At 31.5% G+C, this 70,075-nt stretch overlaps 6 protein-coding genes and 1 non-coding gene across 7 annotated transcripts; 4 read left to right on the top strand and 3 right to left on the bottom strand.

Moving 5' to 3' along the window:
- Positions 1 to 1,277: 1,277 nt before the first annotated feature.
- On the top strand, positions 1,278 to 1,820 carry LOC107027794. The gene has a single exon (XM_015228860.1). The coding sequence runs from the start codon at positions 1,278 to 1,280 to the stop codon at positions 1,818 to 1,820; it is 543 nt and encodes a 180-aa protein (XP_015084346.1).
- A 7,717-nt stretch (positions 1,821 to 9,537) lies between these two features.
- On the top strand, positions 9,538 to 15,369 carry LOC107027991 (MLO-like protein 9). Its single transcript, XM_015229042.2, has 15 exons — positions 9,538 to 9,906; positions 10,239 to 10,296; positions 10,391 to 10,650; positions 11,119 to 11,235; positions 11,347 to 11,404; positions 12,554 to 12,639; positions 13,068 to 13,142; positions 13,243 to 13,331; positions 13,455 to 13,504; positions 13,608 to 13,648; positions 13,732 to 13,905; positions 14,179 to 14,214; positions 14,301 to 14,368; positions 14,454 to 14,514; positions 14,747 to 15,369. The coding sequence occupies exons 1-15, from the start codon at positions 9,778 to 9,780 to the stop codon at positions 15,041 to 15,043; spliced, it is 1,599 nt and encodes a 532-aa protein (XP_015084528.1). The 5' UTR covers positions 9,538 to 9,777; the 3' UTR covers positions 15,044 to 15,369.
- A 221-nt stretch (positions 15,370 to 15,590) lies between these two features.
- LOC107027793 (ribosomal RNA small subunit methyltransferase NEP1-like) lies at positions 15,591 to 28,130 on the bottom strand. Its single transcript, XM_015228859.2, has 6 exons — positions 28,077 to 28,130; positions 27,485 to 27,505; positions 16,433 to 16,616; positions 16,263 to 16,345; positions 16,126 to 16,183; positions 15,591 to 15,934 (listed from the first exon to the last, which is right to left on the bottom strand). Exons 1-6 carry the CDS (start codon positions 28,128 to 28,130, stop codon positions 15,855 to 15,857), a joined length of 480 nt encoding a protein of 159 aa, XP_015084345.1. The 3' UTR covers positions 15,591 to 15,854.
- A 1,093-nt stretch (positions 28,131 to 29,223) lies between these two features.
- On the top strand, positions 29,224 to 40,139 carry LOC107028999. Its single transcript, XM_027919142.1, has 4 exons — positions 29,224 to 29,713; positions 34,329 to 34,407; positions 37,559 to 37,724; positions 38,115 to 40,139. The coding sequence occupies exons 1-4, from the start codon at positions 29,379 to 29,381 to the stop codon at positions 38,132 to 38,134; spliced, it is 600 nt and encodes a 199-aa protein (XP_027774943.1). The 5' UTR covers positions 29,224 to 29,378; the 3' UTR covers positions 38,135 to 40,139.
- On the top strand, positions 30,909 to 31,010 carry LOC114078495. The gene has a single exon (XR_003580176.1). It is a non-coding gene; the product is annotated as a U6 spliceosomal RNA (small nuclear RNA).
- Positions 40,140 to 41,382: 1,243 nt separating the features above from the next.
- On the bottom strand, positions 41,383 to 47,192 carry LOC114078375. The gene has a single exon (XM_027919141.1). It carries the CDS (start codon positions 46,236 to 46,238, stop codon positions 45,501 to 45,503), a length of 738 nt encoding a protein of 245 aa, XP_027774942.1. The 5' UTR covers positions 46,239 to 47,192; the 3' UTR covers positions 41,383 to 45,500.
- Positions 47,193 to 63,677: 16,485 nt separating this feature from the next.
- On the bottom strand, positions 63,678 to 64,677 carry LOC107028219. Its single transcript, XM_015229261.2, has 2 exons — positions 64,088 to 64,677; positions 63,678 to 63,849 (listed from the first exon to the last, which is right to left on the bottom strand). The coding sequence occupies exons 1-2, from the start codon at positions 64,432 to 64,434 to the stop codon at positions 63,786 to 63,788; spliced, it is 411 nt and encodes a 136-aa protein (XP_015084747.1). The 5' UTR covers positions 64,435 to 64,677; the 3' UTR covers positions 63,678 to 63,785.
- Positions 64,678 to 70,075: the final 5,398 nt, after the last annotated feature.

Genomic DNA, 70,075 nt, shown 5'->3' with positions numbered 1-70,075 from the left:
AAAATAAATATTTGAAGTTGAAAATATTTTTAAAACAAACTTAATTTTTTTTGGGTGGGTGGGGGGATGATAAGGGGACGATGGTAGGGATTAAAAAAAAATGAAATTTTGAAGTTGAAAATATTTTTTAAAATAAACTTAATTTTTTATTTTTTTGGGGTGGGGGTGAGTCGAGGGTAGGGGTGAAAAAATGAAATTTTGAAGTTCAATATATTTTTTAAAATAAACTTTAACTTTTTTGGGAAGCGTTGGGTGGAGGTCGAGAGTTGAAATATTAATATGGACCCATATATGAAAGTTTTGAAAAATCGCTTCTAAAACTTGGTAACATAAGGTTATTTGAAAATTTGGAGAAAACTTGCAATACCTATATTTGACCCGTAGTTTACCCATAATATACCCATATTTTAATGGGTAAAGTATGGGTATAATCCCAAATATTACCCATATTTAAAAGCACTCTTTCAACCCATATTTGATGAGCTATTTGGGCGAGTCAGTAAAAAATGGGCTTGAATTGCCAGCACATATATTGAGGAATTGACGAAGAATTGCCTCTTAGTACATTGAAGAGATCACATTGTTACTGTTACATTTATTTGGAACTTAGTAATCATATTTTAGTTAGTTACATAACAGAACTTGTGGGTTAGTTACTGCAATATACGCTAGCTGATTAGCAAGTTAGTTAGGTCGATTATTGTGATTAGTTAGTTGACCCACTTGTATAAATAGATTTACATATCGCTGTAAATAACAACAAAATATCTTGTATGCAAGTTCACGTTTTTTCTCTCTCAAATTTCTCAATCAGTTTTCTTTTCTTCAAGCAAGTTATCTGCACATTTTCATGGTAGATTTTGAATCTTAACATGGTATCAGAGCAAGCATAGAGTGAATCTCTTCTTTTTTCTTTTTCGTTTGTTGTTAGCTTGCTTGTTTCTGTTCAATTTTATTGTTTTCATGGAGAATAATAGTGTTGTCGTGGATGCTCACATCCAAGTTCCTGGTACTGATTATCTTCGATCTAAGGATGGGCATGGTATTGATTACCATCATCCTTTGTTTCTATACGCCTTTGATGCGCCTAGCTCGATGTCTATTGGGATGCCTTTGATTGGCATGGAGAATTACTCTCTGTGGCGTGAAGCGATGCAATTATCTCTGTTAACTCGCAATAAACTTGGTTTTGTGGATGGCTCTATTAGCAGAGATACTTTTGGAAAGGACTACGAGTTGTTATAGGATCGTTGTAATGCTATAGTCAAATCTGGATCATGCACAATGTGAGTCGTGACCTGATCTACGGAGTGTTATTTCGATCTAATGCTCATGCAATTTGGGAGGATCTGCGTGAAAGGTTTGATAAAGTTACTGCATCGCGTATGTTTTCCTTACACAAATCAATTTTCTTATTGGCACAACGAACACTTCCTGTTTCTACCTACTACTCTAAGTTGAAGGATCTCTGGGATGAATATGACTCGTTGATACCTCCTCCTTGCTGCGATTGCGTCAAATCCAAGGATTATGCAACACATCTTCAATATCAGAGGCTCCTACAGTTCCTCATGGGTCTTAATGATGGTTATGCTCATGCTAGGAGTCAGATTCTGATGAAATCTCATATTCCAAATGTCAATCAAGCTTATGCAATAATTTTGCAAGATGAAACTCAGAAAATAGCTGCGGGAAATGGTGAATTGGATCCCACTGCATTGTTACTTCCAGAAGCTCTGGATCTAAGCCTACAAAATTTGGAGTCGAATGCGAATTTTGTCACGTACGAGGACACACAAAGAGTCAATGTTTCAAATTGATGAAATGTAGTCACTGTCAACTTGTTGGTCATTTGAAGGAGAATTGTTACAGATTGGTTGGGTATCCAGCTGATTTTAAGTCAAAAGAAAGGACACAACTATTGTTAGCAACATGGTTCAGGGAGAAGGGAATCCTACACCTCATCCACCACTTACTACTCCTATGTTTAACCCGGCACAATATGCTCAAATTTTAGAAATGTTGAACAATGTGGCTGAGCACCAACCTAGTGCTCACATGAGAGGAATATCTCTTCACGTTTCTAACGTTAATTCTAGTTGGATTGTTGATAGAGGTGCAACCAATCACATGGTTGGTGATTCACACCTATTGACTAATGAAACTAAAGTAGGAAACGCGGGAAGAGTATAACTACCTAATGGAGATTCTACTGAGATTACGTATGTGGGAAATAGTCACTTGGAAGGAGGTGATGTTCTCAAAGACGTATTATGTGTTCCCACATTTAAGTTTAATCTTCTATCTGTTTCTAAGGCTACAAGACAATTGAATTGTTGTGCTTCATTCTATCCTGACTTTTGCACATTTCAGGACCTCTCCACTGGGAGGGTGAAATTGATTGGTAAAGAACAAGATAGGCTCTAGTTGTTGAGGGAACACAAAGTTAGTGGACATTCATTCACTAGTCATTCCTTATTGGCAAAGGAGGTACCAGATTCAGTACTTTGGCACCAAAGGATGGGACATGTGCCTTTGCCAATTCTGAAGAAAATTGTTGTTCTAACAAATAAATGTAGTACTGCTTTTGGCCATTGTGATATATGCCCTATGGCCAGGCAACCAAGACTTCCTTTTAAACATATCACTGATAGATCTAATGCTTGTTTTGATTTAATTCATGTGGATGTTTGGGGGCCTTACAAGGTCACTACATATAATGGCATGAACTACTTTCTTACCTTGGTAGATGATTACTCTAGATGAACCTGGATTTTTTTACTAAGAGTGAAATCTAATGTTTCTAGTGTACTTAAAACATTTATTGCCATGATTTTGAATCAATTTGAAAAACATATAAAGGTTTTTCGATCTGACAATGGCTCAGAGTTTTTTAATATTGCCTGTAGTGAATTGTTCAAAGTACATGGGATTTTGCACCAAAGCTCTTGTCCATATACTCCACAACAAAATGGAGTGGTGGAAAGGAGGCACAAATACATATTAGAAACATCCAGGGCTATCAAGTTTTAGGGTAATTTGCCATCAAAGTTTTGGGGTTGCTGTATTGAGACTGCTGCATACCTCATTAGTAGAGTGTCATCTACTGTTCTTCAAGACAAATAACCATTTGATATGTTGTATGGTAGAGTTCCTTCCTTGCATCACTTAAGAGTTATAAGTTGTTTGTGTTATGTTTCAGTATTAGCTAGACAAAATAAGTTCAATGTCAGGGCTGTTAAGTGTATTCTATTGGGATATGACATACATCAGAAAGGGTAGAAGGTGTTTGATCTTGATAAGAAACAAGTTTTTATAAGTAGAGATGTGTTTTGTCATGAAACTATATTTCCTTTTAATTCTAAGGATTCTATTTCGATAACACAAACTCATGATCCCTTCCTAGATTTGGAATCACCTTCTTTAGTGTCCATCCATAGAGTGGGACAGATAAATGATTCCAAGTAAAATGCTTTTTGATGATGAAACTCCATATCTTGGTGTAATCAGGGCACTAGTGCATTTTGCTAACAATATTATCAGATATTTGTTTTGCAGTAAATTTACTGGCAAGATTCAGTTTCTCCCCGATAAAAGGACATTGAAATGGTGTTGAGCGCATGATTGAATATCCTCGAAGGACCATAGTTATGGGTTTATTCTATTCCGAGGAATCCAAGACAAAATTGATTGGTTACGCAGATGCAGAATATTTATCTGATCCGGATAAAGCTCTATCTCAAGCACGCTATGTGTTTGCATGTGGAGGCACAATAATATTCTGGCGATCAATGAAGCAAATGTTGCTATGCAGAAATAAAAGCTCTCCAAGAAGTAAGTCGAAAGTGCGTCTGGTTGAGATAAATAACACATCATATTCAGGAAATGTGTGGTTTTTCTTTGATAAAGAATATATCAACCACAATGTACGAAGATTGGAGACATCATCACAAGAAATTAAGTGATGTTTTAATCAGGGGGAGTATAATACGCGTTGCACTCTTTTTCCCTTGACCGAGTTTTTTTCCCACTGGGTTTTCCTGGCAAGGTTTTTAATGAGGCAACAAATAGTGCGTATCAAAAGATATATGTACTCTTTTTCCTTCACTAGAATTTTTTCCCACAGGGTTTTTCCTAGTAAGGTTTTAACGAGGCATAATATCTATGGACATCCAAGGGGGAGTGTTATAAATTCATTGAATGAGTGGATAGTCCATAAAGTAAGTACATGAACAAGTATCCATATTCACTAAGTTTCATGAACCTTTTTGGATAAGAATGTATCTATTTATTATGATACTTAATATGGTGACTTTTGGAGTGATTTCTCAACCTATAAATAGGATAGTTCATTCACTATTGTATGATATACAGATAAGACTTAAATACACTTGCATAAGAAGAAAATTCCTCTTCTTCTATCTACTTCTCTTGTCTTCTTCTCTTTATGATTATATTCTTATAGCTTGATTTTATAACAATACCTTAAATATATTCATATTACATCTCCTAAAAACAGAATACAATTGTAGTGAACGGACAATTGGAAACATTATTTAAGAATCCTCAGCAAAAAAAAAAAGTTCTTTTGCCCTTAAAAATGTGCTTCAACCTGCTCCACATTCCCTTCTCAATTAGTATTTAGTTCTCAACACCTGAGAGAGACAAATTGTAGATGAGAATACTTTGTTAACATATATACATTATCTGTAGAATAAGAATCATGATCAGCATAGAGCCCTTAATTGATGTAACAATGGTGGAAGAGATTTAAAAACCACTACAGTAAAAAACAAATTCTTCTTGAATCATGTAATAAATTAATAGAAACTATCAAATTACCATATTGAAACAATATATATAGAAGTGTGAACTTACACAGACACATTCATATGATAAGACAACATAACGGTACCATATGAATTTTGCAATGATTCGAGCACCATATAATGCAACAATTGTAAATAAATTACCTAAGCCTACAAGATGGACAAAAATTACAACTATTTTCAGCTCCTTGTAGAATTTTATTTTTATTTTTTTAATAGAAAAAAATCCTTGATGGTGTGATTTGTATTTTGTGTAAAGCTAGAGACATTTATTTGTTCAATTATTATTTCACTTTCTAAACAATAATTTATATATTCTTTATTATATAAAATAAATGCATCAGGAAAACTCCATTATTTGTATTTGATAGTAACAAAAGTTGGGTTTGTTCATGGTATATCACTAAATTAAACAAATTACATTCAACTAATTTATCAAGAATGAATATTTTTGAACACCCTTAATAAAAAAAATTTAGCTCCTCCACCGTATATAAATCTTCCCTTAGCTTATAGTAAACTTCGAATTCAATTAAAGTTGTGTCCGTTTAAACTTTTGATTAATTACTAAGGGACAGTATTCAAATTAATTATGACATTCTTATGAAATGCAAAGGAAGATATTATGTATTGGTTTGGATGTTTTCTATATTTTATTTTATTAGCATTTGCATTATATGCGTGAGGAATTTTGTGTGACAAAATTTATTCCTTTGTTTATTTATTATTGCTTAACGTGATAACTTGATCATTTTCAAGAACATATACACTTATTATTTAATTCAAATATACTATTATTTAATATAATTACCTATCATTGGTATACGTAATTATGTTGGTATATGATGTAGTTCATTTTTATTTATTTTTTATTAATTGTTCAGATTATGTTTTTCGTCTATCAATATCAACATAATTTTGACTTTTGCTATTATATTAATAATAGAATTTTGTGCACTATATCTAATTTTGCTCATTAATTATTAGTATGATGCTGAGTTATCATGATACTCTTTATCTACACTTGCTTATTTTGAAAAATTCACCTTTTTTAAAAAAAATTACCTAATACTATAACATACACAAAGAAAATTTGCTTTTTTTTTATATATATATAAATTTATTGTCAATCAAAGTTTGAAAACGTGCACGATATATGAAAAGTAGGGATTATATATTATTAACAAAAAGTATTATAATAATAATACTTTTAACAATCTGGATTCTAGATCGTGTTGTATTAGAGGTAAAACAAAAGAGCAGAGGGAAGATATAATAATACATAGATTACATAATTACATAAAGTAATGGATAAGTCCCGAAATTATTTATTTTCCTCTCTCCTCTGCGTCTCCTTATTTTATTTCCGAAATTATACATATTTACCTTATTATATTGGCAAGCGTATTATATAATGGAAAATATTTGTAGTAAACGAACCTTATTATATTCTTGAAATTATATACATTTTCTTTGTTTGTATATTGGCAAGTGAATTATACAAATAAGAATACTCATCCCAAACAAAATTATAGTTATAAAGAATAATTAGGTAAACTATAACTAAGAAGACTTATTAAATTTAATCTAGTTAAAAAAAAATTTCCTCTCTTTTTTAACTATAATAACATAAATATGATACAGAAAAAGATCTCCATAATTCAATAAAGTGTATATACGATTTAAAAGAACATAATGTACGAAGACATGGATCAGTTTTCAATCTATCCGAAGATATTATTCAATCATTTAAATTGTTTCCAAAAACGTAATTAAAGATTTAATTGCTCTCGTAGAAATCTTAATTTGATCGAAAAGACACATTTATTGCAAATATTTTCAATTATTATTCATCCATCACCCCTACAAATACAATGGTATTCATACACTCTCTACATCTTTATGCTAGTATGTAATATAGGATAATGCAATGATAAATGAATTCCAATCCTCGAAATTTGCATAAAGTGGAAGAAGAGGGGTGGAAGAAAAGGGAGATTGTTCACCCTGAAGTACTGAATGTTCATTTCAAAAGCAATGTTGATCTGGTTAAGTTGATCAAAAGGTAAAGGTTCCAATTGATTTCACTATATATAATGCAGTGCTCCAATGTAGAAATACATGTGCATCTCGTGGATAGCAAAATATTAAATGCCAATTTTTGTGTATCAATTTCGTGAAAAGCAACCCAATAGTTGGTTCTTTGTTAGGGTGCCTTGGACTTGAACTTGCTGTTGAAATATTTACACAATGAAGAGAGATATTAGGAAGTTATATGTTAGAATTAAGTAGCTAGTATGTCATCACCAATTATTTAATTATATTATGCCAAAAGACCACGTGAAAATTACCTATCATTCTTCTTTATCTCTAAGACTAAAACACATTCAGAAATACTACTTTATTATACAACTAATTATTGACCAATATTATATACTTAGAAAAAGTTGTTATAAGTTAGTATAATGTTAACCATTTGATCCAATATATTACCTTTGTTCTTGTTCTATAAAATCTCATTAGTATATAATAAGTTTTTAAGTATGTTAATTCAAAATTTTAGAATATAACACAAAGTTCACTTTCATTTAACTAAGAACTTATAAATTAAATTTGAATAAAATTTACTATATTCCAAATCTCAGGACTATATAAGGAAGTAATTAATTAGCCTAAATCTTAATTATAACTTTGTAATACATGCATATTATAGTAGTAATTTTTTAGTGGTTATAAAAAGATTTTGTGAAAAAATAAAATTTGAGATATTGAAATAAAAAATTAAACACCCTCTCATTTCTTGGATTTCTTTCTATGTGAATTTCTAGACAATTATATTTGTGCAATTCTAAACTTTCAGTTGCGAGAGCACATATTTGAAATAGTTGTTCAGGGAGATGTTAATTAATGACCTATGTGATGTTTGGGAAGCATCCTTCGCACACGAGATTGCAATAACGGGAGATTTACTGATCATGACGAGTAATTAGCCTTAATGATTTGCATCGAAATAAGGTTGAAAATAATAACTTGTCAATAACACTATATTTTTGACGATTCACAAAATATTTTAAATCCAATTTTATAATATCAATATTGTACATGATTTTTTCCTTACAAGCACATTATTCCTGATAAATGGAATGTCCCACAAAAGAAATTGAGACAATCAAAATGATATTGAAAAGTCTAATTAATTTTAACAAAAATGGTTTAAAATATCTTTAAACTATCTGAAAAAAGCTCACATATACCTTTAAACTATATTTTGGCTCAAAACTATTCTTCCCGTCAAATTATTGGGTCAAAAGTGCCCTTCTAATTAACGGAAATTGTTAAATGTCATGTGGATGTCACATGAATGCCACATGGCACCCCAATAGATTTCCACTGTCACATAGACTAAACGGAAAAGGGTCAAAAGTACCCTTAAACTATATTTCGGCTCAAAACTACCCTTCCCGTCAAACTATTGGATCAAAAGTGACATTCTTATTAGCGAAAGTTGTTAAATTCCACATGTGCCACATTGACTAAATCCCTAAATCTTAATTACTCATTTTCCCCTCATTTCATTATTTTCCAAAAACGATTTCACTCGTTCTCCCTCATTTCGCGGTTAGGATTTCATATTTTTCTTCGTGGCTGGGTTTCAAAGTGGATATTCGTGGTTATATGTTCGTAAAATTTTTTCTTATTTTATTGTGTTTACAACCACGAAAATCCACTTTGAAACTCAGCTCCGAAGAAAGTTATGAAACCTTGTCTGCGAAATGACGGAAAAGTTGTGAAATTCTAACTATCATACTTTGAAATCGTAAACGTAATAAAGTAAGAAAAAATACTTACTAACCTACAACCATGAATATCCACTTTGAAACTCAGCCCCCAAGAAAGCTACGAAGCCTTAGTTGCGAAATTAGGGGCAAGTTGTGAAATCCTAACTATCACGCTTTGAAATCGTAAGCATAATAAAATACGAAAAAATATTTACTAACCTATAAGCATGAATATCCACTTTGAAAAGTATGAAACCCTAGCCGCGAAATGAGGGAGAACGGGTGAATATATCATTTCTGAAATAATGAAATGAGGGGGGACATAATTAGAATTTAGGGATTTAGTCTATGTGGCAGTGGAACCTTATTGACATGCAATGTGACATCCACATGGCATTTAACAACTTCTATTGATAAGAAGGGTACTTTTGATCCAATAGTTTGACGGGAAGGATAGTTTTGAGCCGAAATATAGTTTAATGGTAAATGTGAGCTATTTTGGATAGTTTAAGTGTATTTTTGACCCTTTCTATTTAGTTTATGTGGCAGTTGGAATCCTATTGACATGCAATGTGGCATCCACATGGCATCCACGTGGCATTTAACAACTTCCGTTAATAAGAAGGGTACTTTTGACCCAATAGTATAACGGGAATGGTAGTTTTTAGCCGAAATAAAGTTTAAAGGTATATCTGAGCTATTTCAAATAGTTTAAGGATATTTTTGATCCTTTTCCCTAATTTTAATTATACATCATAAAGTAATCACAAACTCGATATGATACAATTTTTTGAAAATAATCGTCTTCGATAAATAACTTCAATTTTCTAAGACACTTGGTATTATTATGGCTTCATAATTTAACAAAATCCCTATTAATGCTCTGGTTAACATGTACAATTAAACCATCCTCCCAATTCCAACTACCAATACAATATTCCCCACATTTGTCTATTTCCCAAATTCACCCGGTTCAGTTCTGTTATTTCTTTTTTTTTTCTTTTCCCTCACTGAACCGGTCCATGATACTAGGCTCAACAAATGTAACTGGATTTTTTTGGCTTCCATTAACAAAATTTTTAGAGCTTTTTCTTATGAGATCTATTCATAAAGTTGTGTAAATAGCGGAATTTTTATAAAATAAATTGTAATAATAATACGAAGAAAAAATGGCTGGAGGAGGAGGTGATGGTTCAAGGGAATTAGATCAAACACCTACATGGGCTGTGGCTTTGGTTTGTGCTATTATTGTTCTTATTTCCATTTTATTGGAAAAGGTTCTTCATAAAGTTGGACAGGTAATTTTTATTTATGTAACGATTTTTTATTTATTTTTTGAAGAAAATGTTGTGGTCTTAGGAGATGTTGCAAGGAGGGGCGCGAATTTGAATTAATCAAGCCAATAATTTTGAATTGGATTATTGAAGATTTGGAGTTTCCTGTAAATTTTCGTTCATTTCCAGGAAAATCCCCATGTAATTCACAGTTTGTAAAACGACGTGTTCAAATTGCACCATGACCTTTAGCCAGGGTGGAAGGGGTTCATTTGAATTTGTTTCGAGAAAAATAAGATAATTATGTATATACAGTAGATGATGAAAATTAATTGGTTACGTTGTTGTGGATACAGACATTTGAGAGGAGACGAAAAAGTGCATTGGTGGAAGCATTGGAGAAGATTAAGGCTGGTAAATTTAAGGGATTTTGTAATGATTGTTGAATTTGGGGGTTTAGTCAATTAGTGATTTGCTTCCTTGACAATGGATTAATTTTTGTTTGTAGAGCTTATGGTTCTTGGTTTTATATCGTTGCTTCTGACGTTTGGACAAAATTTCATATCGCAAATATGCATACCTGAACGGGTTGCAGATACAATGTTGCCATGCCCTGCCCAACAACACGCGCGTTTGGGATATGGAGGAGGACATCATGGACCTGGACAAGGCCATCATAAGACACCTGAGGCTGGAGAAGCTCATCGAAGGCTTCTATCAGACCATAGGATATTAGCAGCTGATAGTCCTGGAGATACCTGCAGACCGGTGAGTACCTTTTTGAGGATTCATATAACCGACCCTAGCTTGACTTGGGATTGAAGCGTAGCTGTTGTCTATATACATTAGTATTTACTTTAACATGTTGTAAAACACTAGGTGATTTTTTCCATCTGTCTTAGCCTTGGTGGACAGAGTTACTTGGTACTTGTTATTGATGGGAAGTGGCAGGTATCCCGTGGAATTAGTCAAGGTGAGCAAAAGCTAGCCCGGACACCACGGTCATCAAAATAAAAAAAGTTTGTTACCTATAGCTATCTTTTAGGTGACCTGATTGTGTATTATGTATGACAAGTCTTACTTAGTTGGCGTTTGAACACCGTTTTCTGCTTCTATAAAGCTTGAGATACTGGTTAATTTAGTTCAAGAAGGTTTTAGACTTGTATTCGTTTTGTTTAGACTTGTTGAATAAATGTTACTCGAAAATTTATAGGCTAACAGTAACCACATTGACAGGGACAAGTGCCACTTATATCCATCCATGGTTTGCATCAGCTGCACATTTTCATATTCTTTTTAGCCGTCTTCCACGTTATTTACAGTGCCATAACAATGCTTCTTGGAAGATTAAAGGTGAGATTTTTTCAGCATTTTCAGTGTGACAAACACAAAAGTTTAACCAATCAAGATTAATTACAGTTCTTCTGCGCGGCTAGAAGTGATCATTCTATTTCTTATATGCAGATTCGTGAGTGGAAGGAGTGGGAAAGGCAAGTTGAGCATGAGTATGAAGCATCCAATGGTATGATGTGAAATCCTCATGATTTAATTCATTTTGCTTTGTCTTTGGCCTAATTTTACGCAGGCACGAGATAGTTTATGAAGTAATTTATAGTCAGGAAAGTCTAATCTTGAAATACTATAGGAGTATGTTTGGACTTTGGTGTGACTTTTAGGATATCTATGTGATTTAAGTGTGTGCGTTCAGTGAGTTGAGAAACCCGATATGAGATGGATATTTTGGCTGTGTGGGAATTAGTGGAACAGGGATTAGAGAAACCCGATATGTTGGCAAAGAAAAGGAAAAAGAAACAACGGGCCTCACTCTCATCCGTCAAGATTTGGATGATACTATGTTTAAGAAGGTGGTCACTGCAACGAGGTTTTGCAAAATTCTCTCTAATGAGTAGACAAGGTCAAGAAGGTAAGGTTTCAATCCTCAAGGGGTAGGTATTTTGGAGCTTTAAAAATGAGAGAATTCAAATGAAATTTGGATTATTGTTCAAGGGTGAAGGCCTTGTGAATAAATTGAAGAGATATGGTTCAGATAAAGTAAAAGACGTTCATGAAGATCCTTCATTCCTTGAAAAGAGCAACTTATAAGGATGAATGAGGTGAAAAGATCCATAGAAGATGTGGATGAGGAAGAGGAAGATGTAATTGTAACAATCCAGCAATGAAGAGAAAAACCAATAATCATCGAGAATGTCGTGGTTATTAACTGGAAGAGGAAGAAGTCATAGTTACTAGTGTAAAGATATGACACCTGAACGTAACTTAACCCAAAAGTTAGATCATGGGGAGAGAATTTCTCAAGTTCAGTTAATCAGTTCATTCCCCAATCAATGTGTACTCTTAACACTCCTTCATGCCAGGCTCACCTGGAGTGTGGACCATGAGTCCAAATGAGGATAGACCTGGCTCTCATACCATGTAAAAATACGGTACCTGAGCTTAACTCAACCTTCAAAGCTAGATCACGAGGGGAGGGTTGCCAAAGTCCTTAATCTTGAAATTTTGTAACTATTAGGTGCATGTTTGGTTCTATCCATGTGACTCTTTGGCTCTTGTCTTACGATATGAAGTTCATATAGTTAAACGAGTTTTTATATATTTCACATTAAATCAAGAGGCATTTAATCTATATTTCTTATATGAAATTTCTACGCAGATGCCTCAAGATTCAGGCTTACCAAAGAGACATCTTTTGTTAGGGATAATACAAGTTTTGGAACCACCCCGGTCGTTTTCTACAGTGTAAGAAAAAATTAAAGCATCTGTCTTCTGCTTTTATTTGCATATTTTTAAATATTTTGGGATGAATGGATGAATGGGGACTTTGATGGGTTTGCCTGTGATATTGAGCCTGTTGTTTTTCAATTTAAAGCTTTAGTGAGTTTTCTTATATAACAAATTTGATATGATTTTCACATTCTTCTAGGCATCCTCGCCATAAGCACGAAAATCACATTTGTGTGTTCCAGTTGAAAGATTACCATCTCCTAAGGAAAATTTGACCCTACTTTTGTGGGGTAAAGACTAGAGAGGTTGTGTCCGATAGACCCCGGAAATTAGGGGGGAATTAGTTGGTAATATAGTAATATAACATGGAATGTAACAAGTGAAATGTTGTATTACAACCATTTTTGTTTCTTCTTTTCTAACTAGTTCCCCAAAATATCCAGGTGTGCTTTTTTAGGCAATTTTTCAGGTCAGTTAGGAAAGCTGACTACTTGACCATGCGCCACGGTTTCATCTCGGTGAGGTTCACAAATTGAAGGCTTCAAATAAAATTATGTCTCTTGTAGGACAGAAAAAGATATTTACTTCTTTTTGTTTATGGTTTTCCTCTTATTGCAGGTCCATTTAGCACCTGGAAGTAAGTTTAATTTTCAGAAGTACATAAAAAGATCCTTGGAAGATGATTTCAAGGTTATTGTGGGAATCAAGTACGTATCTTTCGACTAAAACTGAAACAAACTATTCAATCTTCTCAGGTTTTGATCATGTGCTACATTTTACTAGCTAGAGGTATCTAATTATTTATCATCGTCGTTGTTATACATTTGCAGTTCATTGCTATGGTTTTCTGCAGTTGTTTACCTTCTGTTGAATGTCCACGGTATTGTTAACGACCTTGATTGTTTCTTTTTAAGACATATTATCTCTAATTGTAAAAAAAAAAAGACTAGCTCTAACTACCAATACAAATACTGTCCTTTCAGGATGGCAAGCTATGTTTTGGCTGTCCATAATGCCTCTAGTTGTAAGAATTTCATTTACTTGATTTCCATTTCATTCATTCCGTTAAAGTTTTGAAGAAAGGACTAACCACTGGATTGGTTAAAGATAATCTTAGCAGTCGGCACAAAACTTCAAGCAATTATAGCTCAGATGGCTCTTGAAATTCAAGAAAGACATGCTGTAGTCCAAGGCATACCTCTCGTTCAAATTTCAGATAGAAATTTTTGGTTTGGCAAGCCCACCTTAATTCTTCATCTTGTCCATCTCACCCTCTTTCAGGTACTCATTTCTTGCTTTCTCCGCCTCTTAGGCTCTCACACACGTCCCCTGTATGTTCATATTAGAAAAATAATAATGAGTTGCAGGGTATGTATGTTTTATGCGAAAATAAGTGTTTGGTTAGTAAGCAAAAAAATATTATCCCAGAAACATTTATATATGGAGGGTGGGGGTGGGATGTGTTGGAAGGCATAGAGGAGACAATCGATATGGAACTTGTTTGAACTCGGAAGCAAATATTAAGCCTAAAATCGTTACCTTTATGTGATGCAGAATGCTTTCGAGATCACTTATTTCCTTTGGATAACAGTAAGTAAACTTTCTCAATTATTCTTTTCAATTCCTTCATATCTACTAGTACTCTGTTTAACATGATGACATGTCATGTTCTGCAGTATGAATTCGGTCTTCATTCCTGTTTTCACGATAACTTTTACCTCTCCTTGTTGAGAGTTGCTATCGGGTAATTGAACAAATACTTATCTTCAGTGTGTTCAAGTGTGATAACCATACTCTCAATTTATCTGATGAATAGGATGCTTTGTCAGGTTAGGTGTTCAGATTTTATGCAGCTACATTACACTGCCACTGTATGCACTTGTTACCCAGGTAACTCTTTTTCCCTTATGTTGCAGATTGATTATGATTAGCTAACAAAACTAGTTTCATGGATTTTCTACTACTAGATAACTCTCTGTGATCATACATGAAATTAACTCGTGATTTGACATCATGGAAGCTAATGAATGGTTTGGATGTTCAATGAGTAGATACATCCCATGCTAGAGGTACAATGACTACATGTTCAACTGATTTGTTTTCATTCATTTCGACATTCTAGATGGGATCAACCATGAAGAGATCAATATTTGATGATCAAACTTCCAAGGCACTAATGAATTGGCATAAGAATGCAAAAAAGAAGAGACCTACAAAGCCAGGACAAATCGAAACACGAAAATTAGGGAGTCCAGGGGAATCACCTGAAACCTCCCCTACAAAAGGTGGTCTCGGATCAAGAAGAAAATTGTCTCAAGTAGAGCCGTTGTCCTCTAATCAGACAGCCAACATTGTTGCTAGCGTTGACATTCCAGAGGAAAAGCCTCCCTCGAACCCTGACCTACTTACAGGTCTTTGAATGACACAACAAGCAGAGATAACTCATGTCTCACAGAAAGGAAAAAATGAAGAGTACATACATACATACATTGATGTTGAAATGCTAGAACCTGTGCTGGAGATTGGCTGTGTCATCCAGTTTCTCTGCACACTGTTGCAGAAAAACTAGCTCATTGTTCCAAATTCCAGATTGATGTTCAATTTTGTAAACTCCATTTGTACTATTATGTATGCTTGTGTAATGAAGGCTATAAAAACCATGTTACACTTAAAAAAGTGCCTAGGCATACACATTTTCATGTCCTCACTGTTTTACCAGCAATAAGGTCTCAGTGTACTTACTTACCTAATTCCACCAACTGCAAAATCAAATTGATCTACAACTAATTCTCTCAACTATAAAACTAGGGTTATATAGTTAAATTTTTCTGTGGCAATAATTTGATGAAACAATAGACAGTCCAATGGCAGCTTTCTATTCTAAGTAGAGAGAGCTTGTGAATTTGAAAAAAAAAAAAAAGCAGAACCAACATTGTTGATAATTCATATAAGAGTAGACTTCATAATAGTCAATGTTGGCCTCTGCACTCAGGGAGATTCCGATAATCAAAATTTTGAAACTCAAATTTCACTTTATACGATCAATAAGCCTGTTGCAAGCGCAAAATGTTTCAAATTGATCGTAAACGAGCAAAAAGGGCACTCCAAAATGTGAGGGTCATTTGCACTTTTTCAATATTTTACACAAACTTAACAACCCAAAAAGGCCTATAGAAAGAAAACTAGCTAGGACAACACTCTAGAAAGTATGTCTTGGGAGTAAGGTCAATCTACAAAATCTTCCATTTGCGCTCCATGGCATTCGTGATCATTGATATGCAGTATGCAGAACTCAATGGATAATCTGAAACTGCAAGATACAGTAAGATGATTAGACAAGGTTCAGCTGCAGAAATAATGCAATAATTTGCCAAGACGATTTTTCATGTAGTGAAAACAGCATGGACCTAGTTGAGCATTTACATAGAATATACATGCATAGCACCAATAACTCATCAAACTTATCAGTATACCAAATTCTAATTGGAAGAATTAGCTTACTTGATAAATAATCTTCGACATAATCTTTATCAATTTTGCCATGGGCCATAGCCCCAACCTGCATATGTCAAATATCAAGTAAACTATAACTTCACACTAATACGTAATTGTCTATAGAAAATTACACTAGACCATACCACAAAGACAAGGTTCGTGTCATTGTTGACGCCATTAACATAGTCCTGAATATCCACCAGCTTCTCAGAACAATGAGAGTAGCCTGATGCATAAGCGAAGTGGGGTATTAGTCAATTGTCAAGAACATTTCATTAGAGAAGGAAGGGACTAAAACAGAAAAACTATTCACCTATCTTCCGACAGTCGAGGGGTAGGTACTGTGTAACAGTGTTTTTTATAACACGCAACAGTTTCTCTCGCTTACCAACAGCAGTTATGCTCACTGAAATTGAAGGAACATCAGAAAACAGAAATATTAGACAAATCACAGATCGGAAGTAGGAATAAAAGCATGATATTGCTGTTTTCTGAAGCTAAGCTCAGCACTGCAATTCCATCTATGCATTTCCAGTTCCAATACACACTCAGAATCTGAACCAGAAAGAAGTAGAATAGAAGCAAGATCAATTTGATGAACTCGCTCTAAAGAATTAACTCTGAGAAACCACAGCTTAATCAATCCATATCTGCATCTTCTCATGTAAGGTATTGAGGAGAGAAATAAAGAAGCTGACGTAGAGGCATCATGCCGCGGTTGATATCGTCAAATGTATAAATGAAGCAATGCAGCATAGAGGGTGAGCCTGAGTTGCGCAAAACCAGAGGTGGTGGGTTGAGAAGGCATCTAAATGAAACTTAAAACTTAGTGTCGGTAGGGTAATTAAGCAAAAAAACATGCTTAGCCCACTTATCCATAGTCCTAATTTTGTTATGTTCTCTAGACTTTCAGTAGAATTTTCGTTTTATCTGTTGGGACAAAACAACTAGGACGACATATATTAGATATTGCTTTGATTTATCAAAGTGTATTGTAGAATTGAATAAGAGGACTATGGAGTGAATAAGCAAGATTTTTCCTATAGGCATATGAACATGATGATTGGGCTAGAGAAATAAATGAATAATCACTAATAAATACATGTCAATATATTGTCAAAGAGCTATTAAAATGACTACTTGGTGATTTCATGGCCACTTTCACTAGCAAGACTCAATACCTGACTAGGACATTCCACCATCCATCTTCAGAAAAAGTTGACAGAAGTTTGAATCATCAACTTCTTGCTGGTTACCATTGATATGTGGCCCACAAACGACAAACACTTAAATCTGGAGTCTACAGGAACACCATTCTGTTCATACTATAGGAATATTTTAGGACTGGAGTTCACTCTTTTTTTTGATTTCTCCTCTTCCAAAGGTACCTCAATTTCTTCTTCTTTATCATAATTCTATCCTTTCTTTTTTCTCTTCTCCACGTACCATTCTTGTCACAAGTACTTCAGTGAAGCAAAAAGATTGTCAATTATACAAAATCACCAATACATATGCTATAGCAGCATTAGCAATTATGAAAAATAAAAAAAAGATCCACAAGTAATTCCAGTTCCGTGGTTGTTTTCATACTCACTTTCTTCCGATTTGTTTGTCTTGCCTTCTGTATTAACCCATTCATTTAATTTAAAGTTTCTAACTTTCCTCAAAGTATCAGTTTCTCAGATTCCATGTCAAATTGAAAAGACACAAACAAATATTGAAATAGGGGCATAATTATTTTTCAACTTAACTAAAAAAGTCATTTTTCGAACTACAAACATATTAGGGAAAAAGGTCTAATATACCCCTCAACTTTGTCATTTAGAGCTGATATACCCCTTGTTATGAAAGTGGCTCATATATACCCCTACTTGTAAACAAATGGCTCATATATACCCTTTTCCTCTAACGGTATATATGATGAAAAGGGTATATACCCCTACTTGTAAACAAATGGCTCATTTACTTTTTTTGTTTTAATGTATGTGAAACAGATAAAAAATTGAGTCAATTATTATGTATTTTAAGTTTTTAATTATTATCATAGTATGTTTTATATAATTTTCACATTTTGATCAAATTTATGTGGCCCAAAAAATTTTAAAATTAATTAAATAAATATTTCATGTGTTTTTGAAAAGATATTTTAAGCTTTTAATTTTTTTAAGTAATGTCTTACTCCAATTTTAAGGGTTAGCCAAATTTCTTATTAGTTTTTAGATTTTTAGGTTGTTAGTTATTATGATATATAGTATTTTTTACGTAATTTTAAAATAATATACATTACTTTTTTCGTTCTGATCTTACGTGATATATATGAAATTTTGAGATTTCAATTACATTTTGTAAAAGGTTTTAGATATTTAAGTTAATTACGTTATAATACTATTTGAGTAATTTTAAGATAATATAGATTACAACCTTTGTCCAATTTAGATAGCATGGATGAACTTTTTTAGAATAAAAAAAAGTAATTATATGATTTTCTTCATATTTTAAATCATTAATTATTGTATTTTTATATAATAATATTTGATTTATTTTATGTTTATTATTATTATTATTATTATACTATGTTTGATCTTTTTTATTGTACCCTCCAAATCCACCAGGAGAGATGATCCCCTTGAAGTACTAGTGTTCCTCATATTATTTCGTCCAATTTTATCATAGCATAGATTTGGTTTATGAAAGGAGTAACACCAGGGGCGGAGCTACATATGCATCAAGGGGTTCATCCGAATCTTCTTCAACGAAAAATTATATTATTTATATATAATTAAAATAATTTATATGTATATATAGTAGATGTCGAATCCCCTTTGACTATCCATTTCTATAGATTATGAACCCCCTTATTGAAAATTTTAACTCCGCTATGTAACACCTTTAAAAAAAAATTCTATCGTAAAGTAATTCAAACCACTCAAAAATTAAATTAATAATGTCATCTAATACACATGATCTATATATTTCTTCAACGTTAGGTGAATACAATTTAAAATACACTCAATAAAATAGCAATGCAATTAACTCTTCAAAATGAATCGAGAAATATTTATAAACAAACTATATTTGCTGCATACTTAAAATTTAAAGAATTTAACTACTCCTATAAAGTAAAAAAGTGTTTAGATAACTAAACTACTCTTTAATTTAAAGTTTAATTTTTTTAAAACACACGTGTAGTGGGGCCCACCACGAGTTTGAGTAACGACAAAAAGATCTTAAAATAATTACGTAGAACAAAGAAAAGAGAAAAACTTGTTTTACTATAAATGTATATTTAATAATGCATTACAATATTATATGTTGACTTTTATCCGTTACTTGTAGATATTTTTTTAATTTTTTTTTCTTTATAGTTGGGGTCCAATATTAATCATTTTTGCGTTAAATTTTTTTGTTTAAAGTTTAAAATTATATGTAATCAATATGAATATTATAATAAAATATTATATATTATTGTCGATCTTGAAAAAAAATTGTATATCACAAACATAAATTTATATTTATATTCTTACTAATTATGGTGTTTAAATTTCATATAATTTTTTTTTTCATCACATGAATCTCAATATTATAGCTTCTGTGTATATAAAAAACTAAATTTAGATATTTAATTATAATACTTACAATTTGTGGACTCTACATGCTGCATTGCGTTTATTTATTTATTTATGTATTTTCTAGTCTAGACTTGAAGAGATCAAGAAAAATGACAGAGTATATATTATATTTCTTACTTCATTGTTTTTTATTTGAAGGTACCTAACAATTTGTATTAAAATTGCTAACAAACAAAATAAATCATTTTTCATTAAATAATAAAGTGGACATTTGGTCATTATTGTCGTCATGTATTACTTCATCTTTTATTTTGTGTTGTTTCAAAAGTTTTGGAAATATTAATGCGAACAGTTTGTTTGGCTAAGTTTCGAGAGATTAAAAGTGTTATTTTAATTAATAAATGAGAAGTGCTAAACAGTCAGAAAATTTAGCCAGAATTAGATCAGAAAATTTAGTCAGAATTTGATCAGAAAATTTTAAAAATTATAATATATTTTTTATTTTAAAATAAATCGATCTTTTTTCTATTTTTTTAATAAAAGGTATTAAGATAAAAGGGTAAAAATATTTTTAAAAAGTAAAATTACACATCAAAAATTTTATTGGAAAAATTACATAAATTGATAAATTTTAATAAATAATTACTGATTTTAACAATACTTTTTATTTATTACCATTTATAGCAATCCTATGTTAAATATGTCATATGTATTAAAAGTGAATTATGTATGCAATATATATGAATTATATATGAATTATAATTATTTTTTAAATATATTATGTTTGTTTGATAAAAATTTGACACATTGTATTATAAGTGAATTAAAATGTGTGATAAATGAATTATTTATCATTAAAATGTGTATTATATATGAATAAAAAATTGTTCTTTGTAATATGAATTAAACTTGTATTATAAATGAATTAAAAGAGATCAAGTAAAAAAGAAATTTTATTGCAATAAATGGTAAATATTTTGATATTATTGTATATTTATGTAAGTTTCCCAATTTTATTTTAATCAAATTTTCTGATCAAAAAAATTTTTCCTTGATAAATATGACTTTTGATAAAAAAAAATGGGAAAGATAAGTGCTGTTAATGAGTAGCACAAGCTAATTTGCAAAGGCTAATTTTTGGCTAAGAGCTTTTTTTTTTCCCAAACATACTAATAAATACTTTTAAATTTGATCAAACACTAATTGCTTTTAAAAAGCAAAGTAAGAGTTTTAATTTTATGATTTTGAATTTCGTAATTATAATTTCAAGTGTTAATAAGTGAGTTTTTTACGTAATATTTATAAATGATGCAAATTTAATAATATTTGAAATATAAATATATTGTTTGAGCAAAAGTTACTGAGTTTGATCAAATCAGTACCCAAACTTCTAGCTCCACCTTTACGGTTGTGATTAAACAAAAAATATATTTTCTTAATTTTATCAAAAGTACTTATTTTGAAAACAATTTAAAACAAGCATTTTTCATGTTGACCAAATAGGCTATTGGTGAGATTTTGGATCGATTTTCATATTGAAATTTGGGTTGAAGAACATTGTAGTGATATGTTTTTACTTGTATATACCATTTGAATTCAGTAAAAGAAAATTTTATATGATTTCAACCATTTTTAATTTGGACTTTAGTATAAGTGGTCTTTAATCACAAACTTTGTTAAAATTAAATTTATAACATTATTTTTTTGTAGTATACAATAACCTCATAATTAATTCCCCTCAATACTTTTTGAGTCGAATCTATCATATAGCACTTGTATCACGTGACGCGGCAGCTTGGATTCATTGTAACACGCCAACCTTTTAAAAAAAGAATTCAACAAACATTTTATTGGATAAAGCAAATAGTCAATTGGATAAATTAAATAGTCAATTTTATTGGATAATTTAAATAGTCAAACATCATATGTTCAAAGACACTGCCCACAACTAAAATAAAAAATATAATTTTTTCCTTATTAAACAATTTGAATGGATTTTCTATTTTTTTACGATTAAAATTGAAAGTATTATATCACTTAAAGATATCGATTTATTTTTTATTTCACCTTTATGTATTCTAGAGATCAAAATCAAAAAAAGGTCTTAATATCTTTCATTAAAAAAAATTTTCAACGTCTTACCATTTATGTTTATAAAAACAAATATATAGATTTGAAATTTTAGAATCACTTTATTTTAAAATGAAACATGAAGCCTTCTTCGATTACGACGTAAGAAAAAGAAGAGTTTGTAAGCATAATTTAACATTAAAGAATATATTATTCACCTAAAACTTGTTTAAGGTAGAGAACGTGGGTGGACAAATTGCCAACAAAGCATTGTGTCACTGCCAATTAAATCGACTACATCATTTTCTTTTTTTAAAATTCTAGTCAATACTGCTGTAAAATTCACTTTTGAAAAGATTTTTTAAACAAAATGAATTCGAGAGTCAAATTATAAGTTTTACGTATTTTTAATATTAATAATATTTTATATTTAAAAATCATTCCACTTAAATCTCTATATACAAAAATTCACAACAAAAATAAATAAAGTCTTTTTAAATTCATAAAAATATTTTATTATATTTAAATCTAATAGAGTAAAATAAAAACTAAGATAATATATAAATATAAAATAAAATATATTCTATGAAATATAAAATAAAATTCTTGAATAGAACTTAATCAAACATATGAGATATGCTAATTAATTAATAAAGAAATTACCAACACAAAAAATTTCTTATAATTACATTTAAAAGTAATTTTAAAGACTTGTCAAACTTAATTTCTAAAATAAGTATTTTTCTCAAAAAAAGAAGAAAACAATTTGATCTCCCAACACAAAACATGCTCTAAGTTATTTGAAAAAGGAATAAATTCATAATAATTCATTGAACTTATGGTAATTCCTCAATAATTTTGTGAGGGAATATACTTTCTTTTTATGTCGAACTCAGTTTTTTCTTAGAAGATTCACCCCACCCTCACCTTAGGCTTTTTGTACTTCAATTTTTCTTTTATATTTTATCACACGTTAGCTTAAGCCATATCCAATTCATAGGTTTCCCTTTTATTTTATTGAATTGTTAATTGAGATGATGATTTTTCTTGTTTTAATATATATATATATATATATATATATATATAATATCATCATTTTTCTTCAATTTCAAGGAAAAATAGTTTAGATCTTCATTATTTCTTTTCATGGATAGTATAATATATTTTCGAAGAATTTACATAGTTTTTTTCCCAAGCTTGAAATAAAAATATTTTGCTAATTGAATTTCAAAAAAGTTCTACTAAAACTTGTAGAAATATTAATATATTATTTCACTTTTTTTATGGCTAAAAACAGATCACTTTTAATATTTCTCTTTATTTTTATTCAAAATATCAAAAAGAAATTGATTGAACCTCAAAATTTTATCTTTGTCAAGTAAATTAGACAGATGAAGCAACATAAATTTTTACATTATAATTCATAATAATAACAACTGATATAAAAAAAAACATATAAAAATTGAATGGCTCTCGAAATTTCATTTATATTATATAAGTTGGGATAAAAGGAAAAAGGAATAACTTATATTATGTGAAAAGTCGATAAAAGATACCATTAATTATAACAATTACCATTTAAAAGACATTTCTAAAAATATATGAAAATTTGGTTGACTTCAAATTATATTTGTATTACAAAAATTAAAATAAAAGAAATAATATATATTAAGTGTCACATTATCATGATCGAGATTGTTGTAACTGTTGGGTATGTAACAAGAACTGATGGGTAATTTGGGAGAGAGGAACTTGAAAAGTTGAGAACTTGAAGAGTAAGAAACTTGAAAAGTCCTCGTATGCTTTAATAAAAAGACATTTGTCCTTCATCAGTGATGGAAAGAAAAAAGGAAAGTTTAAATATAGAAATACCTTTATTAATTGTTAAAAGGATTGTAAAAAGGGACCCCCTCGCCGCCGCCGTCGCTCAGCTCGGCTTTGACTTTGGCTTTGGAAAATGATCGATCGAGAGATTATTTTCTGGACAAAGTTTATTTTAATTATTTAATTATTTAATTAAATAAATGGCCAAAATATTTTCAATTAATTAGTTGATAACAGAAACACTTTCAGTTATTTAGTTGAAATTAACCGAAACGTTTCAACTTTTTAGTTGATTAACCTGACCCGACTCGGATTCGCGCGTGACCCGTTTAATTTAAAAACTTTCCCGTTTTATTTAAATTTTCCGTTGTTTTGAAAATGACTGTTTTGAAAGGTTGCAACTTTCAAGAACAGTCAGTACCATTTGAAAGGTTGCAAACTTTCACTAATGGTCGTGTGGATTCTGAAATGGTTGCAACCTTTCGGAACCTGTTCCTCTTGCCTATAAATACCATTCGCTTTTTTCCTTACGAATTTTTGTGATTTCTTCTTCTTCTTTTGCACAACAATCATTTCGTGTATTTTACTGTTGTTGAGTGGTTCGCTGACACCGTAGTTTTTGGTATCTATACCCTGGGAGGTCATATTCCAAATCAAACCTCGAATACTAGAGGGGAATAATTTCCTTAAGGAGACACTGTGAGTTCAGTGGACTTGATCATTTTCTGTTCAAATTTTTTCAGATTCTGGTACGTTACAGATTTAGTTGTTCTTAATTAATTTGTTCATCTCTTGTACTGATTCAGTAAACTTTGGTTACTTTGTGTTTCTTCAAAGTTTTATCAGAATCAGTAGTTTTGTTTTTAAACGCAGATTGACAACAGTAACAATCTCAAACTTTTGGCAGGACCTATTACACACTGTACTATTTAATAGTGTATTTTAAAGATGTATAAGTGTCCAACTATACAAATTATTATTTATAATGATGTAATGTTTATGATTTTACGTGAACACGCATATATCTTTGAAATACACTATTAAATAGTGTAGAGGATGAAAGATCCTACGCAAATTTGGAATCATTACCTCAATTTTATGAATTAAATAAATCAAAATCACTCTATCAATATCTAAGTTGGATTTGATATTGCTTAACTAATATGTTGAAGAGGCTTGAGCTCACGGTTGGTCGTCAACATGTGTGCTTCAGTTGTGTGTTCTTCCTTATCTTCAGCTGCTTGACTTAGTGGTTGTAGCTTGACATTAAATGCTCATGGTACCAAGTTCAGACACAAGCAATATCACTTATTTATTCCTCTTTTTATATCAGTCAATTTACTTATTTTAGCCTTTTTGTGGACCCAGTTCAATGTTCTCTTGTTTTTATTTATGTATTAATAATATTTCATCGTGACATCATTTATTTAGTTAAATGTTAATTAAAAAGAAATATTTTTGTATTATGTAAATATATTTGGTATACGTTTAATTATTTTATTTCTCTATTATTTGTAAATCACTTTTATATTTTTAATGTTAATATTAGATCACTAATATTATTAGTAAAAAAACATATGTCATTACATTTAAAAAATTAAAAAGTACTATAATTAAGACAATTCAAATTTTATTCGTGGGACATAAAATTTGAAAACCAAAATAACATATTATTTAAAAACTACGTAAATTTTATACATTATTTTTTAAAAAAAAATTATATATTAAAAAATTAAGTGACTCTCTAAATTTCTTTCGTACCACATAAATCAATAAAATATAATTAATATATGTCGAGACCGTGCTAACACGGACTCACACATCTAGTATCATAAGAAATTTCCTTAGGACTAAGGTCATATTCTTTTTCTTTTCCTCTATTCAATGTTTTTACTTTTAAATAGAAAATAAACAAATAAAAAAACATATTTACAAGCTCAAAAGAAACCACAAGATAAATTTAAATAACTTACACTAAAATTTAATATGTATAGATATAGATTTTGCTTAATAGGTTTATAAATATACCGGATATTTTTTAAAATAATTTAAGACATATTTTGGATTCTATTAATTTGTGAGATAAGCACTTATGTCATTAAGTTGATGATTAATGTGTTTATGTCATAAACTTTATCTCCAAGTATTAATCTACTTTGTCCCCAAAGTTTAACTCCTTTATCTTCAAGTAATTCTCCCTTTACCACCAAACTATATTGTGTAATATGTTCTCCTCTACTGCCTATGCTCCTCTATATATAGTAGTTGATAGAGTTTTGAGGAGGAACAACCAAGTGAAGAATAAGATGTAGTCAATTTTAAACTTGCTTTATTTTATAACATTTATATTTTGTTGATTCTTTGTGTTTTTTTTTAATTAATTTAAAGGCTTATTTAATCATGGGAAAATATTTTACACTGCTGAAATAGTTTCTTAGGACAGTGTCTAGCATGACCCAAGTATTATATTTATATATACATATATATTACTTGAGAATATTATTGTAGTAGTATTTATTTCAATTATAATTTTATTATTTTGATATTATATTTTCCCCATAAACTTGTCTGCGCTTCGCTTGGTCTTAAAAGATAGTAAAATATATATTTTTAAAAAATTAAATATTACAATTTTTATCTATATATTTATCTGTCTATTTGTTTATCTATCGATTTATTTACGGCTTCTAACAAAAACATAAGTAACTATTTTGAATCAAAAGAAATTATAAACTTGAAAGAAATTATTTAGAGAATATACGAGAAAATAAATAATGCAACATCATTTTTACTACTGTAATCAGTAAGAAAACATGAAATCACTGTGCAATCTTTCGAACTCTTATCGATATCCGCTCCCACAACAGATTACCACTCAATAGCCTTCATCTTATGTTTTTCAAATCAAATATTATAAATATAATAGCACAGAAAACATAAAACTTAAAAAGATAATGTGATCATTAATTTATTTATAATTGGACTACAATATAAAATAACAGATAATGTCATGAATGTGACTATTAATTATTTTAGGGGCTATGATAATTAAACTTGTGGGAATAATGAAAATAAAGACCCATTGAATTTTACTTTCAAGAAATTTGAAGTATTGACTCTTTAGTTTCTAACATTGTATATTTAATATAATTAAGAGTGTTAAAAGATATTTATTTTTTTTACTATTTTTAATATATCATATAAATAAGAAAAAATTTAGAGAAAACCCTTAAAACGAAGAAAAAAGAAAATTGTATTTCTTGACCAAAGAGAGTGATTTTTTTTTTTCTATTTCTAGCTTCATTATTATAAATAAATTTGGTAATAAATTATTATTTAATTGTAGTATCACATTAGTTAAATGTATGAGATTCAGTTTTGTTATACGGTGGAGATGTGAGAGAAAGTGATCAAGATTTTATATGTTATATTAAGATAACTGAATAGATTAGAATTCATAAAAAGACTGTTTTTTGTATTTTAGCTTCTTGCTTATACACATTATGTACAAGACTTCATATTTTTATAGTCAATTATTTATTGCTATGTAGGTAATAATTTATCTATACGATTCTATAATTTCATTTCTAAATTTATGTCATATACAATTTTTTAGAAATTGGAGTTGCGCATCTTCAGTATCAATAAGTATGATGGAGACTTAATCAGTTTTTTTGTTAATCCTACAACTTCACCCAATTATGACTAACTCTTCTTAGTCTTGAAAAGTTAAGTCTTAATCAAAATAATATTATAATGTAATAAATAAATCTAAAATATTACAAATACAAAACAAATAAACTCACATCATCAATAAAATTAAGTATCTAGTAATCTTCACTAAAATGTAGAAAAAAAATTATTACAAAAAAAGAAAGAACAGAAAACAGTTAAATACATACCTGTGCTCCATTTAAAATTTCCTGCAAAATACAAAGAAAAAAAAAACTCATTACAAATGAAACAAATTACCTATCAATCTTAAAAAAGTTAGTAGCATCGTCACTACAAATGAAAAAAGAAAAAGAAAGATATTATCGGAATTTAAAAAGAAAACAACAAAAATATATATCTTTAGACTTTAATCCGTTTTGTATCTATGGATGTATACAGCTATAGAATATGAATGATTTATAACTCCGTTAGAAATATTTTATTCTTTCATATAAATATGATGAATATATGATGAATTAGTATGAAAAAATTGTAATGGCCAATAAATATGGATTATTAAAGATTGTAACGGTAACATCATTGATAAGATTAATTTTTTCATTAATTTATGAATATTATATTTATTTAATGATTAAAAAATGAGATAACATTTTTAAAAATGGACAAAGACGTTTCGGGCTGCTGCTGAGTAATTAATTACTCCTATTTAGTGTGATATTTTAATTCGTTAAAATTTTTATTTTAGAAAAAAATTAGATTTTGTTTTAATTAAAAAGATAATATAGATAATTGCAAAAGGCCTGCGCCGGGGAAGCATACCATAGGGAGGAAAGGGAGCCCGGACGGTGGAAGAGCCAGGGGAGGCCGGGTCATTTGATGGAAATGATGCTGGCCATTCAAGGCTGCCACATCAACAATTCTAGATTTTATATATATATATAAACAATTAGTATCATCAAATTAAATAGATACACATGCCAAATACTAAATATTGGGACTTAGATAATAATATATTAGTCTATTAATATCATCAACGACATATAATATAGAGAGTTACTTGATAACATATTTATGAAAATTTCTTTAATACCAAATAATTAGGACTTCAATCAATTAAAATTTTATCTTATATTATATTATTTATGTCCAGATTTTATTTATCTCAAATTGGATATTTGTTTGTTTTATTGATCAAATTTAATTTGTTTAGAACCTAAAATAATTTTTTTCTGTTAGAAAATAAAATTAGAAACTCGAATGAATCTAATGTAAGTGGACTTTTGGTATGTATCCATTATGTAAAATCAAAAGTCACGAACTTCCAAAAAAGAGTGAAGCACGAGGAAACCCTCGGGAAGGGTAAAAAAGGAAAAAAAAATTGTCGTCATGTTAAACTGGTAGCGTTTAATCATAGATTTGGATAAAATTTCACCATATGTTTGACCATACTATTTGGGAAATATATTTCATTTTTTTAGAAAAATATGATTTATACTCATAATTTTAAAAACTATCAAAACTAACCATAAATTTGTATTACAAGTCAATTGGATCTTCGATGCAATAATAACAAATAGTGTCCATGACACTAGAGCAATGTGTTAGTTTGAAGTGAGTGCACATCATTTCATACATCGTGAAATAGACAAAACACACGACTCTATTATCCTAAGCTAATTGTTCATCATTTTTGTCAACAACCACATTATCATTTAACATTCATTGAATATTTCACTATTTTGATATACACGTAAAAAATTATGTAATATAACACAAACAAGAATATTTTTGTAAAAGATAAAAATTTGATATGAAATTTCAATTTTCAAAAAACCTCAAATAATAAAATTTGATCAAATATTAAAAAATTATTATTTAAAAATTTAAAATATTTATCAAATAATAGCAAATAATAGAATAAACATTATTTGGAAAATCTGCGCCAAAAAAGGAAAATTGGTTTGGTTAGTTTTTTGTGTTTTCCAAAGGGCAAAATCAACTTGACGTTTGCATTACCCACTCGGACTGGACTCTGGACTACGTAGTAGCAGAGCAGAGCATTTGCATTCTCCTTATAATCTATCGAATCTTCATCTCCAAATCCTAATCTTCAACTTCAGTATGGGAAATCGAATTGCGAGAATCCAAAACGAAACGCCATGGTTGATCTCTATGAAGGAGCTTCGCATGTTGGGGGCCTCAACCTCGCTGTATGGCTACACAGTTCGAGTGAATCCTTACGACAGTACAGAGATTCCTGCTTCCCTATTCCTCAATCGCAATCATCAGTATGGAATGCCCTCTGAGATCGTCATATTTACAAACGGAGCTGAGGTCCGGAGAAGTTTAATCTCTCAGGATTTCGTTAGATACGTGAAGATAATACTCTCTGTTGAAGGTCCGTATCTTGTTGTCAGAGGTGTCCTTCCTCAGTTCCTCGATATCTGCTGGTTCTGGTGAGTATAATTAATCTAATTGCTTAGGCTCAGTATTAAAAATGAATATCTTCTGAAAATCTAGCTGTGTTTGGATTAGTTCTTTGTTACAGTGTCAGCAGGAAATATTGGTGATATTATTGAATTCAATGTGGTGTATTTTCCCTAACAAAAAGTAAATTAATTGTATATCATACATAGTGTCTTTTGAAATAAGAGAGGAAAAGGTTTGATATGGGAATGAAAGATTAATTTGATTAAATTAATTACTCAGTTTATGTTTTGAAGGATCAATCATTGATCTTCAATGCCTTCAGCTAATTTGATAGTCTTTATGAAGAATGAATTTAACAATTTTACCAATTGAGTTTTGAGTTTTGTAGCTAAAGAATGACAATTGAATGCTGAGGAACATATGGGATCCAAAAGCTACTTTCTGGTATGATAGTAATAACATGGACTATTTGTTTCCTTTTGGTTTCTGCTGAGTAAACTTGAAAAACTGTTGTGTTTTATAAAGAAACCATAGAACCGATTGTGTATGGGAAAAAGCTTGAAGCTTTTCAATATTATTCTGCGACTTTTGATAAAGATGGATTGACTTTGGGTTAGAGTGGATGGTATATTTTGAGGCACCAGGATGTGTTTTATAGGTTGTGTTTGTCTAATTTGCACTATAGAATGAGCAAACGATGGTATGGATTTTTGGATCGTTCGCTTAAGGAACTGAATACCTAGCATTCAATTGGATTTGAATTATATGGGAAGCAGATGTCGGTTAGCTGATATTTGCCTGTTGTTTTTGTTAATTATTATGCTTCTTTGATTGACTGATTTTTCTGAAAAAGATATCTGATACCGGATAAAAAATGTAAAAGGAAAAAAAGCTTCTGTAAGAAATTCATTCTAGTGGTCAGAGTTCCTCATAGTGCTGGACTAGGGTCTTTGTTAAGGTGGGGATCAGAAGAATTCACTGTGTTCTTTTGTTTCTTGGAAATTGATTGTTATTTGAATGATGAAATGCACGTTATCTACGTTATAGTAGTCTGTTCCTCTGATATTTTCTTCGGACCCATCATCACTGAGTTTCAAAGGCTTTGGCAGTAAAAAGAGTCATTTTGACTAGTTGTGAGGATTTGAAAGACAAGCTAGATAAGAATATTGATTGATTGAAAGAAGCAACCAGTGGTGCGACTTGGTTAGTCAATTCTCACATGCCCCTTCGGGGACATCCGATAAAAATTGGAATGATACAAAGAAAATTAGCATGCCTCTTGTGCAAGAATGACAACACACAAATGACGAAATGCTCAATTCTCACATGAAAGGCACGAGTACGAGACTTTATAGAGCATGGTAGGCATTAAACTAGTATTGGAGGACTCTCATATGAAGGATTTATACTCATGCATAGTCCCACTTGTTCCTGTTGTTGCAGTGCTATGTCTGAGTATACTAATTTGAGTTATTCATCAGTCAAACTTTCCCATGTAATTAACTTGTGTAACAAGATTTTGGATGAGATAACAAATGTAAATGACATATTGATTGGTAGGTCGATCACTTGAGTGGTATAGTGGACCGTTGAGTGTTCAAGTAGAGCAATTAACTAGTAAGGAAGACAAGGATAAAAATCTTATGGCGGATAATAAAGAAGCAATTGGTAGAGTGGATAAGGAAGAAACTCTTGAAGAGGATGTTGAAAAAATTGATAGAACATATGAAGAAGAAGTAAATAGATTGGAAGAGGGAACTATCGAAGTTTGAAGAGGAAGGAAATAGTCGTTGACAAAAATGAAATTACTAAATTGGGAAAATAATGTATTACAAGTGTAGATGTGGAGGCCATCGTGAAACGAGCAAGAAAAAATAACCCAAGTAGGTTTAAGAGTTACCCTTATGCAACAGAGGTCTGAGAAAAGAGGAACGTGAGGCTCCAAAGAAGATGAAGAATTAAACAAAGAAAAAGAAGACTACTGAGCCTAGAGATGAAGATAAATGGATCCTAGAAAAAGGTCCTACTTCTCACTAGAAGCCAGGAAGCTAAACATTTATTCCATACACTGAGATACTATAGACACTAGTTGTGACGGTGGATAGAGGAAGTAGAAGGTTGAAAGGAGAGAAAGAGCCAAAGTTCATGACTTTCGATGGGCCACATTTCAAAGAGGAAAGGGTTCCTGTAGACGTGCCTAGGGAAAGCTCGAGAGGAGGGTGACTTCGCCTGACCCTATTGCTAGTTGGACAGCAAAGACCTGGTGTGTGAATCCATGGATCAGAGTATCAAGCATGGGTGAGTCAGCTTCTCTTTTTTCAATTCCCTTGAGATGAATGGAAGATAACTTTCATAGCTTTCACAAGTGGTCGGAGACAGTTGCATTAAAAATGCTTCAGAAGAAAGAAAGAACTGGCTAATGAATGTTGCTGCAAGTAGGGAGACTCGGCTTTAAGAAAATTACATATCGGTACAACTTTTGCCAAATAAGATGAAATAATACTATGATGAAGTACATGTGAAGAGAAAAACATTTCTGCCGGAGCACCTTGTAACTAGAACCTCAACTTTAACGTGTGTGGGTTGGGGTCAGGTGGGGTGGAGGGGAGGGAGACTTAAAATAGCCAGTGCTGATGGTTTTTGAAGTTTATTCAATGTCTAGATTGCTTAACAGTTTCTAGTAGAAAATTAGTATTGATTTGTAGTGATTTAGATTTATTTAGTTAGGTTTTATTGCTGTGGTCATGACTAGAATTGTACCTTATGAAAAGTTAAAGGCTATGTACTTTGAATAAAGTGAAATTATTCTTATTATGTTATAATATGTATTGCACAAGATATATTGATAGTAGGTGTGAATATTATTGGTGTTGGACAGATGAAACTGATGCTTTAATCAAGTTTCTCTTCATTGTCTAATTCCTGAATTTTTTTAAATGAAAACACATCATAAAGGTGAAATTGTCATTTATTCCACCAATGATTTATTCACCGTAAGATTGAAGTCAGATGCATTCTCACAAGTTTCATCAGCTCAAATGATCAACTAATAGTTTTTCTAACCAAGTCCCTTAGGCTTGGTGGACCTTAAATTCGCCTGGTGCCTTTGACTTATATGCTTTAGGTTGAGGTGCAGTGTTGAAAATCATGCTGAAGAGTGAAGATTATTCTTTGTTGTCTGGATTGGATTGCTTTAAATTGCTACATGCTTAAATCTGTATAGATTGAGTTATTAGGTTTATATTGATTGCTGTGATTATACCTTGATAATGATATGTAATTAAGCGTAAAACAAAGCTATTGTCTGTGTAATTAGCATAAATCTCAATAAGCTTGAGGGAAAAAATCAAGTACTTCAGTTGAATTCTCTCTAGTTCTTTAATTCTCTCAAAATCTCTAGTGATAATGGGTAAGTAGAACTTATGATGTTGCCACACAAACTCGGTCTTGAATTTCCGTTTCTGTGGAACTGGGGAAGATGCAGGAATTAACTCACTAAGGGTTAAAGAGATTTGGAGACCCAAAGTGATGTGGGAGTAAAATGATATAAATGATTAGGAGGTGCAATAAATGTTTACTTTTTTTGCTTAGAGCAAGCAATTCTTGTGTTAGCATTTTTAAAAAGAAGAAGAAGAAAAGATGGGACCCGTTTTTCATCTATTTATTTTTCCGTACTGAATGAAAGGTGTTATTATTTTCCTGTTGGTAAGGGATTTTAGCACTCCATATTTATTATACTATCGGTCTACATATAAATACTTCTTCCTGTCTCTGATATTGTCTTCCTCTTTGTAAATAAGACAACCTTTTGTCTCCCTAGCGCATGGGCCGGGGCAATGCAACTATTATTGTGATATCAAGAAGATTGCAAAGAAAAAAGGATTTAAATACTCATAAAAAATTGACTTAAAACTACATAGCCCTTCCTTTATTTTTTCTCGTATTTGATTAGTCTTTTGCTCCATTTGTAACTTGTACAAAGCGATTAGGGTGGTAAGTGGTTTATATATGGATGATATTTGCATCACACAAGATTCAGGCTTGTTGAACTTAGAGCTGGGGGAAGTGGGAATCGGAAGCTTAGGAATGAGGAATTTAGCAAGGTGGACATTGACTAGAGACCAGATCAGCTGGACTGAAATTTCCAAAACGATATTGGTCGGGTGTGCGATAAAACTAGAAAGGACAGTTTCTTTATATTCCATCCTTGGGCATATGCGTGATGTTGTACTTGCTTCTTGATCGAAATAACTAGCGTCACACAGACCTCATTGAAAATAAAAGATCTCTTATTACGTTCAGAAAATTTCAGAACAAAGTTACCTACTTGTTGCTCTTAGGAAAGATCACTCTCCATCATGTCAACTTTTGATAGGAATTAGGTTCTGAGCTTATTAAAGTAATGGTCTCCTTTTCTTTATCATCATGTTATTGCACCTTCATATGTATGTTATTGCACTTTCTGGATTAACTTTTATTAGTAAGATTATGCTTAGCATGATTGGCTGCATGAATTGGTAAATTTGATAATATAACTATTTTAAGGATTTAATTTAACTTGCTCTTAGTGGTCACTTTTTCATTCTAAGACTCTGGCATGAGTTGATTGACTTCTGATGATTGACATGTGACATGGCTTAGGGGATGTGGTTTTCTAGGCCGAGAATACAGCGGAAGGCAAGGTGTGACAATCATGAGATGCAGAATCTCCAGGCTCTTGGTACTTTTTTTTTTTTTATAGTTTATTTGATTTTGTTTTTCCCTCTTTTACTACTTATGGGAGTGATGAATGTTTGATCCCTAGAGGACAACCATGTCCAACAGCAGAGTAGTATCACTTCAGTTCAAACAGTGTCTAGATCTTATTGCTTTCTATAAATTTGTTCTTGGAAACTTGGGTACTGATTGCCATAACATGCTTCTTAGTTCATGTTGTTCTTGTTAATATTGCGATTAAAACTTTTTCTGTCCCTTTCGGTTGACTGTAGAGTGGCAATGTGATTTGTCATTGCGCAAACTGGGCCATCCATTTTGTCTCTCGATTATCACCAATGTTTTTCCTCACTTTGTTAGTCTAGTTCAAGTAGTCATGACAGTTTGGTCATTTAATGATACATATTATGTTTGAATAAGGATATTTACTCCATCCTATATTCGGTATTGGGTTTACCTGCCATGCGCTTTAGGATAATAGCTTAATAGAGATGTAGCGATACAGTCGCAGTGTCACTTCTGGCCTTCTTTTGTCATGCCAAATAAAAGTTTGCTGTCTCTTTTCTTCTTTGTAAGCTTTATTCATGCATTTAAAGATATGACATCTTCATATAAACATTTTCCTAGACTCAAACACCCTGTAAATCAGCAACAGCCATATTTAGCCACTGAATTCAGATGTTACATAAAGAAGTTTGTCAATCTAGATAATATAAGGTTATTTAGAAGGGAGCTAACTACCAAAATATATATTTTGATTAACCCATCACCTGAAGAATCGTCCCTTTGTCTACATACCCTTACTTATTCAATGGATAGAGTTATATTTGATATGGTTATGTCCAAAAGTAGCTGAAGTTGGTAGATGTTGTCGATCATAAATTTCAAATAAAGCCCTTTCCATCATGTTCACGTCATCAACATTTTCTGGTTTATTGTGAACGTAATCATTTGTTTGAAAACTACGGAAAGTAAAGGAAGGGAAGAGAAGAGAGGAGATCAAGGGGAAAACACTTGTTTTTGCCTTTTGGGGATATAGCAAAACAAGAGTATTTTCTTTGTTCGTTTGGTTTGATTGAAAAATAAAAGAAATTCGAAAGTGTACATCTTTTGCTTCTGTTTGAATTTAATGCATGGATTCTATGAGAAAGTGCTATGGTTGCATCAATATAACGACATTAGTGAGTTGGTCTTGAAATGATTCTAGCATTTTGTTACATCCAACTAAACTGTAAATAGTGTGTGTTAGAATAAGAATATTTTTATACAATTCTACTTAGAATAGAAATAGGAATAGGAATAGCAATAATAAATAGTATCCTACTCGGTGAAGAATTGTATTATAGTCTCTAAATAGGGCTTTTATATAATAATCTAGACACAACAATTCAATAATATTTCTCTTATACTTCTCACATGGTATCAGAGCCTCTGCGAACTTGATATAGAATCAAAGAGCTTTTGCTGCCCGCAGGTGGCTATTACCCCTATATGCCGCCCGTCTGGCTAATGATTATATGCTTGAACCCCATATTCAAGGTAAGAAAAACTCAGTCAGATTAGTCATCGTGCGTCAATTTTCAATGAGTTTCTAGGGTGTTTTGTGTCAGCCCCATATACATCGGTATATGTGTAGCACCGTGCCATCTTTTCGGTGACTACTTTTTCATATCTAATTTTTGAAGCACCGTGCCATCTTTTCGGTGGCTATTTTTTTTATATCTGATTGCGTAGCACTGTGTCAGCTTTTCGATGACTATTTTTTCATATTTAATTTGTGTAGCACCGTGCCATCTTTCGGTGACTGCCTTTTCATATTTTATTGGTATAGCACTGTGCCATCCTTTCGGTGACTACTTTTTCTTTTCATATCTGATTTGCGTAGCTCTGTGTATCTCGTACTATTTTTCACAATTAATTTGCGTAGTACCATGAATTTTTTTTGAACTGCTTTCTCATATCGGAGAGGCATAACATTGTGTCTTTTTGGTGACTGCTCAGATTTGATTTGCGTAGTTCCATTCATCTTTTTGGTGACTCCTCAAATTTGATTTGCGTAGGGTTGTGCCATCATTCCAACCCTACCTATAATTTCTTTTTTTCAGTAGGATCGTGCAATAATTCCTACCTCACCCATATTATTTCTCTTTTTTATTAGGATTGGCCGTCAATTTGACCTTTCCTATATAATTTCTAATTTTCAGTTGGGTCATGCCATCGTTCCAACTTTACCAATATAATTTTATTTCCTAGATTGTAATTACTTTCAACCATCAAATCTAATACTGTTGTATGAGCATGTTTTGACCAGTTTTTTGGTGACTTTCTAGTTTAATATCGACTCGTCTATTGATTTCAACATGAACCATATACTTTAGACTAGATTATGATCACTTTCCGGTGACCGCTGCATCGTGAAGAAGTCTATATGGAGCAAGCATCTAATTTTGTTGCTTAGAGGGAGTTTAGTAGCATTGTATGAACGCAAGTCACTCTATGGTCTGAAATAAGTCTTTGCAAGCTTGGTTTGTGAAGTTCAACACTGTTATTTTATCACTCTGTGTTTTATTGACATTATACATCAAATTCAGTATTTCATGAGAAGACCTAGCATATTGAGATTGACTTATATTATGCATCAAATCCAGTATTTCATGAGAAGACTACAAACATTGAGATTGACTGTCAATTTTGTGAAGTCGAGTGATGTCTCACCAAGCCCCTCGTCGGTCCTCGTATTAATTACATTTGTAACAAGCTATAGGTACATATGATTTGTATGCACTAGCTTGAGGGAAGTGTTATAATAGGAATAGGTATATACAATCCTACTTAGAATATGAATATGAATAAGAATAGTAAATAGTACCCTACTTGGTAAAGAATTGTATTGTAGTGTCTATATATAGGATCTTTATATAATAATGTAGACACAATAATTCAATAATATCCTTCTCCTATATTTCTCAAATGTGTGCCTCCAAAAAATCTTTGCATTCTTACTGTGACCAAATCTACACAATTTTGATACTAAATGTTGGTCATCTAGTGGGACAAATGAAACATTTTCCAAATATGGCAAGACTTTTTCCACTCATTTTTTGGGACAATGATCCAAATAGAACTAAAGCTTGATAGTTTCACTACTTTCCTCGCAGATGATGCAACAATTAGCACTACTGGCCTCATACTGTCGTCTAAATTGCATTTGCAATTTGCATTGCTCAATCGCCACTTTCTATTTTTCTAATTCAGTGGTGTCCGGCCACCTTGCTCTATCGCCACTTTACTGCTGCTTCTACCTTTTCGTGGTTCTCTTTCCAGGTTGCATTTTCTTGCTTTTATTCTAATGATCAATAGAGGCTTCCTTGGGAGTAGGATCTTGTGCCATTGAAAAATCTCATCTTGTTAAGTGACTCTTTTGCATATTCAATTTTCATTGCTTCAACTCTCTCATTTAGAAGTCTAAGATCTCTTTTTTTGCATCAGACCTGAACCCAAAGAGACTGAAAGTTATTGCTTCTGTTGAAAGCTTTTATGATAAGATCCATCTTTTAAGCAGAAGTTGAACTATTTTCTCTCATCTTTCCTCTCATAAATATCTATATGTGCATCCAATGATAGTGATTTGTAGAAATAGTGCAACAAATTTCAACTCGAGTGTTGTTCAATGGTGTTTTTGATGCCTGTAACTTTTGCTTTTCTTGTGCTCAGCTGTAAAGACCAGCATTTGATTTGGATGATTTGAAGCTCGTTGAAGCTGACTTGGAAGAAAACATACTGGGGACTATTTCCATTGTTGATTGTGTGTCCAAATCTTTGAAATTATCTAGTATCTACTCCTCTCATTTCTTTTGCTGCTTGTGCTGACTTAAACATGTCTAGTACTTATTTCACATCTCAATTAATAGCTCTCTTCTGTAAGAGTGAAAACAAATCTTCCTTCTTTCAATTTGAAGATTCTCCTGATATTATGTGCATCTGTCTGACATGCTTGGGTATGTTGAATTTACCTTTTTTCTCCTTTTTTTTGTTTTGTGATAAGTATGCATTTTATTAAAAACTAGATGGTACAGAAAAAGGTACAGTACTTAACAGCAAACTCTGTAATTCAATACTGCATATTATCTCCTAGTAAGTACAAAAAACAAATACTTATCCATCATATCTAAAAATAGTGCTATAACACCAAAAGTACAGTTTTAATGCATTTATTTTTTACTCTAGAAATCTTTAACTTCTTCCCATCAAAGCATGCCATGTTCCTTTCAAGCCATAAGGTCCACATTATGCAATTGGGAATAGTTCTCCATATTGGCTTTAAGCTCTTTTAACCTCCTGTTTTCCACACTTCAAACAAGCTACTAATTTTCTCTGGTAACACCAAAGGGTATGCCCTGCATTATTGAGCTGGTAAAGGGGCATAGTAAAAATATTTCTTCTTTCACTAGGTGAATAGAAACGATATGTATAATAGTGTATGATGTTAGAGATTGTAAGAAAAGCAAATGTGGAGCTGGTGGTGCAAAGTAAATATTTCTTCTCTCTCTAGGTATAATAGAAACAATAAGTATAATAGTGTATGATGTTAGAGAGTAAGAAAAACAGTGTCCATATTTGATATCAAGTATATAAGTAGTCATAGCATCATAAATCAGAAATACAAGAAGAAATGAAAGAACTGATATGTCATTTGAAAGCTTCAGGTATTAGTCTCTTCGTTGTTGCAATCATGAGCCTGTGAGTTGCTCTTCTGTTTTATGCAGATCATTGCCTTCCTCAGATCGACTCATTTAACAGCCTGCAATTATGTGAGCAATAAAAGTCATAAGCTGGAATGGTTTTTGAAGCACCATTTTAGCATGAGCTGAAACTGGGGTTTGAGTTTTTGTTCTTGACTTAAAATTGGTGATTTTACATATAATTTTATCATCTATTGTTCCTAATGTTTAATTTCAGTGGTGGAAGCATAACTTAAAGTGATAGATAGAGCACTGATAGACAGGTATTTGAGGGGTTCTAAACCTACGAATGGACACAAGATAGTGTACTAGTGTCCCACTTGTTATTTGCTGATTTTAAACCCGTCCTATGTGATACTGAAGTAGATCAGTTTCCATGCTTGAGGCATGTAGTGATATGAATTCAGATGGATCCGGCGAAAAAATAAATCGAAGGAATAACATTCTTGTAGACGAGCTTGAAAATATAAAGTATATTCTGAGACCCTCAATAATGGTTGAATTGCTTCATGCAACTTAGGTTTTTCATTGGGTGCGAACCTAGAAAGATTGTGTTATGTCGAATCACATTATTGAAAGAGTTGAGAAGAGGGTAAAAGTATGGCAAAACGAGATACTAATTTAAAAGCAAGAAAAGATATAGACCTCGAGCACAATATCTTGCCCTCAACCTATTTATAACAATGACATCTTGAAACGTGGGTAGAAAAGCGACTGGAGAGGATATAAAGCAAATTCTTATGGAATACGAGAGGAGGAAGAAATACCGTTTAAACTAGAAAGTGGAAGATCACCATGTAGATGAGTGTTGGGGTTCAGAGATCTTAAGGTTTTTAGTAAAGTCTTACTGTATAATAGCAAATGGATTTAACGATTTTTAGTAGGTAGACTATTTTATTGAGATTGATCATCGCTGACAATTATGAAACTCAACAAAGGAAATGGAGGACAACCAAATTTCTTGGTCATATAGGGTGGCATTATGGAGAGGCATCTTTAAGATTTGTTTTTATTAAGATAATGAGCGATTAGAGATAATTATAAAATAGGTGACAATGTCACAAGAATCCTAAAAGGAATATTTTCATTACCCTTGCTTGCTAATACCCTAGCAATCCATGGGACAAATATTTTCGAACACAATGTTTGTTGATTCAAAACCATTCTCATCTTTGTTGATTCAAAACCATTCTTATCCAGCATCCTTTTATCTTTTAACAAAAAAGAACAAGGATAAAATAGTGAAAGGAATATATTTTTGAGCCCTATTGATTGGTTGGGATCCTTCTAGTGATTGTGATTTTCTGCAAACAAATACACAATCTTGCCTCTAAAATCTTCGAATAACTTTGAGTTATCTTTTGTTTCAAGTAGTTTTATGGTACCACAGGATTATAATAATATGTTGAGGTGAAAATAGTGTTTCCATTTGTTCTGCCGAAAGCAGTTAATACCACATATCTTACCCTTGGATATATGTGCATCTACATCACTTGCTGGACACCCTTAACCAAATCTAAGAAAAGGCGCCTGCTAAATGTAAAAATTTGTCTAAACATAGCACAGGAAAGTATTAAATGTAGGATTGGAATTTCTCAAATTACTAGCGTATCAGACTGCTTATTTTTCTGAATGTTCTAGTTACACATTAAAATTACTGAAATTTGAAAAACACTAGGGGGTCTCTTTCCATTTGTCCCAGCCTTGGTCGACAGAGTTATCCAGTACCAGTACCTGTGTTGGTGGGAGGTAGTGGGGACCTTGTAGAATTGAGGTGTGTGCAAGATGGCCCGGACAACATGGTTATGAAAAAAATCATTGAATATTGCAGCTGTTTACACTCAATAAGACTCACTCATTTATGCAAATATCTTCTAATGGTGTACTAGCTGAATTTCATACGGCCTCATGTTTATTTTGCAGGAAGTGGTGCCACACACTTTTCTTCTTTTGACGTGTGTTGTTCTTCTACTGATACGCTAATTGGTGGCCTATGAGACTATTGGATCCTTCCATTTTCAGCTACAGTTCTTTTCATCTCCTGACTGGGGGAATCCATGCCTAATGGAGGTAATATTTTGTCTGCGTCTGTTTTCTTTTTTCTGATTAATGTCCTTCAGTTTTTCTGTACTTAAATTTTCTTTTTTCTGATTAAGAAAGTGTATAGCTTTGTGTACTTGATCTCTCATTTCTATCTATGCTGACTCTGTGTTGGAGCATATTTAATCTGCATCTGTTGATCAAATTTGACTGCTTGTTGATGCATATTTTATCTCATGTTACATATCTGCAAAAATCCCGAGATCATCAAATACTGATAATCTTGCTGCGAGATAGCCAACAATAATTTACATTCATGTCTGTGTTCTGAAATGCATCCCAAACTTTCAAGTCATTGTACAAACTATTAGATCTATGTACATAGAATATCAAAACTTGAGGAATCTAAAACTATTCAAACATTTGTTCATGTAGAGAGTGCACCCACTAACAACTCTTCAGATGACAGGCCTGGTAAAAACCTTTGATCTGGTAATCACCCCTTTCTGTAAATCTGCAGTTCATAGATAGTATAAGCTTTCCTCACTATAATGATTGATATTGATATTCTTTTGTGCTTTTAAACCCAGTTTATGAGAATGAAAATTTTGTGCATAGGAAATGAAAGTTCTTGACTAGTATCGAGAGCATGGAAAATTTAAGTAGTAGAATGATAATTACTAACTTAAACATTTCGTGTTGTTAAGATGATCAAGCACTTATGGTTTAATCATAATCTCTAACTTAACTATTCTTGATTACTTTTGAGCTCAAAAAGAGTATCGTTGCTATTCACCTGATCTTTGTCGCAACCTTATGTCTGCCGATGTCACATTCTTTGAATCTCAACCTTACTATTCATCTTCTGATTATGTTGATATCTCTGAAGTCTTACCCATACCTCACATCTTACCTATACCAACTTTTGAGGAGTATTGTTACTTCTATGTCTCCCGTGTCCATACCTCAGTTTTTACATGTACCAAATTTTGAGGACTCTACGGTTGCTTCTATGTCGCCCGCTGCAATGCCATAGCTCCTAACTTATCATTGTCATTTGTGTCCAACATTAGTCCCTGATGATTCATGTTATGCGTCAAACCTTGATCTTACTTTTGAGTTGCCTTATCCTAGCCAACCAATTGCACTTCAAAAGGGTATACTTTCCACTCGTAATGCTAACCCACATTATACTTTCTTGAGTTATTCATCATCTATCATCACTCCATTATGCCTTTATATCATCTTTGTCTTCTACTTTCATTCCTAAGACCACAGGTGAAACACTTTCTCATCCAAGATGGAGGCAGTCTAGGTGAAACACTTCCTCATCCTAGATGGAGGCAGTCTAGGTGAAACACTTTCTCATCCAAGATGGAGGTAGACTGTGATTGATGAAATGTCTGCTTTACATACGAGTGGTACTTGGGAGCTTGTTTCCCTTCCTACCTTAGTTGCACGGACTCTTCACTTTTGATGTTGTACCCGTGTCGGGTTCTCCAAAAATAAACTACTTTTGGTGAATCTGAGACACACCGTTGACATTTTTGAAGAGTCCGAGCAACATAGCTTCCTACAAGTAAATCTGTTGTTGGTTGTCGTTGGGTTTATGCGGTCAAAGTTGGTCCAGATGGTCAGGTTGATCGGCTTAAGACTCATAATATTGCCAAAGGGTATACTTAAATATTTGGGCTAGATTTTGGTGACACTTTCTCTCCCATGGCTAAAGTAGCATCTATACGTCTTTTTCTATCTATAGCTTTAGTTCATCATTGGCCTCTTCATCAGTTAGACATTAAGAGTGCTTTCACGATGATCTTGAGCAAGAAGTCTACATGGAGCACCACTTAGTTTTGTTGCTAGGCGGAGCCTAGTAACCTTGTATGTTGATTGCGCGGTATGGTCTGAAACAACCTCCTTGAGCCTGGTTTGGTAAGTTCAACAGTAATTTTGGAGTTTGACATGACTCGTAGTGGAGCTGATCACTATGTGTTTTATCGACATTTTCACCAACTTTGTGTATTTATTTGGTGGTCTATGTTGACAATATTGTTATCTCTGGCAATGATCAAGAAGGTATTACTAGTTTGAAACATCTTTTTCAGCATTTTCGGACGAAAGACCTAAGACCTTGGCAGATTAAAGTATTTTATAGGTATTATAGTTTCTCAGTCTAAATTAGGTATTGTTATGTCTAAACGCAAATATGACTTAGACATTCTCAAGGAGACAAAAATGATGGTAGTAGCTCAATTGACACTCATATAGATCCGAATGCTAAACTCTCACCACAATAGGTGAAGCCACTTAGTGATCATGGAAGGTATAGGTGGCTGGTTGGTAAATTGAATTATCTCATCGTGACTAGACCTGACATCTCTTTTGGCATGAGTGTTGTAAGTCAGTTTATGACTTCCACATACAATAGGCATTGAGATGCAATTCACATTTTACGATATATAAAGTCAGCTCTAAGTAAAGGATTACTCTTCGAGGATCAAGGCTATGAGCATATCATTGGATATATAGACGCTGATTGGGCAATATCACCCTCTGATAGACATTCTAATCTGGATATTGTGTTTTAGCAGGAGGTAATTTGGTGTCCTGAAAAAGTAAGAAACATAGTGTGGTTGCTCGATCGAGTGCAAAAGCAGAATGTCGATCAATGGCTGTAGCACCTTGTGAGCTAGTTTGGCTCAAAGGGAGAACTAAAATTTGGAGAAATCTATTAGATAAAACTTGTGTGTGATAATCAAGCGAGCCTTCTTATCGCATCAAATTCAGTATTTCGTGAGAGGACTAAGCACATTGAGATTGATTATCACTTTGTCAAGAAAAATATAGTCTCAGGAGATATTGTTACAAAAAAATTGTGAAGTCAAGTGATCAACTTGCAGATATCTTCACCTAGTTCCTTACCGGACCTCGTATTAATTACATCTGTAACAAACTAAGTACATATGACTTGTATGCTTCAACTCGTGGGGAGTGTTAGAATCCTAGTTAGAATAGGAATATGTATATATGATCCTACTTAGAAGAGGATTAGGAATAAAAGTATAAATAGTTAATAGTATCTTACTTGGTAAAGAATTACATTGTAGTGTTTATAAATAGGGTCTCTGTATAATTGAGACGCACAATTCAATTATATTCTTCTCCAATATTTTTCACAGTCTCAACAAGATTGGGGGCCCAAACTTCATAGAGGAACCTTAGTTTTTTCTAGTTGACATATATAAATTGAATAACAATTCTACATGTGACGTCTAGATGCAAACCTTATGAAATAAGCTGTAAACGATGCAGATTTTCAACAAAAGATATTATATAAAGTTCGAACAATAAAATCTAGCTCTGGAATTCGAGAAGTTGATATAATGATATCAAAATAGTGTTGCGCCGACTTTAATAAGTTGATATAATAATATTGAAATGGTTTTTGACTTGTTGCAGTGCTTGAAATTTGAACAAGACACCAAAAAGTAAATTTAATCTTTTTTGTTAAATAACAACAATAGATTTAACATTATCTTTATTTTAAAAAAAAAGATTTTGCATAATGCAGAAGATTTGACCGTTTGTGGGACTTCAAAATGTTCAATAATAAGTGAGTAAATACTGCGAAAGGGGAATGTAAAAAGTAAATATAGGAATAATAATGTGAGTTCATGTAAATCATCAAAATATAAATTAGGCAAAAAAATGGTTAGCCACGTAAGAAAGGATACTACGATCATTGAAAACTTTTCCATTTCTCTTTTCAAATTTTAACTGGACATAAGATTTTCTTAACAATATATATTGGAATACATCTTTAGGAAAAATCCCCCCCCCCCCAAACAAGAAAGTCAGGCTCCAAGCCATTGCTTTAGTGGCCTTATAGTGGAGCCGGCCTTGTTAATATGAAGCGGCTACTTGGTTATTTAAGGTGCAGAACTTCTCCATTTCACACAACTCCCTGGTAGTATTTTCTCCATTTCATACAACACCCTGGTAGCAACTTCTCTGTTCAACCATTCAATTTTTATTCTAAATAGTAAGAATTATCTGGGGAACAGAGGGAGTAACCTAATCACTAGACTCTTCTTTATATTTGTTGGCGTATATATACAGAGGTTCCATTTGTTGCGTGGTTTTATTATCTTTTAGCATCAGATAAGTTTGCTGGGAAAAAAAACCACTCACACAAACACATATTAAGAAGCTCTAGATTTATGGTGGTTAGGATTATCCTAGTGGCTCTAATTGTTTCAAGTATTTGTTAATAATTCAGGAATTAATGGGAGCTTTACCAGTTCACTTGTGTGTCCAACTATGCGTTACCATCACAAACAGAAGAGCGGCATCCGTACAGTACCAGAACTGTGTAGGCTAGCAAGAAGGAAACAGTTGTTCCAGCTTTTGCATACTGTTGAAAGACAGAAATTCTATCCACGTTTTGTTGCTGCAGGGTTGAGTATGTTCTAGGCAAATCCCCAATCATACTGGCTGAACTTTCCCCATCTGTATCAGTATATGAGTAAGCAGCATGACTTTTAACATGGTGCAATTGAACGTAGTTCTCTTTCTGGTCTAAAGTGTCTGCATCTGAACTTGCGGAGTGTGTTTCAACTTTGATAACAGGGTTGCTGCTCCTTTGATGGTCCATAAATTCTGCTTCGATTTTTGCTGCTCGCTCTAGGTTAGCCATCTTTTGAATGCTCAGCCCTTGGTCAATCCAGTTCATATCTAGAGCATTCTTTATGTGGATGCTTTTAAGTAGGGTTGATATGAAGTTGGCACCAAATGTAAGTGCAACCAAAATGGAAAGGGAGAAAGGCTTCCACCAGTTTTTACATTGGACGGGTGAGGGGTTTGAATTTGACAGGAAAATGATGAGCAGGAAAATGACATAAAACATGGCTAAGTGAGTTGCTTTTGTCTCATAGTACTGGATTTGCTTCACTAGCCTGTGATTAATGATGGCCAATTCTTTGCAGGTGTTTTTGTGGTTTTCTAGGGTGTGGGAGAGTTTACTCCACATGCCATTAATCTGAATACTTTTGGACATAGTTGAAAACACACACAAGAATTATTTTCTTCTTTTTGAGGAAATTTGAGTAGGTATGGTTTATGTAGAAAGTTAAATTACCGTGTGTGAATACCTCTGCTACAACCAATTTCTTTGCAAGCTACTTCCAGACAGATTATATAAACTGCGGTCCTTAGAGTTGCTTCTAAGGTTGAATCTCCGATTAGAGGATTTGTACATCTAACTTAAATTAACAGAGGGAGTACTTTCTTTACTTGTCCAGGTTTGACTTGGCATATCCAGGTAAGTATCAGCAATCCTGGTTTTTCTTGTGAACTGTCTCAGAAATGTGGAGGGGGTAAGAGTGTTGAAGTACTTAGCTTGATCTTATATAAAGGTGAAGTTGAGTGCTTTCAACTTAAATTAACTACAAATAATAACATACAAATATTATTATTTTAGTCGTATTCAGTATATCGAATTGTGAGATAATATATATTAGATAGAGAAGAATGGATTTATATATAAAAGAATGTGCTGATGTAACATCTTGTGCGTGTGCTATGTTTTTTTATTCTTATATTCTTGCTGAGAAAATCAGCAAGCAGCAATGAGACGCAACCTGGAGAATTGATATTTGACTATGATACCTTTCAGCTTAAGAAGTGTAACTACTGTACAAGTGTGAACTTGCAGTATCTGAGCATAGTTTTGTGATTAGCATTTGGTTTTAGTTTTGAGTATATTGTAGCATGGAGATAGTTGGGGAACAGAGAACATCGTGTATCATTTATACATGTGATTTTGATTTATTCGATACTTTCGATATATATTAGTTTGGTGTAGATACCCGGTGCCAGTAAATTGTTACCTGGAAGCAAGCGATTAGAGAAAGAGTTGAGATATACTTGTAAACGAAAATGACTTTGTGCCATTAGATTTATTATAGTAGAAAAAGAGATGAGATCTGACTATTTTGGTTCAAAGCATTACCAGACCTTGAATGGGACAATTAGCCTTTTACTCCCTTTGTTTATCTTTACTTTGATTTAGCACATTCCTTTTAGAGACGATGAATATAAGGGTAATTTTACGATATCACTCTTATTAATTACTTAAGTCACTTAAATGTTGTGGAATGAATAGTATTTAGTAAAAAAAGAGGTAAAAATAGACACAAAGTGATATTTTATCTCTTTGGTTTTCCATACTAGATAAGTAATGTTGGATATATGTTTTTAATATATTGGATAAGTAAAGATAGATAGAGGTTGTAGTAACCTATCTATGTGCGATGCTTCACATCCTGGAAGCAATTTATGTTATACTACATTCGTAAATTTAACTTAGAAGGCTTTGTTTGGGTGTTAACATCATCATATTAAATAGCAAATAACTCAAGTTGGTTAAAGGGATTCTAATAGCTTAATCTGTATTTGATTGTTACTTTGGGAGTTATTTTATATGCCTCTTCTGTTATTTATTTTTATGTGCCTTTTGAAAAGATTGGACCATTAATAATAATCAACCCGTTTCCTAAGTCAACTTTAAAATTGCTGCTTATTTATTCATAAAATCAACAATATCAATCTGGAGTGATGTATATGTAGGTTACTTTCATTATACAACACCGCGTTTACTAATGATATATGAGGAATTTCGTTACGCATTTTTTTTTAAAAAAAAAGGAATTTAATTACGTTATCCCCCGTTTCTTGCTGCAAGACGCAATTTAATGGTTCAACATTAGGCACTATTCATGACTATAGAGATTAATAAACTATAAATCAGCTCAAAGGTCATAAAAAGAATGTTAAGGCGGCAAATTTAATTGTTTTTTCATCCATCCCCAGCATTCCACATGGCCCAATCCGGGCATTTTTTTTAAAAAAAAAAATATTTATGAAGGCATTTTTTTAAAAAAAAATATATATATTTATGAAGGCAACAAAGACAATATTTGTAAAGAACATTTCAAACTCACATATAAAAGAATGGATATTTTACACGTATGTCAAAAAGCTATTCTCTGCGTCTCATTTTATATGTTACTTTTTTTAGTTTGTACTTGTACTAAAAAATAACGTAACTTTATCGTCCTATTCTTATTTAACTTTTTTGGAATTCAAATTTTCAATCAATAGATATGAATTAATTTGTTTTGATTAATTAATATAACCAATGATCATGAATCATTTACTTAGTTTTTCTAAGTTGAATCAAATGTTTCAAGGCTAATAACTCACAAGGGTAAAATAGGAACAATAGCGTAATTTATGCATTGATTTTATGCAAATGACAAGTATTTTGGACCGACTATTTATAAAAATGGATGACATCTAAAATGGGACGGAGGGAGTAATTACATTCTATTCCCACTCTTTTTCAAATTACAAAAATCTCTTAAATATTAAGAATTTTGGATATATCATTCAACGTTTCGATACACCAAGACAGATTTCAAAATACACCAGTCAATCTCCGGTGCATCTTATCCCAGTTTCGGATACATCACCCATTGTTTTGATACATCACATCCCAATATATTAACTTTGTTGATATGAGACAAATCTTTCTCGATACATCGCTCAACGTCTTAACATTGCATTCCGATACATCACTAAACGTCTCAATACATTGAATTTCGATATATTGTGTTTTAGAGCCTGTTTGACTCAGCTTAAAAGCTGGTCAAACTGACTTAAAAGCTGATTTTTGACTTATTTAGCTGTTTGGCAATACTCAAAATAACTTATTTTAAGTTAAAAAAAATACTTATTTTAAGCCAAAAGTTAAAAGCTGGGGTAGGGGTGCTTTTTTTTTTTTTTAGCTTATAAGCTGTTTTAAGTTGACCACATTTTTATCTTTTTGCACTTAATATTTTTATACAATCTCCAAATTACAACATAACCCTAACATCTCTTTTTTCCATTTTTCCCTTTTCACTTTTGGCATAGCAACTTCAGCACTTTTATCCAAACACATAACTGCTTATTTTAAAAATAAGTTTCAGCACTTTCAAAAGTACTTTTTTAAAACAGCTTTTATTAAGCCCATCCAAATGGGCCCTTAATGTATGCGTAAGAGTGATATATCCAATAATAGGAGAGAGTAAGGATTTTTGTAATCTTTTTAAATGATAGAGAATTTTAGAGAAAGAATATGATAAGTGAAATAGTCTGATGGACCCTCATACTTGTATGAGTTTGTATTCAAAACCCTCTCACTTTATACTTTGTCATCTGAACCATTAAACTTATTGAAACACCATATTCGAAAAACCTTTGACCATTGACCAAATTTATGTGACACAAATATTGTAAAGTTGGAAAAGTGTGTAAATGTACTTCCAAACGCGTTATTACACTATTTTCTATTTAAAGACGTATTTTTTTGGGAAAATAATATTTTTTAATTAAAAAAAAATATTTCTTCATTAACCCTCTCCCAACCCAACCAACCCCACCCGTTGTCTCTTCTTCTTCACCACTCCACACCCATAACCCTAAACTTTCTTCTCTTCTTCTTCAATAAAATCACCCACCATATTCACTCTTTTTTTTTTTCGAAATCACCCGTCATATACTTTTTTTTTTTCTTCTTCTTCTTCAACAATCCACTTTCCCATTTGCAACAAATCAAAACCTCACACCTAATTTCTTTTCCAGCCCCCTTTATCTAAATTTTTAATATTTTCTATTTTAAAAGTTGAACCATGTTGGATTTAGCGAGAAAGTATGATATGAATTAGCATAAAGAGTGATGGTGGGTATTGAAAAAGTTAAAAATTTCATTGATAAGTTTGAGAAAACTTGAAATACAACAAAAGGGTCTTATGATTTGTAAAATTAACTCAAATTTGTGATTGTGACTAGTAGGTTTTGTATTTATGAACTTCTAGTTGAAATTTCAAGCCAAATTGAGAAAAAATTCTTCTATTTGACTGAATTTTGTGCTAAATTTGTGAGTATATATGGGTGGCTATTCAAAATTTCCAAAAGTTAATTTTTTCTTCTTCTTAATATTTAATTTCTTACGTGTCATTGGAAAATAACATGAAATCACACATATAAGAGGTTGGATTACACACACAATGATAATGGGAAAAGAGTTTAAAGTATTGTGTTTTAACGGATTTAAGAATTTTAGTTGACAAAATATTAAGTAAAAGACTTCAGAATACAAAGATACAAGTATAAGAGTCCATCAAATTATTTCCTTCAATAAAATAAAATAAGTTGTGTATCTAAATAATATTCCTAGAAAACTCCACTTCAAATTTGCATTGGGCTAAAAAATTAGCCCATGATGGTTTCTGCTTTCCTTTCAAAATTTGTTTTATTATTTGGCCAAACTGCATGAATTCTACTAGTTTAAGTCTTAATTACTAAGATTCTTAATAATTTCAAATATTACTTTCTTTATCATATTTCGTATTTATGTTACATGAATCTCAATCTGATGTATATATATATTTGTGAAATTTTAAAATCGAGATACATATTTTATTTATTTAAATTAATTAGTTGTAACATTTCCTTAATTAGAGAAGTAATTGATGATTATCACAATAAATGGACAGTTAATTCTAAAAATTTAAATTAATTAAATCCCTTAATATAAGGCGGAAATCAAAGAGTGAGTCTATGTTTAATTTATTTTATTTTATTATCTTTTAAAAATAATATTATTTCATCTATTTTTTTTATATAATTTGATGTATTAAGTATCAATTTCATACGTTATATTCAAAAACATGTATCTCAGATAAATGCAAAAATAGTTAGATACATTTTGACATAACAAAGATATATGATAATATTAAGATACATATGACGAGACTCGGATACGTGACAAAATAAATTGTTTCAAATATATGCGTAAATTTTCAATGGTACGTAAATCTCCAATTTATTCATTAGATACATGCGCACTTAATAAACTTAATAAGATACACCTATAAAAATTAATGTATCAGATACATCAATAATATGTCAAATACATGCATAAATCTCCGCGTATTGAAACTTTTCGATTACGTTCGTTGTTGGTCATGGCATCTCACAACAACAGTTTTTGCTTCACCTTTTGATTCATCGGTGTTGCTCACTACGCCTAGATCCTACGGGAGAAGTAACCCGAAGTTTCTTGGTTGTCCATAGTATACAAGGTATACAATCGGTACCATCGTAAATGTCGAATTTGATAAATCTATTGGGTTTGAAATCTATGTTTGTAACGACAATCATTGTCTCTGCGCACGAGAGGTGTCTACCTTTGCGAGAAAAAATAATGAATTCGTGAGAAATTAGTTTGAGAGTGAAAAAATCAAATGTTAAGTATTTTATGTGTGTGTTGACAAGCCGTAGAACATCCATTTTAATGAAGTGTTTCTTCTCAGTAAATTTCAACTACTCAAGGGAAGAGGAAGACTTTGGGATTTGAATTTTATACCATAACTCTCTCAGAAGATATATTTTATTCTTTTAAAAAATAAAACACTAATTTTGAAGTTTGACTGTAAGAATAATTAGTCAATTCTAGTTATTTGATATAATAAACAATAACTTACGAAAATTTCTCTAGTCTTGTACCACCTAATTACCTCCCTCCCCTTTCGTAATTCCGAAACTTACTTAATCTAGACTTCAGATACATATGTCTAGCACGTTTAGAAACATGTATGTCGGATACATGAGGTCAGTATCAGGTATAATTCATTGTAGAATATAGATACACTATTCTAAGTGAATTTGCATGGATATGACTCTCTTACTGACCACTCTCCCTATATATTGTATCCTAAATACTTATATCTAATGTGATTTGCATATATCTGAAATACATAAACTATGTCGTTCACCTCCCTTCTATTTTTGGGCCCAATAGCAAGACACTTATAATCTTGTTCTCGAAGTTTTTCATATTTTACTAAGTATTACTTCAGAACATTTACTACTCCCTCCATTTAAAAAAGAATGACATTATTTGTTTTTGGTACTTTTTAATTTCAGTTTTCCACGTGACATGTTTAATGCCACAAGATTAAAGGACAATTTTGTATATTTGATATAATTTTAATTTATAACCATAAGATTCAAATTAAAGTCTTTTATATTTTCTGAAATTTTATTTAAATCAAACTAGATCATTTTTTTTAAATAGAAAGAGTATTTCATTCTTGGATCCAAAGCTAAAAACAATAAAACTAACACCAGATCTAATGGAAACACTCATCATCAGATCCCTAACGCTTCACATGACTTTATCTTTATCTCATGTTTACTTACTTTTTCAAATATATTTTTCTAATAACCGAACTAGACGAGTTAAATCAAAATAAATGTTTTTGACCTCATACAAATTTAATTGTACTATTTTTCTCAATAAATAGTTTTACGTCCACTGTGGGGCCAGGACAGTTATGTGCTGGTTTAACTTATGGTATAAGGGATCGAAATAAATAGTGACTGAATAAGAAAATAGTGATAGAATAAAGTTTTTGTATCTTGTTTGGTTGTCATGTTCAGGATAATTCATCCCACCATTTATATCATAGTGATGGAATAAATTATTCTGAAATAACTTGTTCTCAACCAAACGACCCCTTAGTATGTTTAAAAATTAAATCGACATGGTAAATTATTGTTTTTATTAATCTTATTTTTGTACATATTGGAGTATCACTTTGAGACATGCACATATATATATGTTCCCAAATGACTTGGTAAATTCAAAATTCACTACAAATCGTCATACATTTTGAAATATCACAAAGTTTAATACAATTAGAAGTTGATTGACTATGGCTGCATTTATCATCATTTTTGCACAAAATACTCCAACATCCATGCAATATAATGCCCGCAAAAGCTCCAAGTAGAACTAAGCAAATAGCCAAATAAATGCCACGCTTAATCTTTGTATAAGGATCTTCCCATTGTTGATTCAATTCTACTTGACATTCATAATTCATTTGATGACCTACAAATTGATGTGGAGAACGCGGTCCCGGTAATTGAGGAGTTTGAAAAAAAACGGATCCAGAATTTAAAGTTGATGTTGATGGTGACAAGTATGAGTTTTGTACTCTTTGTTCATTTGGTCGATTTCGAGGGGATAACTCAAACATAAGGTCATTATATTCTTTCCAAGCTATATCATAATTGGTTAAAGTGACTATATATTTTTTGCCTATGGAATATATTGCATAAAGATTGATAATGGCAGCAAACAATGTGAGGGTGAAAAGGAACCATCGATTGGAACAATTAAGGGATGAAGATTGTGATATTGAAGCTAAGATAACACCTTGGAACACAAAATAATAGTTTGCAAGTTGAAAAATAGTATTTTGAAGATGTTGAAGTCTTTCTTTGTACTTGTCAACAAGCCTTTCCATTGCTTCTTGCATAGATTGCCTTCTTGCATCAATTGTATTATTAGCTCCTCTTGCATTTCCTCCCCTAGCAATATGATCCATTGTATTCAAATGATGTGTTATTCCATATGGTATACATATAGTATGGAGATTAACACTTTTGGTCCCTCAATATTTAATAAATTATAATTTCGATCCTTGTGATATATGACTCTAACATATTTAACTTTCAAGAAATTAAAATGTGTTTTTGGTCCTTTTAGCTAGAAAATATGTTATATTTAGACCTTTTTAGATGTAGGGGTCAAGTCTCGTACCCTCTACCCTTCCATACCTTAACACTTGTGATGTGATACTGAATAAAATATGAAGTAACAAATATAGTTTAACAAAGCACAGTGGTAATTGAATGGTGAAATGATTAATAATTCTTATAAATTGTGAATATTCATACGTAAAGGGTGAGAGAGACAGAAAAAAAAAATAGTGTGGGTTAGATTTGGACTTCTGATACCACGAGAGAGTTTTGATAATGGTTCGTTGAATATCAAAAGTCTGTGTTACATATATTTATAACAAGGATACAAAAATTCTAGACATAATACAAGTTCTAGTTATACATCAATACACTAGACAATCCTAAGAATCCTTAATCTGATAAATATAAGATTCCTAATAAAGGGATCATAATTGCACAATTCAAGTAATTGAAAGTTAAATACATTCGTTAATCAGATAAGGACTAAAATTGAAATATATCAAAATTTAGGGACTTAATTCCTGTCTTCTTTTAATTATATATTAGTGAAATACTTCACTTTCATCTTGATAAATTAATAATTTGAAATAAGTTGGAAATTAGGTCCTCATTTCTTGAGCAATATTGAAAAGAAACTTGCCCATCACTTGGAATTGTTTTTAGGATAGTGTTAGTTTAAATATATATTCTCAACTAATCTATAATTATATCCCCCGATTACTTGGTAGTTAGTATTACTAATTCTTTGTTGTGAAGATTCAACATCAAAGAATGTCAAAACGAGTTCACCAATAATATCCAAGAGTTCAACTAGGTTCTCAGAAAAAAACATGTAATAATTTAGTCGAAACCTAACGTGATACAATAATTAAATGCTTATATTATTTTTGGGTTTCTAATTATCTATCAAATTGTATATTTATATTTGTTAAAAATAATTATATATATGTAATTGATATACATATGTATTTGTATATTTGGCGAGCGGAGATTGTGCGAGGGAGGAGAGAAGCAAGCGACAGATGACATAGAGTGGAGAGAGGTGAACTTTATATGCATACAAAACTGATATACATGTGTATTTGTACATATCTGACGGGTGAGATTGAGAGAGAAAGTGGAGAGAAGCGAGTGGAGAGGGGGCAAGAGTGGAGAGAGACTAATTGTATTTGTATATGTGTCATATAATTATAATATTTATATGTATAGTTTGTATTTAATTATTTGTATTTATATATGTATAAAAAAGGAAAGAAGCGATAAAAATATAGCTAAAATTAAGTTGCGAACCACAATGAATTCAGACTATAACTATGTTACCTACGTAACTAATATATATTTATTTATCCGTATAATTTTCCCTAAAAAAAATCTAGATGGACCCTAAACCAAACCGTCCCTGTTTTATTATATTTAGAAATATATTCTCCTCGTATATTATATTCCTACAAACCCAAATGAACACTAAAAATATTCTCTTCACAATTGTTGAAATAGAAATATATTCAAAAATCTCGCTCTGCTTCGATCAAATTAAACTAATCAACATAGTAAATCAAATTATGAATAAAACAGATACGTTTATCATAAACATCATCAACAAGGTATTATCAATTATGTGTACATATATTTATATATACCTATGTTATCATAAACTATTCATACAAATAATGGACATATAGTACGCTCACTTTTCGTTTTTCGAACATTAAATTACTTAAGTTTAACCGAGAATTTGCACATGGAATCTTCAAAAAATTTTTGAAATGAAATTTATATATTTGTAAACTATGTATAAGTACTATAAGTTACAATAATTGACAATTCGAAATAATTAAAAGATATATGAAAAATTTACGATAAAAAAAGACTTGTGTGAATCTCGAAATCTGAAAGGTACCACATAAATTGAGACTAGCATAATATAATTTATGTTCCCAAATGACTTGGTAAATTCAGAATTCACTACAAACCGTAATATACTTGGAAATATCACAAAGTTTAACACAATTAGAATTTGATTGACTAAGGCTGCATTTATCATCATTTTTGCACAAAATACTCCAACATCCATGCAATATAATGCCCGCAAAAGCTCCAAGTAGAACTAAGCAAATAGTCAAACCAATGCCACGCTTAATCTTTGTATAAAGATCTTCCCATTGTTGATTCAAATGTACTTGATCTTCATTAGTGATCATTTGATCACCTACACGTTGATGTGGAGAACCCCGCGGTTGAGGAGTTTGGATAGAGATGGATTCAGAACTTAAATATGATGATGACGCGTTAGAGTTTTGTACTCTTTGCTCATTTGGTGGATTTCGAGGGGTTAACCTGAGCCAATGACTTAATAATGGGGAATTTCTTATACTATGAATAAGTGATGTTCCCATTTGTGTAGGTTCATTTGGTAATTGGTGTCTTGGGGATAACTCAAACACAAGGTCATTATATTCTTTCCAAGCTATATCATAGTGTCTTAACGTGTCTATATACTTTCTCCCCATGGAAAATATTGCATAAAGATTGATAACGGCAGCAAATAGGGAGAGGCTAAAAAGGAACCATCTGTTGGAACAATTGAGGGATGAAGAATGAGATATTGAAGCTAAGATAACACCTTGGAACACAAAATAATAGTTTGCAAGTTGAAAAATAGTGTTTTGGAGATGTTGAAGTCGTTCTTTGTATTCGTCAACAAGTTTTGCCATTGCTTCTAACATAGATTGCCTTCTTGCATTATTATGATCATTTGTATTTGGTGCTTGATTAGTAGCTTCTCTTGCATTTCTTCCCCTAACAATATGATCCATTCTATTGAAATGAAGTGGTTATATCATATGGTATATATAGAGTAGGGAGACTAGTACCTTTGATCCCTTTAAGTTGCAAGTTTGGAATTTTTTAGGGGAAAATGCTCAAGTACCTCCTCAACCTATATCTGAAATCCCAGAGACACACTTATATTATTCTAAGGTCCTATTACCCCTGAAATTATTTTATAAGTAATTCTCTACCCCTTTTCGGCTACGTGACACTAACTTGAAAAAAAAGTCAACCAGCGTTGGGTCCACAAAATAGTGCCACGTAGGCTGAAAAGGGGTAGAAAAGTATTAATAAAATAAGTTTAGGGGGGTAATAGGACCTTAGTATCGTATAAGTGTGACTCTGAGATTTCGAGCATAGGTTGAGGGGGTACTTGTGCATTATCCCATTTTTTAGAGGTAAGATTAAAATCAGCCTACATTTTCTTTTAAAATCTCATTTGTTATTGTACTCGATATATTATTATTGTATTAACATAAAATATGGAATAATAAGTATAAGATTAGCATAATACATTGATAACTGAATGGTGGAGTGATTAATAATTCTAAAACCTTTTTGAATATTATAAGCAAAAAGATCAAAATTGCACGATTACTACACCTTTCAAGTAATTGAAATATATTCTTCTTCAATAAGCATCAAAATTGAAATTTATCAAATTTTAGGGATTCAATTCCTCTCTTCTTTTTTTTTTTTTGTTTGAAAATACTTCACTTTCATCTTGATTAATTAAAATTTTCAAGTAAGATTACAGCAATTAAATCAGGTCCTCATTAATTCTTCAGCAATATTATTGAAAAGAAACGTGCCCATCACTTAGAATTGTTTGTAGAATATAGTGATAGTTGAAGTACTGATATTATATCTTTGTTGTGAATTGTCAACATCAAGGCATGTCAAAACGAGTGCACCAATAAAATTGGATTATGAGAATATTTTTGGAAAAGAGAAGACCAACGGTGTCTTTGGAAGGAAGGAAAATGTTTTCATAAACTAAAAAACGTTTTAATAGAAAGTAAATAGATTTCTAACTTGTTTTCTCATGTTCAGTTGGTTAATAGAAAATATTTTTAAAAAAATATTTATTGTATCGACATCCAAACTAGGACAAGACCCTGCTGATGACCGTTTTAAAATCCGACCCTGAGATTTGACCGGCATAAGAAATGAATTTTTTTATATTTGAAAAAAATATATATTTCCCAGAAATAACTTTTTTTACGAAAATGGCGGGGTGGAAAGGGATAGGAATGGCGTAAAAATAATTTTTTTTAAAATTTTAAATATTTGGGGTGGGGTAGGGGAGGCATAAAAATGATTAAAAAAATTAAATTTGAAATATTTTCCTAAAAATATTTTTTTTAAAAAATAAAAATTGACGTGGCGACGGGGAGGGGTGACCGTGTTGAAGGGGTGGGGAGGTGCCGTTAAAATTAAAAAATAAATTGAAATATTTTTCAAAATCAACTTTTTCCAGGGGATAGTAGTATGGGTAGTAGGGGTTGGTGAGGTAAAAGGGATCTTAAAATTTAAACATTTTTCAATAATAATTTTTGAATTCATTTTGGGGGAGGATTGGTGACAGGGGATAAAAATATATTTGGAATTTAAAAAATAAGAAAATTTAAAAATTTTAATTTTTTTAATAGGGAGGTTGGGTATGGGCAGATAAGTAGGGTAAGAAAAAAAATTAAACGGTGAATACAGTTTGGAAAATGTTTTTCTTTAATTTTAAAAGAAAAGTCATTTTTCTTAAATTGAAGAAAAATAAGTTAATTTAGAAAATATTTTTCAAACATTTGAATGAATCAAACATGAAAAAATTAAAAAATATTTTCCTCCGTACCAAACACACCCCAAGCCTCCACGAGTCAGCTTGCTATAGGGTGTGAAAAAACATGTATTAATTAAATCGAGACCTACATTATTTTCGGGTTCCTATAAGCCAAAAAACACATATTCTATCAAATTAAAAAATAAGCGGTGAGTTAGCTTATTTATTTTATTTCAAAATAAGTAGTGTTTTAGAGTTTCAAGAAGGAATTGATTTTATTCATCCAAAATTATGCTTGTTTACATAATCAAGAACCATTAATTATATTTTTTTATTAGGGGTAAGTTAGTAAAAACACTCCTTAAATTTGGCTATGAGTAGTTTCTTAAGGATGTATTCAAACTAAAAACATCACTTATTTTTGAAATAAATGGAGTAATTTACTTCATTTTAAAGGGGTGTAAAATGGACGGATTAAATTAAAATAAATTGTACTACTTCCTCCGTTCGGTATTGTTTGTCATGATTTCTATATTTAGAATCAAAATATAAAAATTTTGACTAACATTTTAAGATACATTTTTTCATCATATTAATATGAAAAATTTGTAATTTATAGTACTTTTCATATAGTTTTAGAATATCTAATTTTTTGCTTAAAATATCAAATTAATGTGATCTAATTTACCTTTAAAAATTAGTCAAATTGACTTTCGATAAGCGTAACATGATAAACATTTCTGAACGGAGAGAATAGTAATTAATAAATGAAGACGAATGATGTTTGCAACAATGTCTATAGTCCAATTAGATTCCTGTTTGGCTCAGCTTAAAAGCTGGTCAAACTGACTTAAAAGCTGGTTTTTGACTTATTTAGCTGTTTGGCAATACTAAAAATATCTTATTTTAAGTTAAAAAAAACTTATTTTAAGCCAAAAGTTAAAAGCTGGGGTAGGGGTGCTTTTTTATTTTAGCTTATAAGCTGTTTTAAGTTGACCACATTTTTATCTTTTTGCCCTTCATATTTTTATACAATCTCCAAATTACCCATATAATCCTAACATTTCTTTCTTCCATTTTTCCCTTTTCACGTTTGACATAACAACTTCAGCACTTTTATCCAAACGCATAACTGCTTATTTTAAAAATAAGTTTCAGCACTTTTAAAAGTACTTTTTTAAAGCTGCTTTTATTAAGCCCATCCAAACGGGCTATCTCTTAGTTTGTGTTGGATTTTGGTATTGTACTTGTGTAACTGTTGGACTCTAAGTTTTATATATATATATATATATATATAAGGCTCGCGCTTAGCACGATTCAATATCTATATTTTCAATTTGTTATCAATTTTAAGATGTTCTGCATAGCTATATAGTGATGATGAAAATTAAATGTCACACATGGAGAAACATAAAAGTTGAAATATGCATAGCTCGTATATCTTAAAATGATTGACGCTAGAACACTCTCTACATATATTACTCAAAATTAGAAATAAGATTTGGATATACCAACACAACTTTAACAAGTTGTACCAGAAGCTATCTAATTTGTACAGTAATCATGGATGAACGCAGCATGTATCAATTGTATCAAAAGTAGAAAAAGTTGTAGATGAGAATATTGTACTGTAAACTTAGGACAAAATTTAAAAATGAGAATTTGATGTACCAATACAACTTTAACAAAGTTGTACCAAAAGCTATCTAATGTATATAGTAATCATGAATGAACGCAGTATGTATCAATTGTACCAAAAATAGAAAAAGTTGTACATGAGAATATTGTACCGTAAACTTAGGACAATTACTACAAGAAATTCAATTATCCGGGATAAATTATTTCGTCATTTATAAATCATATTTCGTCACTAAAAATTTTGTGAGACGAAATTTTTTTCGTCACTCAAAGGTCACTAAATGTGTGTCTCTAAAATAATACAAAGACTATTTAGTGCTTCGTCGCTAAAAGTATTATTTTAACTACAAAAAGAAAAATCGTCCCTAAATGCTTAAACATTTGTGACAAATTTATTTGTCGTAAAAAAGTTTTTTTTTATAGTTAAATAGTATGCTTTGTCACTAAACATGTTATTACTACTGACAAAATGATATCGTCGCTAATTAGTTTACTTCAATTGGTGACTCAATTTTCTCTAAAGTAATATATGTTTTGTAGTTGAATAAAATCTAATTTCGTCACTAATGACTATATTTTATATAGAAAAAGTTATTTTGTTCTTAACTAGTTAAAAATTTTCCTGTGCATCTGTATTTTTTTTTATCTCCTGGCCAAGAGCTGACACATTATGCTTTCTTGGGGAATCGAACTCACAAACTTAAGATTGAAAGTGAAGAGTGCTTACCATCTGACCAACTATGTGTTTTCTGTCATTTTTATTTTATTGAAAGTGCCCTCTTCTTTTTCTTGTTTCTTTTCTGAGATTAGGTAATGGGTAATGCATACAAATGAGATTCTTTGTTAGGATCAAGAACATATATTTGGTTGAATTATCGATCATTACATCTGCATCTTGAGTTCTGGGGTCAAAAGTTTCTGCTGTTCATTTAGAATTTCAGGGAGGTTGTTAATTATTTGGTCATGTATATATGCTATTAGTGCAGCTTTCTAATTAGGAGGAGAATAAGTGCATAAGGTAGTACACCTACTTTTCGAAAGGGGTTTAGAGTACTAAAACAATAAAATTAGCAAGAAAATTGCAATTGAACGGACAAAACAGAAAGGTATGTCCCCAAAATTCACGTTGCACATTCCATAATCTATATGTTTCTAAATTTTATTCACATATGGTCGTATTAAGTCAATGGTGTGGAATGGATCGATCAGGACTTAAATTACAATAGGGCCGGGACAATACCTTATTCGGTACTTATTGCTAGTGTTAGGTAGCACCGGAACTCACCGTGTAATTAGATGCCTATAAGAAGAAAGGGAACAAAGTATAATAAGTAAAACACATATGATAAACAGAAAGGTATTTCCTCATATAGTACTGAATTTTGAAGCTATTGACTTAGGTATGTTACATTGTAGTCCTTCAAGGTAACACTAGTCCAATAATTTGGAAGATGAAATTGCATGCCAATATTCTGCTCATACAAAACACAAATGTTCATTTTCTACTTATACATGGAGCATTCACATGTTTGAGTTACTATATTTGGACAAGATGCTAAGGTCTTCCTTATTGTTCTTGAATAATTGATTTATTACATGTTGTTGCTCCAACCAAGTTGGCGTTCATTTGGATCCTAATTCAAGCATTTTACTGCCAAGTTATTACCAAGTTCATCATTATCTTACAGAATTGATCTTTTTTTCTCCTCGGAGCTGCTTCATTAATCTAGTGTTGGATTGCCATTTTCTTCTCTATTTCCTCAAAGTTTAGTCACCTCGTCTAGAGAGTGAGATATATAATTGTCATATTAATTTATTGTTCAAAGAATGACAGACTGATCCAAGAAGCTGCACATTTTGCATTTGGAAAAAAAAAACAGTGGCTTTATTGCCTTATTTTCTCCATTGTTTGAACATATTTTTTCTATTTTGATAATTCATAGTTTCTTTTATCTTTAACGAGATAAGAAAGTGAATGTAATAAAGATTTTTTAATCTTATTTTAAGTGAATGATATTATTTTGAATTTGGTATTTTTTTTTATTACTTTCAAACTTATTTCTCTTGTAAATTTTATTTGTGATGTTATAAAAGGGATTAAATATGTCAATTACGATGAATTTATGATCAGTTTTAAGGCGTTACAATAATTTAGTGATAATTATTATCTCTATTGGCTATAGCAAAAGCCACAAATATGTTTGTTTCTAAGGTGACTTTAATGGCAATAGCCAAAAGTAATTACTTTCAGTGGTAATTCTAAGGGTCTTTATCAGCACTCGACATAAATATCATTAAAGAATATTTGATCTAATAATATTTAATTAAATGCCAATAAATATATTTATGGTATTAAATATTACCGCTAAAAAGAAATTAAATGCCACTAAATTTTTTTTTGTGTGTAGTCTCTCTCTAATCCATGAGGAAATGTCGTTTTGCACCTTCATGAAGTTGTTGAATAAATAGCAACTTCCATTCTTGCCAGAGTCAATAATGACTAATTCCATCCCAAATAAAATACAAAAGTTATACTTCTTTTGTCTAAAAAATAATGACTCAATTGGACTTAGAAGGAATTTTAAAAAAATAAAGAAGATATTTTAATCTTGTGATTCTAAATTAAAGTTATATTAAATATATTAAAATGTTATTTAATATTGTGGCCTTAAACATGCCACGTAGATAATTAAAGTTAAAGTGTTGCTAAAAAAACATAACAGGATTATTCTTATTGAAATAGACTAAAAAGAAAATTAGGTTATTCTTTTGAAACAGATAAGAAATTCAAAACAAAACAAAACTATCGTATCTTTAACACTTTGTTTATATCATTGTTCACCATTGTATTGTATCGTTATCATACTTACAATATTTGTTTTGATTGTTACTTAAAATGTATTGTATTATATTGTTAAATTTCGTGTGTTTCCATTATTACTTAATTTTTTTTTCCAATTATATCCTTACATAATATTTCATATTACTATTTTACCCTTTTACCTATATTATTTAATTTTAGTCAAACCTCATATCCTAGAATAATTAAGGATATTTTAGTAAATTTATAAATTACAATAAAGTACGATACAATCAAATCGAACAATAAAAATGTTACTCCCTTCGTCCCATTTTATGTGACACTTTTCACATTTCGAGATTCAAACAAGTCTATATTTGATCGTAAGTTTTTCATAGATCTTTTTAATATTTTGAATTATCAATTATTGTGACTTATAGTACTCTTTAAGTAGTTTACAAATATATAAATTTTATTTCAAAAAATTTGAAAATTTCATACGCAAATGTCCGATCAAAGTTAAACTGTTTGACTCTCGAAAAATGAAAAGTGTCACATAAAATGGGACAGGGGGAGTATTAAACAACAGTAAACAATATAGTCTATCCAAACATTGTATCTACCATACAGTAAGTACAATAGAATACAATACAATACAACATATTATGAAACAGTAGATAACAATGATCTAAACAAAGTGTAAAAGTAAAAATCTTGCGCTGATAAAAAATTCAAAACAAAAGAAAACCACCTGTATTGTTTATTTATTAAAAATAAAAGTAGACGCAGGAGGAAAACAAATGAAGAAATTAAAAAGAAGCGCACACATCCTCCATAACAATAATTATGAAACAAAATGCTGTTTAATTTTTCAGCCGCAGCCTGCATGCGACTGAGTCCTATTACTTCTTCACAATCCACACCTCCTTTCTTTCTTTAAATCCCATAGCAAGAAAGTTGAAGACCCTAATCATAAACAAGATGAATAAATTATTAAGTTATCAACATGAAAATGATAGTATATTTTATTTTATATTCTATACAAAAATAATATAGCGGAGGGAATGGGTAAAACAAGTTGATTTAATAACTGCCTTTTCTTTGAGCCGTAGAGCCACCCCTGGGTATATATTTGACCCTTTACCATATCAAAGTAGAAATGTGATTTATTATGATACGTACCAATAATAAAACTTGTTCATACCTTAGACGAGAGAGCTCAAGAGGTCGTTGGGGATGAATCACACGGATGATTGATCCGTCTCCATCAGTAAAACCATTGTCAACGATGATCTTTGGGAAATGTACGAACGTCTGTGGAGTCAATCGCTGAATAAATTTCCCGTTTATATGAACCTCTACTGTAGAGGGCCTACCAAAGGACTTATTGCGGGCAAAGAAGGTATGCGCCGCGATAACCTTTGTGCTCAACGGGGCGATTCGGATCACAAGTCCGTATCGTCCTGGAAGTGCATGAAGGAAACTCTCCTTCAGATAGACAGCAGTGCTGCCCCGGTTTTCTACCTGGACCACCACTTCTAGAAAGTTCATCTTAAGATGAGTTTAGTCTTACTGATACGATCCACTGAGATAATAGCTTCAACACTAAAATATAGAAAATTTTGGAGATCGAGCCTAGCAGCAGCTCCACGGAGGTGCCGGTAAGATCATGATCGGGTGGTGAAGTTGTAGTCGTTTGTTCGAAGTTGTAGAGACATAATTATGGTTCATATGAAGATGAATCAAATGAGGTTAATTTGATTGAAGCGACGATATACAAATAATTTATGTTAATGAAGTGTTTTTTTCAGTTCATTCACAAAAGAGATATGTAATTAATGTAATGATGCACTATCGATTTTGAACTATTATATAAGAAATGAAAGCTAGTAATTAATTCATTTTCTCTAACGCAAGAAATGAATAAAGCAATGTAAAGTACTATCCTTAATTTATTTAGCAAATAACAATAATATTTGCTTAATTGGCGCCACGTCAAGTCAATTTGAGATTACTTGTAAATTAATAAATTATATCTCTTTAAATTAAGTCAATATTGCCAAGAAAGTCTTTTTTTTTTTTTTGCTTTGACATTTCTACTGTATAGTTCATACGCATGCATTAATAGATCAGACATTTTGATTTTTCAAATACAATATATTAGTAAATCCTGGTAGTCACTTTTTAATTAAAAAATACGTCCATAATTACCTGGAAAATAGCCTTTTTTAAATTTGCATCTTCCCTTTTATTGTGTGGATGGGTGCATGGTTTATGACGATCGCAATGCTGATGATAGATTTATACATTTAGAGAAATTTTCTTAAATAGCACTATTAAATAATGCCCCTAATAATAGATTATAGAAAGATTATTTGTTAAATTATATATACACACACATACATATTTTCTAGTTTTCATACATACACACAAGACGACATACAATGATATAAATAATTGTATGTACGGTGATACTAATAGGACATACACAACATATATGTATGACTTGTGTGTCATATTACTAATAAAATTGCTTCAACTACCAAATCAATTTATTTTAATTAATAAAGAGTATGACATCAATAATAGATTTTACTATAGTCATTTTTCACATTCATATGAGTTTGGGCGGTTTGACACTCTCAAACCCAAACCTACACGAAACATATATTAATTTTTTGTTAGATTTTAGAATTAAGAATACCTTAACTTCATCATTAAGTGGCAACACATCATGAAGTCTATGCCATAATTTGTCACCAAATAAGAAACAATGGACAAAGTGAACTTAGACGGATTTTTTACTCAAATTCATATAGTTTCAATTGGAAACAAGTTATCTTGGTCGGTTACACTTGAATAAAGATTATTATATTATAATATAAGAGATAACAAATCTTAAGATATTAAATTACAAAAAATACATTCTGTTATGAAACTATATAAATTTAGAAGAGGAAAAAAAAAGTAGAGAGAAGAGAAAAAACTTCTTATTTCTCTTGAAGTATATTCAGGATTTATATATCTTTCACAAATCTTATTTACAATGAATGAAAACCCTTTATTTATAGGAAAAACCTTACTTGGTCCCTAAGTAGGATTTCTAACCATATCTTACAAGGACTCCACATAATTAGACGTTCACTATGATACAAATTGTTTATAACACTCCCCCTTGAATGTCGGTAGATTATGTGCCACGTTAAAACCTTACTAGATAAAACCCAGTGGAAAAAATCTAGTGAATGAAAAAGAGTATACATATCTAATAATACTCATTATGAATGCCTCATTAAAAACCTTACAAGGAAAACTCAGTGGGACAAAACATTGTGAGGAAAAAACAGTACATCGCGTATTAACTCCCTTAATGACAACATCAATTCAGAGACTAGAATCTTCGTTTTCCAAGTTTGTGCACCATCTTCTTGAAAGTTGTAGTTGATAGAGACTTGGTGAATAAATCAATAATAATAAACAGACCTCTTGCATGTTCATATCACCATTCTTGGGAGCTCATGAGTGTAGAAAAACATTGAGGAAATATGCTTTCTACTATCTCCTTTTATGAATCTTCCTTTCAGGGTCAAAGATTTCTCCAAGTTCCTTACTTTAACTTCTTTAAGCAAATAATTTGTTGTCTTTTGAAAACTCTTCAAGAGTTTCAATTATAGTTATCAACTTGCATAACAATACTTGTATATGCTCTATGCATTTTGAATCTATTTAATCCTAATGAGAATAATAAACAAGTTTTCCAAAACCTTGTATATGCTAGATTTCGAACCCATTGGATATTTTCATATTAGTTTTTTCAAGTGACAACATTCAATAGTAGATTTATGACATCTTCTAGTGCCTAATTGCAAGTCAAATAAGCTTTACGCTTACCAAGATGCATCATTCCACTTTTCACTTGATAATTATTTCTACACAAGCATGCTTTAATAGATGTAGAATTCATGTCCTCATAATCTTTTACAATGTTGCGCGCTATTGTATCAAAGATATCGTCAACGATATACCATTTTGTATCGATTTACAATACGACAAAACTTATTGAGATCTCATCACTTCATTATTTTTAGGTAGCTACCCCTCTCATAGGTTTCATAAAGTGTTATGTCGTAGGCCCTCCAAGAGCACATTATCTTCTTATTATGATCATTTTGATTCTTTGATCCTACCCCTTTTTCAAGGATTATTTTATTTAGAATTGATTAGTCTATCATGCTTCATGCATGTCGTAGACTCTATCCTTAAGAGACATTCAATAAGAGTACTTACAACTCTTGTGTTGCTTCTGATCTCCCTTTTATGTTAGACCAACTAACATATATCTCAATCTTTGGAGAATCTATCCTTGTGCATCAATGTATATTCATTGATTATATACCACATATCAAAATAATTAGATGAAAAATATTTGGTCCTCGACCATAAATTAATTGAAAGAAAATTTGATCATAATTTATCGGTCTAATGCGTACAATTACTTTTGTATGTAATATCGTATTTCATATCAACATATGAAACTTTATTTTCATAAACAATGATTTTACTATTTGATACATTTAGTGTCACATCATCTTGAGTATTTATCAATATTATCAAGATAAATTGTCTTGATTACATATTCTGAAATTGTGATTTTAACTCAATTATTTTTGCACAAACAATTTTGTGAATGTCAAACTACATGTTGACAACAAACGCACATGTGATTATTTTATAAATGCATCTTTTAATCATATCACATGATAGGTGAACGGGACCATATTCACCTTTTATACTTTTAAGAATTTAGGGATTTAGTCCCAACTTTAGTTGATCCAATCAACTTTATCACGAGAACAAGCAACGGAAAAAATTCTTGAAGAATGTTCTAGTTTTTCAATGTATGTCCATTACTCAGTACGCACATCTTTGGGATGATTAAATAATTCATGCCAACTAATAAAATTAGTAGTACTCGTAAACTCCAAGTTTACTACGCCATGTGCCTTTTGCTTTAGTAAATTTCTGATTTACTATTATATGAGTAAATTTCAATTTTATTACTCCAAGAGTAATTTTCAGATTTATTTCTTCTCAATTACTTTACCCTTTAGGTGAGTCGTGATCCCTCAAAATATATCTAAAGTATTTCTCATTTTCTCATTTATGAAATATATATATTAGATTAAATTTTTAAAAAGTAGTTGTAGATCTTGAGTTTTTAACTTATTCGCTAGTGGACATGAACATACATATTACAAAAAAAATCCCTCGTGGAAACTGAGGGTTCTTTTCTCTCTACGTGAGAGTTCTTTTCTCCTTAAAGTGGGGGCTGCACATATGCCTATTACATACAAACAAGAAGATAACTACCCACGTTTCTCATTAGTTATCCATGTTCACCAACTTTCATTCAAAAAAAAAAAAAGTAAACTGCCAAGTTTAATCCCTTTAGTTCAATCTCGACTCTGTTTTTCCCTTGTTGCTCTATAATTCTCATACAAACCAAATTCTCCAAAACTCATATTAACAGATTTTCAACTTACGTGCACAATGCTCTTAGGATGGCCGACGACATTACGAATCGACTTCACAAGTTTATTTTTACGGAGGAGGAAAAGGACTCAATTGAGATTGATGTTCAAGATATCATGTCGAGCATGAAAAATTGTGAAGTAAGTCTTCTCGGAAAGGTGATAGCAGACAAACAAGTTAGTGTGTTAGGGGTGAAAAATACAATGACGTTGGTTTGGGGAAGTCCTGTAGGACTTAAAGTCTTACTGGTTTGGAGGAATCTCTTTCAGTTTGTTTTTCGATACAAAGATGACATGAAAAAAGTATTGTATGGAACACCATGGCTCTATGATAAATATTTGCTGAACATTCATCAATGGCAACTAGATCTCCATACTAAGTCTCACATATTTAATATATATGAGATTTGGCTCCAAGTCTGAAAACAATAATAATCACCCGGCCTTCGCGCCACACCAATTCTTTGAGAATCTCTATAAAGGATCTCTTTCGGAAAGAGCTAAATCGGCTGAGCAGAAAACTAATGATACAGTTCAGGGGACTGCTCGTGTAGTTGACTATGATCTGAAAAACAACAATGAGAATGAACTGTTATATGTTGTACATCAGGAGCAACACGTTGAACTGGAAGAACCCGTTTTTGCCAACACAATAGGAGGCAGAGAAGCACGAGAATATTATTGGTTAGCGAAGATGGACTTGGGAGATACGTTTGATCATGATGATATTGAAAGATGGTTCGATAAACAAAAAGAGGCAGAAGCAAGACTACAAGATCCGAATGTTACCAACCAAATGATGCAAGAGGAGACTGCAAAATTGGACACTAAGACAGGTATTCTCTACTTCTCAAAAAATGTGTAAGCATCTTCTGTAATAGGGACAACAAAAATAGCTAATGATCCAACTTCGAAAAATATTATTGCTAAACAAAATGGTCACAAGAATTGAAAACAATTGATCTAAAGAATAATTTGTTTGATGTGCAGATTAATGATGGGTGCAATCAAAATTTGGGTGGTAAACGTAAAGGTGATGATAATCAGATGAACAACAAAAGTTCTAAGAAACAAAAAGATGTGGTGGATCGGGAAGCCAGCCCCAAATGGCTTCCCTCTTCACAATGAAGACTTTGGTGTGGAATTGTCGAGGCCTTGGGGGGTCCTTGACAGTTCCCTTTCTAAAGAAGACAATGCGTCTCCACTCCCCGAATATGATCTTCTTAAGTGAAACAAATAATCGAGAAACAATGGTAATGAGAATTCAAAGACAACTACATATGACACACACTATAACGGTGGATCCAGTTGGACTAGCATGAGGATTATGCTTATTTTGGAATGGCAATATTCAGGTATGTCAATCTAATTCAACATCTTTTTATATTGAAACATACATTCATGACTTGGTAGATGATTATAAATATTGGCATATCTTTGTTTATTTAAGTACTGATAAAACTATTCGTAGAACTCAATTACAAGAATTGTTATATAGATCAACTAGGTGGGGATTGCTATGAGTAATGGCAGGGGATTTTAATGATATCATAGATAATTCTGAAAAATTGGGAGGTAGATTAAGGGAGATCTTTTCCTTTCGAGATTTTAAAAGCTTTTTATGGGATATAGGAGCAATAGATTTAGACTTCACTAGAACA

Source organism: Solanum pennellii, chromosome 8 (assembly GCF_001406875.1).
Source record: "Solanum pennellii chromosome 8, SPENNV200".
Classification (NCBI taxonomy): Eukaryota; Viridiplantae; Streptophyta; class Magnoliopsida; order Solanales; family Solanaceae; genus Solanum; species Solanum pennellii.
The sequence above is the reverse complement of the archived record's forward strand: the minus strand, read 5'-3'. Positions and strand labels throughout refer to the sequence as shown.

What these genes read in the sequence shown, in the direction of transcription:
- LOC107027991 (XM_015229042.2), top strand. Translation starts at nt 9,778, where the DNA reads ATGGCTGGAGGAGGAGGTGATGGTTCAAGGGAATTAGATCAAACACCT. An exon ending in TTCTTCATAAAGTTGGACAG is followed by an intron (nt 9,907 to 10,238) that starts GTAATTTTTATT and finishes TTGTGGATACAG; the next exon opens with ACATTTGAGAGGAGACGAAA. An exon ending in TGTCCATAATGCCTCTAGTT is followed by an intron (nt 13,649 to 13,731) that starts GTAAGAATTTCA and finishes GATTGGTTAAAG; the next exon opens with ATAATCTTAGCAGTCGGCAC.
- LOC107028999 (XM_027919142.1), top strand. Translation starts at nt 29,379, where the DNA reads ATGGGAAATCGAATTGCGAGAATCCAAAACGAAACGCCATGGTTGATC. An exon ending in CTCGATATCTGCTGGTTCTG is followed by an intron (nt 29,714 to 34,328) that starts GTGAGTATAATT and finishes GACATGGCTTAG; the next exon opens with GGGATGTGGTTTTCTAGGCC. An exon ending in TTTCGTGGTTCTCTTTCCAG is followed by an intron (nt 37,725 to 38,114) that starts GTTGCATTTTCT and finishes TCTTGTGCTCAG; the next exon opens with CTGTAAAGACCAGCATTTGA.
- LOC107027793 (XM_015228859.2), bottom strand. Translation starts at nt 28,130, where the DNA reads ATGACCCGGCCTCCCCTGGCTCTTCCACCGTCCGGGCTCCCTTTCCTC. An exon ending in GGCTCCCTTTCCTCCCTATG is followed by an intron (nt 27,506 to 28,076) that starts GTATGCTTCCCC and finishes TGTATTTTGCAG; the next exon opens with GAAATTTTAAATGGAGCACA. An exon ending in TGTCGAAGATTATTTATCAA is followed by an intron (nt 15,935 to 16,125) that starts GTAAGCTAATTC and finishes TGTATCTTGCAG; the next exon opens with TTTCAGATTATCCATTGAGT.
- LOC107028219 (XM_015229261.2), bottom strand. Translation starts at nt 64,434, where the DNA reads ATGAACTTTCTAGAAGTGGTGGTCCAGGTAGAAAACCGGGGCAGCACT. An exon ending in CTTGAGCTCTCTCGTCTAAG is followed by an intron (nt 63,850 to 64,087) that starts GTATGAACAAGT and finishes GTTTATGATTAG; the next exon opens with GGTCTTCAACTTTCTTGCTA.
- LOC107027794 (XM_015228860.1), top strand. Translation starts at nt 1,278, where the DNA reads ATGCACAATGTGAGTCGTGACCTGATCTACGGAGTGTTATTTCGATCT.
- LOC114078375 (XM_027919141.1), bottom strand. Translation starts at nt 46,238, where the DNA reads ATGTCCAAAAGTATTCAGATTAATGGCATGTGGAGTAAACTCTCCCAC.